Source organism: Echiichthys vipera, assembly GCF_963691815.1.
Source record: "Echiichthys vipera genome assembly, chromosome: 19".
NCBI lineage: Eukaryota > Metazoa > Chordata > Actinopteri > Perciformes > Trachinidae > Echiichthys > Echiichthys vipera.
In genome coordinates, this window is record NC_139844.1 from 13,171,287 (window position 1) to 13,243,375 (window position 72,089).

Below are 72,089 nucleotides of genomic sequence, written 5' to 3' on the forward strand. Positions count from 1 at the left end.
CACAGTGGAGCATTTAGCTGATAAAGAGCCAGATGTTTGCCTCAGGAGTCGGTGGAAACAAAAAGAAAGGTGAAAGGAAAGTGATTATTGGTCCGACGTTCTTCCAATGGCCAGACAAAGGTACATTTCAAATCGATGCTAACGTTTCCAAGTGTCTGCTGGATGTGGAAAACATTTGTCACATTAACTTTGTAATGGCATAATATGTTAGTGGTGTGTTTACAGACTATGAATGCTGCTTTAAAGTCTTTATAGTTGCAGACAGATTACAGTTTTAGTATTTTCAGACTAACTTATTCTCTGCTGATTGGTCCAATAAATTAGTTTTATAAGAACACCGTTTTGATCTATATCTGTATATTATCTATATTAAGAGACACAGGGCAGGAAACACTAGCCTGAACTAACCTAGCCTGATCTCAAAAGGAAAGTTGTTGCTTTAAGCCGCCTTTATTATACAATTCTGTCAGACTGAGGCAAGTTGAGTCGCAGATTATCATGCCAACAAAGGGCAAACAAGGGTAACTTTTTTGCAGATAAAAAGGTAGAGAAAAGATTTTGGGTAATACGTACTCAAAATTTAATGGGGACTAGATTTTTATGGATGCCAACAAAAAAACTGTACAACCTAGTATTCAATGTTAGGTGGCATAAAGACTTTGTGTACAGTAAAGCAACTCTGTACTTACTTGATACTTTTGATATCAACCATTTCTAAACTGCTTGTTATATGAAAATGTAAATGATATGCTTCTCAAAGAAAAATGATCAACTTGTCACAGCGGTAGCTGCTTCAACAGCATCCTTTTTGGAGAGCACAAAAAGAGTTTCTTGTCTCTTGCGTATACGTTGGGCAACTAGTCATCTGTGCCCCCTGTGTCAGTGACTAACTGCTGGTTGGATGTCAGAGGGCTGCTCTTCACTTTGATGATGACTCACTGTGGCACAGTGCCTTTGATCCTCTCCCCAGCTTTGTGAATAAAGAATACACTTTGATTGACGCTGCACACATTATGACCGTTTGAGAGTTGGCAGGGGAGAAAAAGACTCGTCTGTCATGTTGCAAAAGCCCCGTCTCTGCTGCTGAGGGCCAAGTTGCAGGAAAGCACTTTGAGCTGCTCCCTACATCTAACCCTGTACAGTTCCTATTATAGGAGACTACCCTGCACAGCAGCTATCCATCCTTTGTCATGTGCAGCACGTTTGATTTCGGCAGTGTTTGATCAACGCCCACGGCTATTTAAAAGCACAGACAGCCAGAATACTGATTGGGTTAGTTACAGTTATGTGCTGAAATGAACCTTTAGTGCTTATCACACACACAATGTGGCATTGCAAAGTAGAATGAGGATCAGCCCTAATCAACCATTATGGGTGATAAAATGAGCTTAGCCGCTACTACAAAACACGGCCCTTTTCTTAGTTTCAGATGCTCCTCAGTATTCTAACCCAGTCCAACCTCATAAGCAATTACAAGCATATTATGCAGGGATAAAAAGAAAACAAGAGAATGAGAATCTAAGAGCAGCAAGCAGTATACAAACCCTGTGTATTGTGTTTTTGGCTAATTGAGGTGTGTGCCTTTGATTTGCACAAAATAAGTGGAAAGGACTAAACCTGCGAAAACTATTGACAACAGAATGCAAAAGACGTGTTTGGAATTTTAACGCAGCAGCACAGTGATCCATTAGATGCAGCACACTGTGAATTATGCACCACAGACAAGGCTAAGCCCTATAAGGGCATCTGAGTTTAGTGGTTTTAATATGTTAAGGAAATGTGCTGAGATGTCACACACATTTCTCAATTTGACTGGGGGAATCAAGCTTAGATCTTCGAACACAGCCAAGTTGGTTATCAGAGACACGTCTTAACATGTATTCAGGGATTTGGGGATATGATAACTTGCTATGTTATAACCAGTACAGGATGTACTGTATGCGTGTGTGTGTGTGTGTGTGTGTGTGTGTGTGTGTGTGTGTGTGTGTGTGTGTGTGTGTATGTGTGTGTATGTGTGTGTGTGTGTGTGTGTGTGTGTGTGTGTGTGTGTGTGTGTGTGTGTGTGTGTGTGTGTGTGTGTGTGTGTGTGTGTGTGTGTGTGTGTGTGTGTGTGTGTGTGTGTGTGTGTATGTGTGTGTGTGTGTGTGTGGTCAGACCGTTATCAGGCTGTGAAAGATGGGATAGAGACGTGACCTGCTGATTGCCATCCTGTCAGCAATGTGCCAGGCAAGGAAAGTGTGTGCTCTCATGCATGCACATGTGAGTGCATGCATGTATCTGGTTTCCGTGTGTATGCAAGCGTTTGTTCAGCTGAGCTGTGCTGAGCTGTACTCTGTGTACTGGGCAAATTCAAAGCGATCTGCCAGCTCCCCCAAAACTAGCCGAGCGCTGACTGTAACACAAAGGACGGTGCGGAACACCTGCTGAGATGATGGAGATGGCTGGCAGCCAAGACGACATATGGGTCTCATTCTGGCCCTAATGAAGACAACCTGACATAAATATCGAACAAAACGGGCCGCTCTGGAGACCTGCGCCGTCCCACTGCAGTGTAGCTGACATTGACTCAAACATTTGATCATCCTTGGGGTGTCGAGGCATTAGAAAGGAGAGCACAAGCATGCAGTGAAAGCGGAGTTGGGGGTGTAATGCCATACATTTAATGAATAACAATGCAGCTTCCCAAAAGCATAAACATCTCAGTCCTCTTTGAAGCCCACAGGAAACAGAGAATACCATCCACAGTTGCAGGATGAAATTATTTTTGCTGCTGTAAACAAGCTCACAGCCCTCACAAGGTGTATGAAGTGTCAGAACACCTCAGCGTTAAAACAAAAGCTTCTTGATGCTTGGAAGGCTTTACTATCCCTAAGCTCTATACCAGAGTAAAAAAAAAAGACAAACTTCAATAGCAAGAACACAGGCAATTAAGATAAGTCGGGCTTGTAGGGTAACAGCCCTGTTTAAAAAACCTCTCCACATTTGATTTGATGTTTTTCCACATGGTAGAGTGTAATCTTGTGCCAAAATACTGTTCTTCCAGTTGCACTGACTGTCTTGTTCTTTGACCCGAACAGACCTTCTCCGCGGTTTTTCATAACAACCGCAAAACAAAACAAAAAAAAGTAGCAGTTATACCACTTGCTGCCCCAACCTTTGTCCTTGTTGTGATCCATGTGGAATTCTGCAGCCAGTCAGGGAGGCTAACTGTTAATATAACTGCCTGACAAGAAAACTCTGGCTGTTTAGAGAGATAATGGTCTTGATAACAGACATATTAATAGCCTTCCCTCTGTGAAGAAATGTTGTGCTGCCAGTTAACAGCCCTCCATGTTGCCTTTTCATAATACAACATAATTAATATGCTGTAATTGAGACATATAAGCAAAGTGGTAATGCAGAATGTGCAGCACACAGAGGCTGCATGCTCTCCCATGGGGGAAAAAATGAAGCAAAGATATGAAATGATTGTCGTCACAGCTGTCAAGTCACATATCAATGGACATCTCGTTCCTTCTTTTTTTCTTTTTCTGCAGTGACTCCCAGGGCTAATCTTCAGCCTTGAGTTATACATTATAAATGCTGAACAGAATATGCAAAACAGAGCACTTTTGTCGTCATTTCACACAGACAAAGGCACTTTTCCTCAGTCAATGACAGAATGGACTAATAATCATCTATTACTGCCAAAATTCATCAGCTCCTTGTTTCATAGGGCCAATGTAGCGCCAAATCACAGCGATGACATCTTGGTATCCACATTTCGCAGCGGGAGTCATAATTCCTGGGAGGTTGGAACCATCCAATTTAGCAGCACTCTCATATCATCAGGCCAGCTGTAATCCCTTCATTACAGAAACAATCTCAAAGTCTTGTTTGATAATTAATGGCATTTAAATAATGATGTGATGTACTCTATATGTGGGAGCAGCCTTCCTTATAGCATGTTAATGATCCACAACATTCTGCTAATCAGTCAATTAATCACCATCCTATGAATATCATCTCTTACTTACGCACTGTTCTACATAATGGGTTTTAAACATTCAAATTCATGCTTGGATTACAAATGAGGCTCACCCCTAAAGATGAGCTTCCACTGACAGATGTTATTAGATGGAACGTGTCATTTTTTCCTTCAACACACAGGGTTATGTCACAGTGACACAGCACGATGCATCCATCGAAATATCTGTACTAAACTATTAAAGCACTATGGTTGATTTTTTCTGCCGATCCTTTATGTTTGTACACACCGTTCATCCAAGGGTGGTATTTTCTGATGAAAAATAACCTCTCCACAATCTCTGGATTTCATTGAAAAACCTCAAAAGCCCATTTTGCTTTGGTGATTTCACACAGCACAGCTGAAAACAAACTCATGTTTATTTATCACATACTTAAATCTCTCATATCAAAAGCTCAGTTACTCAAAATGGGAGTGGAATAATATCCTTTGATTTACAAAAGTAAACATAGTGATGGAGCAATTTGTAATGCATTTCTGGATTGTTTTTTTAACATGAATCAAATCAATATTACTAAAAGGTTAGCGATTGTTTTTCTTAACTGAACTGAAAATGGCAAAATGAAGATTTGGCCTTCGGTTTCTGTTAAAAAAAATGTTCTAGCATTTCTAAATGTATTGATGTTGAAGGACTGGTTTAATATTTTGGAAAATATGCCATGTGTCCAAACATCTCTGAGCCAGGTTAGCTGGACCCAAATATTTGAATATAAGTTTGTGTGGTAGGTATTCAGTTTTAAATTCTGGTAATCGGAAATTCATTTTTTACTCTTTTCTATACATATATTCGTTTATTTAACACAATCCTTAAAACATAATGCCCTTAATTAAAACCTAAAGACACGTGTTACAGCACCGTGTTTCCATTTCAGCTCAGTGTGAGAGCCTTCACTGTGTTTTGCTGTCATTACGGTTGCTTTTCTCTCCTTGCCTCACGCCAGAGCTGGGTGCACAGTAGGAAGCAACACCCGCTAACTTGTTTCTCTGCTACCAACATAAGCTGCTCTCTGGATTTAACAATGTAAAGCTTAAAAACTGTGAATGTGGGCTTAAATTCACCACGGTGTTCTGAGCAATTACCACTGGTTGCTAATTTATTAATTCCAATGAAACACTGCAGTGCTGTGCCGTCCATCTCAGCCAAGAACAGATACATGTCCGTCTAAATCACTGTAAAACCGACAGTGTTGAAGTGTGTACGGGACTGTGTGATTTTACTGTAGCAGAATGGTGTTGTTGTTAGGTGATTTAATGAAGATAAACACTGTTTACTTCCATCAGAGCAGCCTGGACTTTTCACGAGGAGGTCTTAGAGAGACAGGAGCTGCATCAGAGAGTCTCAGACAGAGGTTGAATACAGGTGTAGCAGCCATGAGCAGAATGAGAGAAATAAAGTGTTTTATGAAATTTAAAGCATGTCAACATGTTCTAGTAGAAATGCAAAATACATGTATGTACCTGAAAACAAGTCTAATAGGTCCCCTTTAAGATGTTAAAGAAATGACCTGCTTTCTGAAGCTGGTTTCACAAAGATATGGTAGACTGGTCTTTGGTGTTAGACCAGTCTAACACTCATTTTGCTGCTTGATTAGTCTAGACAGTTTAGACTATTTTAAGACTAACAAAGAACAGCAACTCTGCCCCCAGGCTTACTGTGGACTAAGAGCCATGGTATTCAGGTGAATTTAGACATCTATCTGACCAGCAGTTAGATTTAAGTCAAAGTCAAAGTCTATCTTGGTGAAACCAGCCCCTGGCTCTGGCATCATGCAGTAGACCTACGTGCACCTGTTCCTTGCCTTTGAGCTGCCTGGCTTTTTGCACGATGAAATAAGGGAGAGCGATAAGCAACAACATGCATCAAATGCCTCGATCAGATGCAAACCCCGGGAATCGTTGTGGTTGAAATGGCTTAAGCGCTCCCTGTTGCATTGATTTTAACCTTCTTTAAAATCTGTCTTTTCTTGGGCCCCCATCTTTATGTAAAAGCAATACTAGCTGACAGGAGAAGCCCTTTAAGATCTATATTTAATGTTTATACACACTGAAGCCTTTATGAGGTTGTCAGTTTATTTTTTACACACACTTTGACATGTGTTGAGAAATACTGAAATAAGATGGTCAGATATAACCTGTTATTTAGAGCGTTAGACTTAACAATATTAATATATGGGTCTGTCAACTAGAATACCCCACATTGAAATTTTCATTAGCATGGTGGAATATTTTGGGATGGCTATATACTGTAGAGAGAAGTTTCATGGTCACTTTCTTGAGCCAAACAAGTTATGCTCTCTGTTACAGTCATATCGTACCACAGCAGACAGAAACAGTAATATGATTTAGGCTATTTCTGTTCTGCCTGAAGGATCCAGTGACAGGAGGGGCAGATGGAAATTACAGGGCAGAACAGAGCAACAGATACATTTTAGTTTTGGCTGAAGCTCACCAAAGTCAATGCGAGGGAAGTGTTTCTGCTCAATTAACACATTTCACTTTCTTTTACCCAGCCTTGTTTGCTCTCTATGCTAATATTAAGTTATTTATGGAGGCCAGTGAAGTCCTGCTGGTGAGTTAAGCGGCATCTATGCAGTTTCTTTTTAGAAAGTGCTGTAAACATCCGACTGGACTGTTGATGAGAGCCCCCCCCCCCTCGACCTAACCCGTCAAACGCTTCAACACACACATCATCTGGAATACTAAACGGGGTAAAACAGGAACACCTTGAAACATCATTCAACAAAGATAGGCTGTAAATGGAGCTTGCACTGTAGGTAAAATAAAATGTGAGGAATGAGCGTGCGTGACGAAGACACATTATAGATAAAATGTGGTTTGGTTTTCTGTGCGATGAATTTCTGACACTAAATGGAAATATGTAATAATCTTCCAGTAAAAATTCTATTGCATACATACTGAAATCATAATTTAGCAGAGTGACTCAAGACATGTGCAGGAAATGAACTCTTTGCCGTCGTTTTTCCCATTTACCCTTGCCTAAAAAGAAAATGTAGTGCCAAGTAATGCAGAAAAAAAAAAGAAAAAGAAGTGCTGAGCAGTTAGCTATATGAGACTTTTAAATTGGTTTCTACAATTTCTTGAAATAAATCCTCTATTAATTCAACTCCCAAAATTAAACTACTGGGTATGATGGCACCAAATATGCTGAATATAATAACATTATCATTGGAGCATGTTAAGCTATGCATTCAGATGTCTTGTGACGCATCACAGACAGAGAGGTAATGACATCCTGAAGCAGCCTTAGTGTAACAAGTGCAATATGTTCTGCCCTATCAATAGTGAAACAGGCTATATTTGAGCCAAGCTGACACATTGCTTGGCCGCATATGTGGAAGGCTCTCGGCAATGAAAACTGTGTTATATGGCCCAGTAATGCTGACAGGTTTCCTTCTCCTTCTCCTTCTCCTTCTCCTTCTCCTTCTCCTTCTCCTTCTCCTTCTCCTCTGCCCTTACCCTCTTCTCCTCTTTATTTCCCCCTCTTCTAGGCTATAGAGAAGCTGGCACGTGGCAAGAGGAGGGGGGGAGGATGGATCTTCAATCCGGCGTACGAGCCACCCCACAGGGAAGCCGGCGCCGGACGCAAGGCCTCATGGGCCGTTGACCTGCTGTCTCTGTGATTTATGGCGGCTGGGGGCTTCTGGCCACTGCAGACTCCTCTCCTATCTCTCCTCCGTTTTCCTTCCCACACACTGCAGGATTGCAAGGAGCCACACACACTGCACCACCGTCTACAGGAGTATCCAAAGAGGAATTCCTTGCACATGCTAAGCTGCAGCACCGACAAGCCTACAATTCCTGCTTCCAACACTGTCGCATACAAAGATAAACACTTCCATAAACATTTCTACACTGCAGCATCGTGTCCCACAATCCCAACACATGTCCATTAGACCGAGCCTGCCCTAAGAGCATTCTCCATTTGACTGTGTGGATTACTAACAGTCATGGTGTGTCAGCTGTAGAGCCCTTGGTCTAGTTGCTGCTAAGGGGCAGAGGAGAATCAATGGAAGTGCGTTGAGTAATGAGGTGATGTTACTGTTTTCACATCGTCTGAGAGCAATCAGCAGCCAGAAACTCTCCGCTGACTCCGCACACTGCTTTTCTTCTACATTACAATAACCGTCCTTCTCTACGGACTATTAGTGTAGTGACTTATAGTATTGCTCTTGTATTAGACACACCAGTCAGATATCTGCTCCTGTGCACACCAGAGCTGTCAGACCACCTTAAATACATTTTTTTTTTTGCTAACTGTAAAGGTTTGGAGCGGACACAGTGCCGTATTTACCTTCTGGACTATTCTTGCTTTTGAAAGCTGGGGACTGAAAGTGAGAGTGAGAGCCAGCAGGTGCCCTCGCCATGGTGTTGCCGCCCCCAGACAAACGCCACGTGTGCCTGACCACCATCGTCATCATGACCAGCATGGCCTTCATGGACGCCTACCTGGTGGAGCAGAACCAGGGTCCCAGAAAGATTGGGGTGTGTATCATCGTGCTGGTAGGGGATGTATGCTTCCTCATAGTGCTGCGATATGTTGCAGTGTGGGTCGGTGCCGAGGTGCGCACCGCCCGACGAGGATACGCCATGATCCTCTGGTTTCTGTACATCTTTGTCCTGGAAATCAAGCTCTACTTTGTCTTCCAGAATTGCAAGGCAGACAGGAAGAGTTTGGAGACAGTGGCCAGAAAGGCTTTGACGTTATTATTATCTGTATGTGTACCAGGCTTATACTTGGTTCTAGTGGCTCTGGATAGTATGGAATATGTGAGAACTTTCCGGAAGAAGGAGGACATGAGGAGTCGTCTATTCTGGGTGGCTCTAGACCTGCTGGACCTACTGGATATCCAAGCCAACTTGTGGGAGCCCCAGCGGACAGGCCTGCCCATCTGGGCCGAGGGCCTGATGTTCTTCTACTGCTACATCCTGCTTCTCATCCTGCCATGTGTGTCACTCAGTGAAATCAGCATGCAGGGGGAGCACATGTCGCCCCAGAAGATGATGCTGTACCCAGTTCTGAGCCTGGTTACCATAAACGTGGTCACCATCCTCATACGGGGTGTAAACATGGTGCTGTTTCAGGACAGCCGTGTTTCCACCATCTTTGTCGGAAAGAACGTGGTGGCCATCGCGACAAAGGCATCCACTTTCCTGGAGTACCGCAGACAGGTGAAGGAGTTCCCCCACCCGCAGAATGCTATGGCGCTAGAGCTGCAGCAGAACAGCCACCCACAGCCGCTGCCCAACACCACCAGTTTGCCACATGAACCTTCGCCGGCGCAGGACGTCATTGACACATGACCGCCAGCGCTGGACTGAACCCCATTAGAAACTGACTGCTTTTTATGAAAGCTCCAGTAGTGGAAAGAAAAAGAGAAATCAGCTGCATGACAGGATGGTATTCTGCTCTTGTCAAGCCCACATGAACTGAAACCATCAAAGATATTTTCAGCATCACCTGTCTGTCAGAACATAATGTAAAAGTACACTTGACTCTGAGTACAGCGTGAAGACTTTAAAATCAAAGGTTTTTAATCGTGCCATTGTGTTTATAATTGTTTCAAATATTTTAAAAGTTCAAACTTTTATTAGAGACAATCTCCACAGTGCGTAGCCTGGTGACATTAAGTTGTGTGAAATCGACAGTTGGTACCCCCTCTGTGAGTATCTTGTATTTTTTTAAAGGTCACTCTTGTGAAAGTGCGTCTGTGGCATTTCCTTTGAATTCCAGCACCAAAGGACATACAGTACCACTCAGCGTGAAGCACTGATGGAGAGGAGGAGCAGGCAGTGCCAAGGGTCGGTCATGGGGGGAAGGGGGGGGGGGGGGGTGTTGGGGTTATCTGTGCTGTGCTAGGGCAAGGTTGGTGGCAGATGAATGCTTTCCTTTCTGTGTTTGGTTCTGCTGAGAAATGAGCTGCTGCCTCGGTCAGTGTGTCGCTTTACGACCAAAGGTCTGATCAAAGCACCCGAGCTCAGCACTATACCGTCCACTGCAGGCATCCAAGCGTGTGTGTTACTGTGTGTGAGTGTGTGTCTATGTGAACGCACATCTATAGAGTATGTGTGTGTGTAAGCGTGTGTTCAGCACAGGAGGTTTAGGTTATTTCAAATTGTTTTGGAGCAGATGTGAGTGTGCTGTGGGATGAATTGCAAATGAGACAAAATATGTAGTAAGTGAAGTCAGAAAATAAAACTAATATGATGGGGGTAAGTTCCTTTTTGTTTCCCGTACTGTACATTCCTCTACAACTAGCTGACGCCTTGAAGTCAAAGAGTGTGTCCCAGAGAACGCCTCACTGAAGAATCGACAAAAGATAAAGCATAAATACTATAACATGCAAACAGAAAATACCTTTTCTGATGTTCTTCAGTTTACTGTTATGATTAATATTATTATTATTATTATTATTAATTATTATTATGTACATTCTTTACTTGTTGGAGGCCAATGGTGTTTTAATAAAAGTATGAATAAAAGAATAATTACGAGAGCATGGTTTCTTTTTCCGAATTATGATTACATAAATTTTTTTTTTTTTTTTAGCAAAATTAAGCAGCATTTGGCGCTCTTGTGGTACATGCAAGCAACAGCTACATAACAGCAAAGTTCTGTTATGTTGTGCATTGAAGAATCCACGCAGCACATAAATATTTAGGCTGAGCATCCTCCTCCTAGACTCTGGCATTCATTTCCTACCTCGGGCTAACACATTTGGAGAGAGGAAGCACTGCATTTATCTTTAAAATGTGATGAAAATGTATGAGCCTTTTCTCAAATTGTTCCTCCTCTGTACTCTTTATCGCCTTCCCACTTGCTTTTTTTGTTCTGTGAACACTAATCTTCTCTGCAACGCCACCGACCCGCTATCAGTTATCAAATAGAACTTTTACAGCTGATGAATTGCCTCTGTGTTTCCATAGAGGATTTTATTAACTGACCCAACAGTTGTGGCGGGAGGTGGAGAGGTCAGCCACATGAGGACAATCACTTTACTGTCATCGGGTTAACTGAGGTTTACTGCTGATCACAGTGACACTATCCATAAGTGATAACTGTCAGCTGCAGAAAGACAAAGACACTGGATGATCAACAAAAAGGCGAGGTTTCTTTTTAAGCATAATGTACGGCTTTTTTAAAGATGATTCTGAGGTAATTCATTGTTCTCAAAATATTATAATTTACAAAAGGTACATATGGCCGCATTTAATATTTGGGATTAAAGCTATTGTCTCCATTTGCAGGGGAAAACCCGCAAGGAGGAGATACGTAAGTAGGTTTGCTAACATCACTGCTAAATACCTTCAACAACGAAACGATAGCTTTTGCAACAGCTTCCTTTTATTTCTACTTCTATTCAGGTAAAATTGTGCTTGGTGGGCAAAATGCTACAAGTCCCAACTTTCAGCATTTGCTTACTCACAAACTAGGACTTTTTTTTGCAAAATATGCAAAATACACAGAAGAAGACACATAAAACCATGTTCAGGGAGTTACAGCACCACAATAATCTAAGTATGCACAATGAAGTAGTGTGTTGATTCCCACACACCAACTATATTGTTGCTTCAAGCTCATCAAACAAACCAATTGTTTAACTGGGAGAGAAAGTCAGTTTGGGGCTTACAATATCTGTAACTTCCAGTGTCTTCTCTTGGAATCTCTATTGTTGAGAGATATTGATTCTTCTTGTTGGTGGAGTATTAAGTATTTCTGAGGCATCGTTCTCCAGGCACTTTCCAGTTCATTCTCGTTGTGTGTTTTCAGTCCAGCACCTGTCTTACAGTAACTCTGCACCATGAGGTCTGATAACTGACGTATGAAATACAAAAATATGAAGTCGCTTTTACACAGTATAGTTTTGCTCCTATTTGCAGGGGATTTCCAACTGTTGGATTTTTCATGGCTTTAGGAAGTGTTTTATATACCTGGGTACTGTATATGTTATCTATATTTGATTTGACTTTATTTATTTATGCAATGTTATTACCGTGAATAGTTGAGATTGATTCCTGAATTCTGACTAGTCTGGATCATTCCAGTTCATAGCTTTAGCCTTACTTCCCATCGGTTATAATACCATTGTACTCACCAAGTTAACTGTTGAGATGTTGAGCGTGGCGACATCACACATGTAGTCAGACAAACATGCAAGTTTCAAATAAACCCAGAAGAAAAGCCACCGTTAAAAGCCACCGGGGAAATAATTATGTGTCTTTTAACACCAGCACTGATGTTAAATCTTGAAAAATGATTCGGAAATTGGATTGGCTCACGTAATCCAGTTTTAGGTTTGATCTTGATCTTTGACCCCAATTTTTTTGGGATTGGAATTCCTTTGATAAAGAAGAAAAAATGGGATTATCCTGATGCCAGCAGAGGGGTGGATTCAGGGTGGATTTCAGGGAAAACATAATGAAACATTTTAATTACTAAAATAATACATTTGTATCCTATTCATTTATATTTTGCTCTTGATTTGTTTAACCATTACAATGATAAAGAGATGAAGTAGACATTAGGCTTTCAGTAGAGTAAAGTAAAAAAAAAGGATATGTTCCCGATAATCCCCAAAATAGCTATCAATATAAAAAGATTATATATAAAATAAAATATATATTGCACTAATATATATTGCCATAAAATATATATAAAAATAAAAATTTACCGCTTATATTAAATACAATGACATAATTCAAAGTTCAGACCAGACCCAGCCTGGTCAGATGCGTAAATGAACTGAAACTGAAACGTCTTCTTAGACAAACAACCAAGTTTAGACTTTCATTTCTTTGGGGATAATGATGACCTGGACAAATGAGAATATTCACAGGCATAATTAAAAGTAGTGTCTCACAATTGCACCCCCCTGCGGTTTTATGTCACTTCATATGAAAGCACTTAAAGTGACCATGCTCGATCCTGTATATAGCTAGTGGACTATTATTGTGACATGGTTAGACAGATTTTGTAATCTTGAAAAGTTTGTATCTCAATCAGGGTGATCCAATCCAGTGTTGCTTTGAAAAAACAGTACAAAAGTGAGATGATTAGCTGATCCTGGATAGTAAAACAAGGGATGTCCAAGTACAACATTAAGTTGTACTTGGACAAGTTTACAGAGATCATTTCCAAGGATTTTTCTCCAAGGTGGCCTGATTTTCTGCCAGGTTTTGTGGCATACATTTAAATTAATTAAACTTTGACCCCCAAATACTGTATGCTGACCACTGTGTGTCCACAGGAATTTTACAGAATGAGACAAATTAATCATTTTAGTTTTTTAGTAAACAACCATCACAGTTTACAGGTGTTGGTTTAACCTTGACCAACTATACTAACCATAGTGGTGGTCATGGTTTTCCTGTGCAATGAGGGATTACTACTAACTTTTACTCTGACCTCCAATTAAAATGGTTCATATAAACTACATCTTTGGTTTGTTTACAACCGGTTTAAATCTGAATAAATGTTGGGGGTTTTTTTGTAAAAAATATTGCCTAATCACCAGGTAACAAAAACTACTAAGTGAGTAGGCATATTTCTTATTAAACATTAGACAAACCTACAAAATAAGACCCAAGTTATAAAAACCTGAGGTAACCGTGACATGTGACAAACCTTAAACCCAGGACATCACTGTTGCATCATTACATGCTATGCTGTAGGGCAAAAGTGTTCCAATTAGTTCCTGTTAGCGTTTTTCTCCCTGTGCCAAAGTTTGCTGTTTTCGCAGTAATGAACATTAATATTGCATTAAACTGTTTACTGTCAATCATCCGTCACCCAAGAGATATTACTCTGTCCCGATAAATAATCCCCCTTAAATCTTGTCACCTTGCGCACTTTATTGTCACATCCCAGTCTCTATATTTAGAGCCTCCTTGTTAATCTAGTTGTGACACCGTGCAACATAAACAGGTAAATAAAAATAAGAAGCAATTTCACACCTCATTCCACCAAGATGATTTTCTAAATGTAAATAGGCTATAAGTCTAAATGTTGAAATTACACCAGTTCTATCTTTTAACTCTAACAGAGCTAAAGATGCAGCATTGTGAGGTGACAAAATGTCTGGGACTGTGGAGCCTACGACGGCAGGTGATGGCCTGGTTGGCTCGTTGCTGCAACACACATTATTAAATCTCTCTTATGCTGTCAAAGCGGTAGACTCAGCAAAATGTTGTTGTTTTTTTAAAAGAATGGGAATGGAGAACCAGGATTTAATGAAAAATGTCCTCCTGTATGAAAAACAGCCACAGAACCAGTCCTTGGTACCATTTAGAACATTTACGTCTGAGACTAAATCCTTTCTGTGGTCTAAATCACAGCTCATTGTTAGGCTCACAGCATAATGCCACTTTTGTTTGAATAAATCTTGTCAGCCAAGGGGAGAAAGTAAATGGCAAATTTGGGAATAGAATACATTACCTGTGGCTGCCTCTGCAACAGATCACCTCTTCCTAGACCCTCTGAACGAGAGATTCATCCATAAATCGCCAAGCATGCACATCAGGAATGCAATTGTGCTCTCTCCATATAATAACTTGGTAAAAGTGCTTTTTCTCTCAATGCCTTTGATTTACTCAGCATCCATGACCTACTGTAGTACTTAGTCTCACCTAAATTACATCAGAAACAAGCAATACGCACTCTTTCCTTGACACACACATTTGGATTTGCTGACTTAGGAGTAGGAGTGTGTCCACTCAGTTGCTTCATTCGTTAGTAAATGTCAGTGTTCTTACGCCGCAATCACTTTGTTGGCTACACACCCCTTTAACTGCACTACCCACTGCGCACAGTAATCTATATGGAAATCACTCTCTGAATGCATTTCTATCATAAAACTGCAACACATTTATTGTCCACTGAGGCTTGGTCAACAAACAATAAGCTTCTTGCTAAAACTTAGTGAGACAGAGGGTGCTTTTGATTATCGCTAACATATGCTTCCTCGCGTCCTCTCTCCTCCTGTGACATGGAAATTGTTCCCCCTCCGCCATCGAGGAGGATCTAACAAGGCCTTAAAGTCCCCCTGCACTCATAAATGTGTTTTTCTTCTGTTTATGGTCTCTATAATGTCTGAGGTATCTGTATCTGAGCAAAGTTTGTTCCTGGAGAGATGTTTTCACATTCCTCTCCCTGTCTGAAATTTGTGATTCAAACGTATTCTGAAACCTGAAACCTCCATCTCAGAGCAGAGTGTCAGTACAGAGACACAACACACTGCCATTATAGCTGTCAGCCACTGACAGGTACAAGCTAACAAACTACAGAAACTAATAAAAGTTTCTAACTACACTTACCATTCTGATGCTTCTGCTAGTGAACAACAGATTCCTCATCTGAGTCTGAGTCCTAGTATCACTGTCACAACGTTCCGGATGCCGAAACCATAACTTAGTTGCAGACCTCTAACATTAGCTTCATGTGCAGGCAGCCTGGGCTCCGGGTTCGTCCATCCTTCGCAGTGCTCCGCGAGTCGCACCTGCCATCCACTGCCTCGTCGCCTCCTGTAAGCAGCCGACTCCACCATGTAGGCCTATGGCTGATTCTCTCTGATGTGTTTAGTCATCTTGATGGGCGGTTTGAAGCTAGAACATAGTCACAGAAGAGTCTCAACCTAGCGCAATCACGAGCAACGGTGGATGTGGCAAGGCCAGATGCAGAAAATCTCAATGAGGGAGAAAGAGTTGTTGTGCTTCCAGCCCTTTCTCAGAGTTTCTTTTTATTTTCTGTGGGGGAAAAAACATATATTGAACAAAATATTACTCATGGCAGAGTCATTTCAAAATACTTTACGAGGTGCCTGGAGTGGAACTTTAAACACACCTTGAGCAGACAAAGAGCAAGGAGGCTTCTGGAGAAGGAACACAGGTGTAACCTACACAAGTCTTTAATCAAGTGGCTTGACATATAAATACTGCACCTCCAGATACAGCTGTGCAGCACATCAAGGCTGAGTTACAAGTTGCATATACTTTTCTTTTCACTTTTAGTATGTCCTGCAGCTGCCTTTACAAAGTATTCAGTGTTGCATGCAGTATGCATACAATTGGGACATACTATACTACTTCTTCATAACATTGCATCTTGCTCATACAGTATATGCCGCACAAAGGATTATGGGTTGATAGCCAGAGAAGCATGATGGCTTGCATCCTGCAAAATCCAACTGGATGTAGGAGGTCACATTTTTGGCATACTACAGTCAACATACTATGTATTTGCACATACTAAATCTTTTTTTTCTGACATACTACTTTAACCTTGCAGCTCTTTTCTAGAAACGCAAGTGAGGAGAGCAAGGAGACATGTTAGCATAATGCAAAGCACCCAAAGTGTTTTTTGATGATGACATTTTCCATCCATATATTTGCATATTTACAGCTCCTCAGGACAATTAGTTGCAGTGTTACTCCAGACCAGGCTTTTTCACTGTCTGGCACTGTAGGTCAAGAAGACCCAGCATCAAACAGGAAGTTTAATGATGCCATGGATTCAGTGAGTTATCTGGCAACATATTAACCCATATTTGTTTACATTTTTTGCATATAAGCCCCATTCAAAAGAATGCCGAATTAGCTTATTAGCAGATTCCGATTGCAATGTTCCCTTGGATGTACAGGCAACTATCACTGGATTACTTGGATGCTGAAGAAAAATCCTCAGGCGAGTTCCTTCAGTCTTTTTTAATACGATTCCTAAGCTGATTTATGGACTATTTATGGTTTCTTTGTGACAATATCGCATAATCAGATATATTTCTTAGTTTAAAGCTAAAGTAGATGCAATAGCTAACACACGAAATTTGTTGACATGTAACACTAACTCCTGTACACGTTAGCTCCCCTCATTTATGGAGCCTTCACGTCCTATGGGAAATAGGATGTGAAGGCTGACGTGAAAATTGTACATGAATACCCCCTCTCGTGGGAATTTCTACAGCAGAGATCAAATAGATACACCAGTGGCCAAGATGAGATAACCTTTGGCCTTTTCAACATGGTGGAGCGCAATGCAAGAGTCTACTTTATTACAACAACACTGTTTTGAGCAAGCTCATGTCGCTGAAACCGAAATGTTAGCTATCTCTTTACTTATGATCTATAAAAAATACAGCCTATTATTTACTGTTTGTTTTTTAATATATTTTCTTTTTGCTGTAGCAGAAAATGAATTAGGCACTTTAAAATGGTTTTCTCCAAGTAACAGGTCGGGATCTGGAAAATGTGTGTCCACCATGTTAGATTCACTATGACAAGAAAAGCACTTGAACACAACACACTGGTAATTTCCTGTTCACACATGGAAAGGACCATCTTTTCCATAGCATGTGAAGGCACCTGAGAAGAGGTGTAATCAGTGAGAGCCCTGTGTGTAAGCAGGGCCTTGCTTTTAAAGAAACATGTTGGCTATAGTAGGTAATTTTGTATACATAAACAAGAAGCTAGGACATGAAAGTGATATTTAGATATTTAAGTCGGTAAGAAAGGCCAGATATTTCTCTCATGAATTAGCCCAGTGGGAACCGTAGAGTTAACTGCTATTTTAAGACTGAATACTGAACTTACATTTGTCAAGTGGTCAGAAACAGGAGCCCAACTGGATGCTCATATTGCTCCACTGGCTGCTCAGTCTATTATATTAATTGTCTGTTGTTATTATTATTAATTTTTTTTTTTTACAACCTTATTTGCAAATTCTTATGTACATCTTGTCACACAAACAATTACAAAATATTTCGGCATTATCCATCCATTCATCCATACAAGTCAATTTTATTTCCAATGGACATTACAGTCATTATGTAATGATGATATAACATATATATATTTAAATACATGTAAACATATATAAAAAAGGTACTTAAATACACAAGAGTGAAAAAGAGTAGAAAATAAAACAATAAATACTAAATGAATAAAAAAAATTGAAAGGTAGGCTATATTACATTTCCTTTAGAAAATAAAATCTTGTAGTATATCAGCTATATATACTTTTCTTATTGATAAAAATTTGGATAGACTCAAAGTCAATCCGAAATTCAATTTTGAAGGTTAAAATCTGGCCAAAGTTAACCGTCCGTTACCACAGCAACGTTACAGGGTGATGACGATGATGTAGGTGATGATGATGATGATGATGATGATGATGATGCCGTTCCATTTGCCGGTTGCACCACAAATAATAATTTCAGCTTTAAAACAAGTAGCGCAAACTGAACAAACACTGCAATAGAAATGGGGCACATAGAACATATTTCAAATACATAGACTTAGAAATGTAGAAGATGCATCACATGTAAATAATAATAATGTATTAATAATAACAATAAACAAAACATGTAAGAGATGTAAGAGTGAAACAAAAATGTTAAAAGAAAAAAGTAGAAAAACATTAGGAATCAGATTAAATAAACACTGATTATATTTGCCACAGTTAAGTATTCCTATAGTCACCGTCAAACATCCAATAGTTAACACATTTAATGTCAAGAAAGAAAGTAAAACAAAAGACACATTTTGAAAAAAGTCAAGATTGCAGTAGCCGTGGTTTGAATCATGTCATCCCCCCTCTCACCCTCTCCCTCCCTTTTTCTGTCACTCTTCAGCCGCTCTCATAAAAAAGGAAATAAAAGTCATAAAAAGAAAAAATAATGATTTAATCACTTACCAACTGTAACAAAATGTAATTCACTAATACACGAGGAAGCGTCCCATTCTAATTATGGATAACAATATACTGAATTATGACTGTGCTTTCTACTGAAAACCAAACAATTTATCGGTTTTACTGTTTTAATTTCAAATTAGATTTGATTCTGAGAGTGAATCTATATTTCAGGCTACAATAAATGCACACCTTGGGCTCTCTACAACACTAATGTGATCTTGTAAAGATGGATTTCTGTGGAAAAAAAGTCCGCAGTGCTCGGTGATCTATGACACACTACACATCCTAACTATAACCTTGATTAAAGGTCTCAGTGCATGACTCAGTTGATTTTTACAGACGGTCTTATCAAAGCTATCAGTCTCCATGGCACTCTGTTACCTTCAGCGGGGCTGACTACTTAATATTCATACATATGTAGATAAGGAGGTATTGTGTTGCCTTCATGAACTGTACAGCGTGTGCAGAATGGATTAATCACTGAGCCACAATGCACGAGGGAAAAGTCTGTGGGGGCTGCCATAAACAGATAAGCATAGATGAAAGCTAAGCGTGCATCGCGGTACAAAGTCCCCCTGTTAGTTGTGAAACAGCTGACTGTCCTCTGAGTTTACGACTTAATCTCTGTACTATTTTAAAAGTGGCTTCATTATTGTCTGGGGTTGTTAAAAAAGAAAAAAAAAAGACCCCAAACAGCCAATGACCACGGGTTACAGCTCTGGTAATGTCACTGTCCTCATCCTTATTCAGGTTATTTTAATCTTATCTAGTTATAAAGTTTGCAGACGGTTTAAATACCAAGGAAAGGTCACAATGGAGTATAATAGCAATGTACCAAGTAGGGACTGTAGCCTGCCTTCGTACAGACTTTAAGATGTAAATTTACTTATAAATTCAGTGAAAAGAAATAGTGGAAAGAGCCATCAGCTTTGTGACAATATGTTGTGGGGCTGGACTTTTTTTTCTATTAGTAATTTGTATTAGTACAAATGTCAAAAGGAAGAGAACGGACAACAGTAAGTGAAATTTGTTGTTCTGAACTTTAGTTCATTATGCTTTTCAGAGTAACCTACTGTATTCAAAGGGAAACGTGTCAACACAGCATATAAACAACATTTTTAAGGCAATTTTGTGAACTGTACTCTCAACCATGGTCTTGTCACGTTGCGTCTTTTCATTGATTTTCTTAGCAGTGACATATTTTTAACTCTGCCTCACCTGTATTTTTGTGCAGTTGTCAAACATCCAGCTGAGTCTGTTTACATGTCAGCAGCTCCACAGACTGAGGCCAACAAGGGAGATAGTCAGAACATATTATTTTAGACGAGAGATTACTCTGGGAAATCCAAATTACTTTCTGTCAACAGTTTTTATCGAGAACATTTTTTTTGTGTAAAAAAAAAAAAAGCAAGTAGTAAAAGTAAAAGCTAATCGAGGTCTGTGGATTCTCTCGAGTAACCGGGGCATCGTTTCTGGGGAGAGATGCTGCTGTTGAATTTTCTTTTTAAAGTTTTTTTTCCCATTGCTGTGAGCACCACAACACAATTCAATTTAAACAAACTTTTATTGACTTGTGATGATACCTCAAAACCAAAAAACTATCTGCTCGGATAAATACCACGAGAGGTAAGTAAGAAAATATTTGTTTTGTAATTTGGGTGAAGTAACTCTTTCAACAAGACAGAGTTCACCAGCTGTCAGTACGCCACAAAGAAAGCCAAACAAACCAGTAATTAATAAAACGGGTGACCCACAACCCCTTGTGTTCAGCAGCAGGGAGCCCTTATATATGAGGAACTGCAGCAAGCAGCAACAACCCAGTTAGTTCACCATCCATCACTGCAGCACAGCAATTTACCCAAACAGCAAAGTGAAGTCAAAAATACTGGCAAGGCACAAACAAGGAAATAAAATGTCCCCAAACTATAACAGCGGGGGCGGTTGGTGAACAGATAAACAACTTTCTCAAGCAGGATTACGGTGCTGTATACATTTTGTGGAAGCCAGGATATGTGGGCCTTGTCTCCAAATGTGGCTCAACAAATGGTGGAGGGGAGTTAAGCCAGCGTTCACGGGAGACACGCAGTAGCTGCCCAAACGGCCTTGTTAGGGGGCAGAGAGGGAATTCATCAGTGCACAAGATCACGGCTGACAGAGAAGCTTGTTAACTGCAGCATGGTAGCCAAGAGGGTGGCTCATTAGGGAAAAGCACCAGTAGCCTGCACGGGCCATGCCGGTCTCAGCAGATGGCTGCCTGTCTGCCGGCTGATGAAGGACACGGACATCCATCGTTAACAAATTGTGTGCAGTGTGTGTTTTCTGTGCAGGATTCATATAGAAAGCAATCATTCCAGTCATGGTTTGACTTTGTCACAGTTTGATATTTGAAACTTTATATCATAGACTGTCAGAGTCTTAGTCACTTGGGTAAAGGAGCTCCATTTTCATTGCATAGTGAGCTGTAACAAAGTTTGTCTGTGACACCGGGGCATGAATCCTGTTGCAACATTGCCCCCTGCTGGTTTCAATAACTAAAAAGCCAGGCAGACAGAGGCGAGATGCAATCAGAACATGAATTTTCCCATCACTCGCCCTTCAACGGACTCTTCACATGTTGCCAGATGTCACTATAAATAACAAATTGTTTGCAATCACCATGTCTGGCAAAGCTCCTCTGGTTGATTATCGCAGACAAAAGGTTCCGGTAAGGACCAATAAATCATTATTCATAAGTCACTCAAGGAGGAATACAAGCTGTTGCAGCAACGTCTTAAGTGGGCCTCATTCATTTAGATATTCTTTTCAGGGATGCTTCAACCAAACAGCAGATGATTCATTTGTTATCTAATCTCATAAATATCCCAAAAATTAAAGTATGGTTGCATGGTGTTACTTTGTGCGTTGTCTGAGTGTGAGCTGATGCGATTGGAAGATGCTGAAACTTTAATTAAAAATCAGTTTGTTCTGAGGAAAAGCATGGCCAGCAGAATAAGAAAAAGAAAAAGAAAAAGAAACGATGCAATCAAACCAGGGTGATATGGACGGAATATATGAAAAAGTTTTTGAGGGGGCATAAACTATGGGAAGTGCTTTAATCACTGCTGGTGAAATAGAATAGCTGTAAGAAGTACATCAAACTCATTAACTTTACCTTTAGGGTCATTTCACCAAGAAATATCTTAAATTGCTCAAATCAAAACTGAACACTGCACCGTGTCATTTGGCTTCTGGTTTAAGGGGGGAAAATCCTTTGAGTCAGCAAGTCTAAAGTTGTCCTCCAGCGTTGTCACTTCTTCTTACATTACACTATACTTTGTTCTCAAATCTTACAATAATTATTTAGAATAGATTAAAGAACTGACTGTTTAAGGACAGGATATTCTTGGGAGATAATTTTTCTGCATACCTTTAGAAATTCGTAAGAAGAATGATAATTACCAATACAATATTGTCAGATTCCAACTTAAAATGAAAGCTCCACATTACACATTAAAGGTCCCATATTGTAAAAAGTAAGATTTCCATGTATTTTTTTATCATATAGCAGGTCGAGATACTATACAAATACTGTGAAATGCTCAATCCACAGAGAAATGTACACAGCCAGTATTCAGAAACTGTGCCTTTAAACAAGCCGTCATGACTTCTGTACATTTGTGATGTCACAACTATACTGTATATAGGTAGAAAGTGCTGCTACAGCACCATTCCATCATTCCCCGGCTGCAATGACGGTGCAGTGACACTGAGTGCAGATAAATCAGATTCAAACATGCTCACCAATAAGAGCAGACTGGGTGTTTTTAGGAGGGCGGCTTAAAGAGACAGATCCGTAAACATTAGAATCTGAAGGCAACAGGACAAGATTTGGGATGGAAAAGTGGTCTGGTTTCAGTTTGTAGTCTGTGCAGTAGTTACCAATTACACCTGAGCAGGCTTTGGTTGCATGCAGGTAAACAGTCGTTGTGTAGAGCGACGAGGTGGAACACACTGGCTGTCAACCAATCTCAGAAACCATCCTCTATCGTCCAGCAAAGAATTTGCTTTTCATTAGCTTTTGATTATTATTTATTTGCCTTCATATGCAAATAAATACTCAACTCCAAGTCCATTCTCATGGCTTAAGTTGCTAACTGTACCATAAACAATGACTGATGCTGGAAAAGGAAGTCGTGGCCCAGATATCTGCTGGCTACACCGGAACGACCAGAGGCTGAGACTTAAAGAGACAGGGGTAAAATAGAAAACATCAGCCAGAGGGTGGATACAGGTATGTTCAGACAGACAGTATGAGAGAAAATGTGGTTTTAACATTAAAGCATGTAAACATGTTCTAGTTAATAAAAAAAATACAAGTTTGAGCCTCAAACTGAGCTCAATATGGGACCTTTAAGTTCAGTTAATTTATCATGTGGAGAAATATCCTGTCCAACAGTCATATGATGTCTTCCCTGCCTCTGGAAGAAGCTTTCTAAAGTCGCAAAGTTTCATTATGAGAAGCATAGGATCCGGTGTTTTTCAAGCAGAAGTAAACATACTCATTCTGAAGAGAAATGTTGCTTTTCAATGCAAAATCTTCATCCGAAGAGTAATGAGTAACTTCTGATGTAAAATAAATTAGTGCTATAAAAATAACTTTTCCCTCAAATGTAATGGTGAATAAGTAAATAGTACAAAAAGTAACTTAAAACTGTATTTAAGTACAGTACTACAGTATTGTTTCAGTACATGCTGTGAAAATCAAAACATCACAGACAGCAGGTACATGTACAAATGGCTTCATTTAATTTGTGTTTCACAAACAATCCAAGAACTAATGAGACAAAGGTACAGGTATTATTTTTGCCATTTTATTTTTTTCTTCACATTATTGCTTTACAGTAAAATGCATTGGTTGGATATGTCCAGTATAGCAAGACAATACATTCATATAAGTTATACAGATGTCCTCAGTAATGTTTTATAGTAACTAACTTTACATTAAATATATTTTTTAATCATTTATTATTCTTGACAAACAACTCCCACGTCACATTGAGCTCACAGTGCATCAGGTCGCATTCAATCAAGAAATACATACCAGTCCTCTCTTGTGTTCAACTGCCATTTCTAACGTGTTCTAAAGTGTGTGCGCTTATTTTGTACACAGGATGTCCATACAATCTGGATTTATGCAGAGCTACAACAAAGTATGGCATCTGAAGTCTACTCATTTTTTTTCCTCCTCAAAATAAAAATGACTTGTAACAAAGTGCGAGTCAGACAACCGGTGAGAATGTACACGATGTGTCAAGATGAGGACAAAAAAAGAAGCAGGGTATTTTCCCCTGCTGTGGGTGTTACCACTCAAACCTGGCAACCGGGACATGACCACACAGAGCAACAAAAAATATACACACACACGCACAAAAAAAAAACCTTAACACTGCACATTCTGAATCAACTCTAGTACAGTACAGATGTGCTTTCCTCACAAAAAGCATCAAAAAAGTAGGTCCTGTTTCTACCGAAGACCCACTGAAAGGGTTGAGGGAGAGGAAGAGTGTTGTACAACGAGTCAGTGGGTGTGTGGAGGGGTCTGTCAGCCCTGTGTGGTCACCTCCATCCAGTATACGCAGCCATTTGTACCCTGATGGAGTAGCAGCTTAAGAGGGTCCAACGTTTTTTGTTTGAATTCCTTAAAGTCTGCTCTCTTCCAGGGCCTTTGAAAAGTGACAATGTCCCCAGGGCAGTGGAGGAAAGCTATCCATTCATCCATCCTATGCCCCTCTGCTCCTTTAGCTCAGGTTGATGGAGAGTTAATGCCCTTGTGCAAGAGGGGACAAGAGTGGAGGGGAAAAAAAGAAAAAAAAAAGAGAGGGTGTGTCGGACTTTCCTCAAAGCCACTGTTCCAGAAATATCTATCCTTTGGGCTCGGCTGTCACAAAACGCACACCTGTGAGCTCACACATCAAGTAATACTAGACAAACCCACATCACATCTCCACAGGATTCCCTGTCTTTATATGGCAACCTTGCAGGGGCCTTCTGTCACATAGAATTCTTTAAACTGAGATTGCATATACAAGTGCCTGCTGCCAACAGTGTGACGCAGGAATATTTTCAACACTTAAACACTCCCCACACGCTTATTAGTCTCTGCACCTCACTTATGGACTCTTCACAAGCATTTTTGCATGATGTCAAAATGTCTGGATTGCAGTGTAGCTGCCGATTTTTGTAATGTGGGCCGGAACGTTTCCATGGAGACGCCCAGAAGCCCTCAGCCTTTTTGCTGTGCTGTGGGGGAGCTGCATTCAATGTCCCAGCATGCACTGCAGACAGAGGCGGTGTGCTCATGGTGTTTTGAGAGTTTCCAGTCCGTTTCAGAATTGAGAGCCCGGTGTGGGAAACGTAGCGTGGGCCCATACTGAGCGCGCACACACACACGCACACACAATTGTTCTCTCACTCGCTCTCTCTCGCTCTCTCTCACACGCACAGTCACATATACACTGAAAATACATACACACACACACACACACACACAGAAGGAAGCACAAGTTGATTCAGAATGAGAGGACGGCTGTTAAAGTGCAATATCTACATGTAACTCAAAATCAATAGACCATCACCAATCGCCTTCTCCTGGAGTTGTCCATCTCCGAGTTTCCCTGATAACCGTCAGCTGTGGTTGGCACCCCTACCCTGGGTAGAGGGGCTGCGGTACCCCCTACTGGCCAGAGGGTGTTATAGCAGACTGTTGAGAACCGTCTGGTTTCTTTGCATTTTCTTTAAAACAGCGACTGCCATGCTGCTGTTGTCTCAAGATGACCACAGGTCACCTAATGATGACAAAAATCAGATTCATCCCACAGATCTGGAGTCGGTCTGAAGTTGTGCAGAGAGAAAAGTGGACTGACCCATTGCTGAATGTAAATAACGCTGGAGTGGAGTCGCCACCACTAGCCAGATTCCCCTCTGAGCGGTCAAATCTCCTTACAGCACAAAGCAAGAATAGCATTTCCATGTGCAATTTGTTTCAGTGAAAAACAGACAAGCTCTCCTCCGTATTTCAAACTAGACAAAACCTTGGTTTGAAAAGAATAAATACAAAAAAAAGTGTTTACAAGTTTACATTGTGCAGTGCTGCATATGCATAACACCCTCACAGTCATCTGAACTAGACTGTGATACATCTTGTGTCAAAATGAGTCTGTCTTTTTTTTTTTTTTAAAGAAAACAAAACAGATTTGAACAAGCAGAGAGTTGAGAAGAGTTGCAGAGGGTGAGTGAAGTGAAGCGCTAACAGTATCTGCTCCCTGATGCCAAAGGCCATGCCAGGGGGGGTCGGGTCCAGACTGGAGGAGGGGAGCTGCCATCGACAAAGAAAAAGGAGTGTGCTGTCTTTGAGTGCTGGGGCAACTGACTCTTGAAGGAATTGGTTCAAGGGGAGTCATCGCTATGTGGGGATTTTGCTTAGAACCTTAGGATTTTTTTTCTTCTTCACAGACTGTGGTTTGGTTTTTGGAAAGACTTTGGAAATGGTGTGTGGAAATCTACAATGTGAAACAGTGAAAACGCACACCAACAATCAACAGGGGCACTTATGATTCTGGAGGTCCCCGACATCTAAAGGCATGCTAGATGGGTAGAAAGTTAACAGGCGCACAGAGGAACTAAAGACTTTACTGCAATAAACAGGCAATGCCCGAAATAATGGGCATTAAGGACCGGCACTGTGTGACAAGAGGAGAAATTAGAGACAGAGAATGTAATCCACTCTTACAGCAAGTACTGCCTCTTGAGTAAATGAGATTCATATTTGGGACTAAAAGGATTACAAGAAATAGCGCAAGAAAGGAGAAAAGAGTCTGCAGATAGGTCCAGTGATATTGGGGAAAAAAGACAAAAGATTTTGGGGTTGCGATGGGAGCGTTGAGGTTTTGGTATTCGAGGCATGCTGCTGTGCTCTAGTCCTCCATGCACATTGGCAGGTTGACGAAAGTGAAGACGTTGTACTCGATCATGACAGAGAAGCAGAGGAAGATGGCGTACAACACCAGGACGTATATACCCAGCTTCACATCCAGCCTCCATTTATTCAGGTGGATCCCCATCACCTGCACATATACAAATACATCAGAATGGCTTGTGCAGGCTCTGCTGTGCATTTTCCAAATTAAATCTTCATGTGCAGTGGTTTGAGTCAAAACGTGCAATAAAAAGTAAACAAAACAGAGCAGTTAGAGGCTACACCCAATGATGATTTCACCTTGAACTGACTGAACGTTACCTAACTTTGCAGCCAATACACATATCTCTCTCAAACTCTAAGAGGCATTTTTGTGTCCTTTACCAACTATGTGATATTTTTTCGCTGTAACACCTTGAAGTAAGACTTTATCAAGATTCAGGATTCTAGTCAGAAAGTCGGACAAATTCCCTTAAAAGGGTTTACTTTTTCCAGTAAGAGAATGTAGTATAACTAATCAAATCTTGTTCTGTCTATTCCAAGAAACAAAAATGCATTGCTTACTTTGAACCAGAGGATTTTTCACAGGAAAGACCACAAGTGTTTGCAACACTGAATCAGATTTGAGGAACCAATTACATATGTTGGTTCAGCCACTGTTGCATAAATGTGCAGTAGTGATGAGCAGCCATACAGGGATGTTATTTCAGTGGCAGAAGAAGCATTCAGAAGTTTTACTTCAGTAAAAGTTCTAATACCACACTTTGACCACAAATGATGGTCCTACATCCAAAACCTTACTTTAGTAAAAGTGTGTAAGTATTATTAGCTGTATGTTCTTACAAAATGTATTCATTGTGCGGTAAAATGTCTCCTGTCAGTGTTTTATATTATATATGATGTTTTTGGATGTTGTTGTTTAGTGCGGTAGATGTTTAAGGTTATGCAAATTTGAACTCCTTCATACCATCGGGTAGTGTAATGTACAGCAATGCATCGTATTCTACAAGATCATCATAGGTTTGTAGTGTGAGCACAACGCGTATCTCTAAAAAGTCAACTTTTTAAGGTGTCAGAAAAACAGCCGTGCTTTCAGTTTTGTGACGATGCATTTTCCAGCTGGTCCAAAAGGCTTTTTAAATTGTTTATTTAGCTTAAGGAGTAGGGGTATTTTCTCATAAAGGAACACCTGATACTTCAGTTTATCACCAGCAATCCTATCAAGAATCAACACATTTGTAGATATGTGGTTTTCACTGGAAAAGGGGATGAAAAATTGTAATCTTTGCTTCTGAGATGTAGTGGATTAGACGTATAAAGTTACATAAAATGGAAACACTCAAGTAGAAGTACCTTGATGTTTTACTTAAGTACAGTACTTGAGTAAATGCACTTAGCTACATTCAGTCTACAACAACAACAGTCTATTTTTTTTACTTGAGACATGTACGGTAACCCTGTCATTAAACACTCACCGTGAGGGCCACAGAGCCCAGCAGAAGCACCACAGAGTACACCAGGCCCCGACTGTTAATCATCACCTGCAACACAAAGACAGAGGGATCAACAACTCACCCGCAGCTCTTCAGTCTTTTCACTAAACATCAGAGATGAGGAGTTACTGGATTCCGTTTCTTATGCTCACACAATAATACAACACTACAATGTCTGAGTTCTTGTAAAGTCAACACACTCCTTACCTCTGATCCATAGCTGACACACATGGTCTGTATCCCCCAGGGAACTCCCAGTCCCACGAGAATATCAAACACATTACTGCCAATAGTGTTGGACACCGCCATGTCACCCAAACCTGCAACAAAACCAAAAGAACTTTGAGCAAAGATATGGACGTTTTTCATCAAGGCCTTTAAGTCCAACAAAACTAATATGCAGTTCTGTACTTCTTTTTTTTTACACGTTGCAGAGAAGTCGTTTCGCGACACTAATCTAAGTGTGTTAAACTACTGTAGATTTGTAAATGCTAACAAAGTCTGTAAGTTTTATCAATTATAGCTCAAACTCTCACACATGTTAAAAGGAGCTGTAAAAAAAACTGGGTTAGATTTCCCTCCACACAGCTCTCACCCCAAAACATGAAATGCCAAGTTAAACTAACATGCACACACGGCCAGAACCGTCTATCACAACACCACCACTCTATTATATCTTTACATCGAAAACAGTTGTTTGCTGCTATATTTATGTTCTGATTATCAGTGGCTTTAACCCCATATAAACTGCTACAATGCATACTGAGGAATCTTAACCGATACATTTCACTATCCATGTTCTTCTTTCTATCCACTTAAGAAACGGAACATCCTTGAAAGCCCTTTGGACCAACAACGTATGTTTCCCCACATCCACAATTCTGGAATCTAATAAGGTTTCAAAAGGAAAAGGTATACCTTGCCGGGCCACAATGAGACTGGCTATGCAGTCTGGGACGCTGGTGCCTGCTGCCAGGAAAGTGATGCCCATGATGACATCAGGGATTCCCAGAGTGTACCCGATTATAGTCACCTGAGAGAAATGTACAGAGCTCAAAAATAGCATTCTCTGTTTATGCAAAAAAGCATGTCAACCTTAACACCAGATAACCATGTTTAAACTTCAAAGTACTATTTGATTCAAGATAACGTTACACCCACTGTTGTCAGTAATGATAAAATTAGATGTCACTAATGACAGACTATACTTCCTTAATACTGTGTCCATTTTTTACAATACCATTTTCAGTTTCGTAATCTCTATCTTTGCGTTTATTGACCAATATAATTTTGCAGAAGGTATTTAGAGTGTCGACCTTAATGCTACATTGTCAAAAAACAGTTAATTGTCCATTGCAATTATCTTGAACACTTGAAGTTCCTTCTTGTTCAACCAACACTCAACAAATCCAAAGGTATTAAATTAACAATGAAAAGTTCCCCTCCACACGTTTTAAAGTTAAAAAACATTTTTTAAAAAAATGATGTGTGTCATCATGACAAATGTGGTCCTGGAGAGAACTACCACATAGGTGAGTATTTTGAGTATTTTGCTAGGAGTGTATATGTCTGATTTTTGTCACCATAACATGGTTTTCCTACATAGAAAGGAAAAAAATAAATAAGATAAAAAATAAACTGGCTGGAAGCACATTTTTTCTTTCACCCAAACTCTGCATCTGGCCTCGCTTACCCACCAACTCTGCACGCACAAGGTTGACCGGTGAAGGAGCAGTGCACAAACAAGATGGCTAGAAACATCAGAGAGATCCAGCCATACATCTTTGAGCCTGACACCGGGTTCACACAGGAGATGGAAGTGCCGGAAAGTGCTACTCGCTTCCTTTTGGAGGTTAACTTTCAGAGAAGCAGCTCCGCTGCAGGCACAATCTGAAGTGTCAGTTTCAGCCTCCTGTCTGAACCCGTTGTGAAAATCGGCAACTGTGCAGTTTGTTAGCTTGTAACTGCCAGTGTTATGTTCAGGTTTCTTTTCCGGCTTTTGTGTACGTAATCTAGCTTACCTGGTTTACGTTTGAATCTCAGATATATTGGAAGGGCATAGGCATCGATTTCGTTGTACTGTACCTTGTGCAATGCCACTAAAAGGCTATCTTATCTTATCTCCCCTTTAGTAGAGGAATGTGAAAACATCTCTAGCAACAAACTTTGCTCATTTACAAGTCAGTACAGCCAAGGTCAGACATTTTTGGGGACATAAAAAGAAGAAACATTTTAGTGAAAGGGATCTGAAAAGTGAAATGAGAAGTCCTTGCTTTCAACTTACCATCCAGACCATAAAGTAGGAGAAAACGGCAATCCAGACGGTGGACAGGATGAAGGAGACCATGAAGAATTTCTCCCAGCGAGGCTTGGCACAGTTTGGGACAGTAAAGAAGAGCAACAGGAGCAGAGGCCAGGAGATCAGCCACTTCAACTTGCTGCCAATACCCCCTGCAGCAGGAATACACATTAGCTCAAATCATTAGCCTCTTGCTCTTTAGTAATAAAACATGTTTATTCCTCACATGACAGGTACTAAGTGCTATTTCCTTAAAAAGGTGCCAAAGGTTGGTTTTTCAAAGTGGAAAAGTCATAGTGTAAAAAACCTTTTCATAATTACGGTCGACAAATGTTATGATTACATGTAGACTCATTTACTACTTAAGCAATACATAACTTTCTGCTAATTTCAGGTTCTTAAAAATAATCAATACGGGAGGACACAAAACAGATTTGTAACTGACTGAAATGTCAAAAATGTTATACTAAATATAATGTTTTACATCATTTTTACCCCCTAATGAATCCATCCACATGTGCCAAATGACATAACTTCACTGAGTAAATACTTGAATAACATACTTGGAATATGAAACGGCGAGATGGTTTCGTTTTCCGGCGTCTCAGTGGGTTTGTCCTCTGGCACGTTTCCATTCTCGATTTCAACCTTCCCGTCAATAACTTGTGTCTCCACTCCATTAGCAGCTTGGACCAACTTCTGGCGCTTTCAGAAAAAAGAAACTAAGTCAAAGGGCACATGAGCCGACACGCTGCTATTCTTCACTGTTGCGCTACCGCCATATTTTTTGTTATGCATTTTTGTTTCTGCAGTCATAAATTAAAAACACAAACTGTGTGTGTGAGATAAGGAGATGCTTATGTAAACTGGTTTGAAATGAAACCCAAACAAAGCTGAACTGAATATACGCTCAAAATTAACAGCAGTAGCAGCTAAATCCTCTAATTGGGGGCAACAACGCACAGCTGTACCTCTGTAATGATGAGGCGGCTGGCCATGCGCAGACGGGTCTTTGGTCCAAAATGGCTGGTGACCATGACACGGAGGCCAGCTTCTGGAAACCTGAACTTTGAAGGACTGGCGTTCATAATCTCATCCACCATCACTACTGATCCACGGCTGTAAGCCTTGGTGGGCTTGACTGAGGGGGTGGAGGGATATGATACAATTATAAATAATTTAATGACTGAATGAACTGTGCATCAATCTACCAGATCAGACAAGCAAAGAACTGTTTTGATTAATTATTACTCATTCAAGTGTACATACTTAATACCTTCCTGACAGTGAACTGTTTTAAATAATTACACCCTGTTGAAAAATGACACCCGTTGAAGTCTCCTAAATTGCAAATTAAAACTAAAGACTAATTAAAACTCGAGGGATATGTACTCTACTATAAATGCTTGTAGTGTAATTTTGTAGCACTGCAGTTTGTCTGGCCAACTTACTAAGGAATATTAATGGATTAACCCGAGACATTTTGTCACATTTTCAGAGTTAAAGCTGCACCAGGCAACAATTAACCTAAATCCGAATGCCAATGTAATGCTTACACAAATCAAAACTTCGGAGCAAAATCGTCTCCTTTACAGCTGAATGCCTCGTTTGGGCGGAAAATGATCACTCCTTCCCTCCTCCTTCCCTCCTACTCCCTCCCTCCCACTTTTCCAAAGTGACCTGGAAAGTGATTTTTGTGCTGATGTGACTCTTGGTAGTTTTGTTTCGGCTGTCTTTCCAGGGGGAAAAAAATCTAAGGTCTGGACCATTATAATTCCAGTTTCTTCCATCCCGGAAAATAGTGAGTTCATTTAAAATCATTCAACTCAAACGTTGACTTTTTATGGAAAAGTTCACGGTGACATTCAGTTAATCCACAGGGTTTGTAAATAGTGTAGTTTAATAAGCTGAGATGTAGAAGAATCTTCTCAACCCTTTAACAAAGACTATCATTCGGTTCATATGAAAAATTCACGGTTATACACGGTGATGTGGCCCCAGATTCAGCTGTGAATACATGTTAAGACTGCATAAAGCTGCGTATATTCACAGGACGTAGCACAAGTATGTCTATAATTATGAACAGGACTCACACAGATCTGGAGCAAAACCTTTCTTGGCTAAAATACTTCTTTTGGGCTTAAGCAAATTCAGATATGGTGGGACCACATAATCAAAAAATCATCTAGTTTTGAGATAACCGCTGCTCAATTATTTCTTCCTTCTTTCACTTCAGTCTATCCTCACATCATGGATGAAAAGAAGTGGAGTTTAAAAACTTTGGGATTCCCTTTTGGACTCACCGACGTTTTACCCTTTACCCCTCTTACATCCCTTTGGTATAAAACATCCCACTCCAGCTGAGTTAACCTGAGTGTGTTGTGTGCGGTTGCTGACATCACATGATTTCTGGGAACTGAACTTCAAATAGCTTTCCAAAATTGCCTGGTGCAGCTTTGAAGTTTGCGTACCAATTGTGAATATTTATGGGTTGACCACGAGTGATTTCAAAGTGACATGAAAGACGCGACCTCTGGCATCTCATACTGTTACACAGGTGTCTCATGGTCAGTCCACTTCAGTCAGTTTGTGCTCTGAAGAAAATTCATATCTTCGAATGTTTTATTGGCATTCCATAACTCCTTATTTGTGCTGTGCTCACAATTAGCTATAAGATGCAGTGCATGGGGAATAAAAAAGTTCTACGGTGCACTTATTAGTTTAATTCAGCCTTAATTTGAGTCATTATACATGCAAGAATGCACATAAATTAACAGTGTAAACAGAGCTGGCATAAACATTTCCTCTTGTGAAATTCATTACCACTTCAGGATTGAGTGAGTCTACGCCCCGGAGACCGGCAGAAGAAAAGTAGTATGCAAGCAGAAAAATTTGGCACACAGCAGCACAACACTGTTGACAGTAAGCAAGAATAAGTTTAGTAAGGCTAAACAGACAGGCATGTTAACACTAATGCAGCCAAAGTGGGAAGGGTTAAATCTCTCAGAGGGGTTAATTGTCTCTGTTTCGATGCTTTTGAAAAGTCGAAGACAAGAAAGGTTAGAAGTGGAGGACTGTGGCTACGAGGAAATCTCACCCAACTAGACATTGAAGATATTTTTTTAAAGAAGTTTTAAACTGAAAACAACAAAGTCCTCTAACATTAAACTGCACTACCAAAGGAAGATTAAAGAATATCTTCATTCTGCTCTTCTCATTTTTTTTTTTTTTAAAAAAGGAGCATTTCTTTTTTGGTCCCCTCAGATAAGCAGGCTTATCGCCCAGGAAGGGACTCAGCTGACAGAGAAAATGAATAGAGGGGGATTTGACAAACCATCACTCTTCAGGTAGTGCAGTTCAAGTTTTCTTGGTCTTTGTATAATTTAGCAAAGTGTGGTTCAGCAGAATCACGTTTAGTGAAAAAGTTTGACAGTTTGGAAAAAAGCTTTTAATTGCTTTTTTGCAGAGCGTTGAGCAGATCAATACGACTTGCGTGTACGCTAAATATAAAGAAACAGCCAGCAGCTGGTTTGCTTAGTATACCGTAGCATAAGAAGAAACAGGTGTTAACAACAACAACAACAACATATGAGTGGAGCAGTGAGACTTCCTGCTCCTTGTGCACAAAGTGTCCATTCCCCCCACTCAAAGAGGCTCCACTCAATATCAGTCCAAGCTCGATTCAGATTTTATCCTGCTCCAATCCAATCTCTCCAACTCTCTCAACAAAAAAAAAGCTGTGTTGTATTTACCAGATTAATGGTGCCCTCCTTGATGGCAACCACCGCTCTTACTGCCGCTCAAAGGCTGCATTCACACAACCTCAGGCAGCTTCACAGGGTTGTGCGGTGGTAGGACTGTCACTTAATGGCCCATTTGTGTGACATCCTGTTGTGTTTCTTAACTCACGAGTACACAATAGTAAAAGTAGACGTTATACTTGACATCAGCTGATATAAAAACTCCCTTTTTTTTACCCGCTTAGTTTTTTTAAAACTTTCTTTTAGCAGTGATAGAGGCAGCAATGTTTACCCTTTTCTCTACGGGATTACTCAACCAACTGACAAGTCCGATTGCTAGTTACGTGACTGACCACTGCAGCATGACGTTGAGTTGCGTTTCTCCAAAAGTTGAATCCGTCTCTCAAGGCGTGAGCGGTATTGGAGTGAAATTGGAGCAGGACTTTTAGACGACGCTCTAACTTTTAAAAACAGAAACTGTTCTGCGTTCGCTCATATGTTGTTGGTCTGAAGGTGACAAAATCTGTCTGAAAAACACCTCTAAAGCTTAATATTTAACATCTCATCTCTTGTTTGTTAAACTTGTGCAAAAACTGATACCACTCATGTCTGTATGCCAAATAAGAACCTACAGCCAGGAGCCGGTTAGCTTAGCCTAGCATTAAGCATTAATGGAAATGGGAGAAAAGGCTAGTATGGCTCTGTTCGATGGTTACAAAATCCGTCTACCAGAAAGAAGGTTTCCAGTCTGTATGCTAAACTAAGCCAGCCGGCGGCAACTTTATTTTTAGATCGGGCAAATATGAAAGAACTGTCGATCTTCTCTTTTCACTTTCAGTAAGAAAGCAAATTAGCTTCTTTCCCAAAATGTCAAACTGTTGCTTAAAGTAATTTTCAGCAAAATACAATGAGGAAATTGAAGTTAGTTCAGCAGAAAGGAGCAAGGGTTCAAGCCACAGATCGTCAAAGAGAAGGATACAACCACAGTCTTCCAGAGAAAGTTGAATGTTAACATCTGATTCATTTCCTGGCACAGAATAGTCTTGGGTACCCAGCCTGTCTGATTAACCTTACCTGATGCGAGTAAAGGCGATGACGGGTCATCATCCCAAACATAGTCATAACTAGTATTACCGTCCTCCATCTCACTGCTGGCTGCGGCGTTACCATTGGCCACGTTCTTCTTCGGTTTTGATCCCATGAAAAATCTCTGCATGCTGGAGTTGAATCTAGTAAACAGATGCAATTCATGAATTAGATATACTGGAATAATGTAGCACAGTCCAAAAGGGAAAGAAAAAACATGATAAGGCATACAGTGGCAAGATTCACATTTGCAGATAGGGTTTATGAGCTTCAGATGAAAGGCTCCAAACTTTTTTGAATTATATAGTATGTATTAATTAGCTGTAAATTCATTCTATAGAAGTATGGAGAGTAAACATGTTATTTTGGCTCAAGTGGCCTACTTTCTAAAAACCATCATTAGCGTTACTCTACTTCAAAAATGCCTTCAATGTGCCGTTCTGCATTAGAATAGAAGAAAGAAGAGTTCCAAGTCAATCACAAGGATTTCATGAGACACATGGGCTTTCAATGACCATTTGAGTACCATTACAAAGAAATGGATCATAAATACTAAACATACTGCTACTGCCTTCGAAAAAAAATGTGTGCAAAGTAGGCCAACAATGGCAACGCCACATGAGGTGATCTTTCAGTGGTTCAACACACATTCAGAAAGATTAAATCTGAATATGTTATATATTGTGACCCTTCAGTGAAGACAGGAGAATTGAAGGTGGACATAATGTTATGAAGATAGAAGCAATATCTATGACTGTAATTACATTTGGTAAGTCTGGGGCCTCAGAACACATCAAAAAACAAATGCTCACAAATTAAGATTCAAAAGCACTTTCAGAGGTTTTTATTTTTCCATTGTGTTATTGCATTTTCCCCTATGCTGCGATTTCTTTTCACATTTGGCTGCATGTGTGCCCTGGAAGGTCACCAACTTGACCGAGCTATATAAAAACCCACTCTGCTCCATTTTGACTGGAACGGCCCGAAATGGTCAGCGGATATTTTTGGTAGAGGGGAGACATATGACAACACATCCTACAGTAAGCACTTCTCTCCTCCAAATGAGAAAGGAGAGGAGTGATCCGGTTAAGCCTGTGCTCTTAGCCACTGCAGAGGGAGAAAGATTAAACTCTTATGGCAGGGAGAGAGCAGACTGCTGCTACACAGATTACCAGCTGGACAGACAGCGGCACAGGACGACGTGGGTTGGCTTTATGCAGTTTGGACTACAAAGACACAAATATGGCGTAATATATTGAGTCTGGGTTTTTTATGCAATAGTAATTTAGCTTGAGGCTAAAAGGGACAGGAGATGAGACGTTTTCGGGGCAGATTGTAACCGGAAATCGTGATCAAATGATGCGTACCCCAGACAATTGACTACAAAGAACCTACTTCTCTGGTCCTTTTATTATTCTAAAGAAAGGCTAAAATATGATAGATTCAAGTATGTTTCATGGGCCAACAGTTCATGAAATGCATCTGAATTAAGGTTCCGTTTAAATACCGGAAATGTGCAGCATTTATACCAATATATTTATTTATTGATATCTAGTATAATTGTCAAAGACACACAAATTAAACTGTAAAATTGTGTCCCAGCTTTAAAATTGCATCGTAAAAAAATCTTTCCACCAGAAGGCTACTGATCTGAATCTTCCGCTATTATCTGTAAGGGGACATGAATGAGACACTGCCCTCGAGCTGGTAACCCACTCTTCTCTTGTGAAATTACTTAATGCACTCATCATGGCTGTACGCATCAGCCCACAGGTATTTGTGCTTAAGAGTTTAAGCATCTCTCCCCACACACTCTCAGTGGGAGTGTGTTTTTCAGTCAGCTCGACTAAAACAAGAAGCAACTGAGTGATTTAATAATGTGCAGGACTCACTTCATGACAAGGATGTATCCAACATACATGAGCATCAGTATCAAACTCTCCCACCTGATGAGCAGAAAAATACAGGACAGTTGATGAAATGACAATGAATTCAGCTTTTGAACCACTTATATACAGGATATTTTAGCTTATATAAATATTTTGCAGGTCTTCTACTTTCTAGGTATTCATTCAAGGTATTTGTAATAGCATTTCCATTGTACACTTGTTTACACTCCTGCTCATTACGTTTTGGAAGCAAATATTCTACTTTTTATTGCACAACATTTATCTGACAGCTTTAGTAGCTGTGCAGCATGATGTGGAGTAACGTAAAAGTCTGAATCAGTAAAGTCAATGACAGCAACAATATCCATCGAACATTTGCCAACATTAGCCACCATAAGCTAATGGTCATACCAGACCAGCAGCAAAATCATTAACTGTGTAGAATTGATAAAGGGTGCCCTCGAGCAAATAACCAAGTCCAGTTGCTTTTGACTAAAATTGCTTTGGGGATTAAGGGTGTTTAATAACTTATAAATTCAGCTTTTGAATTATAAAAAGGGGGACAATGTTATTCCTTTCAAAAGTTACAGTCTAACTTTAAAACATATTTACAGCTTAACTGGATGAATAACTTACCAAACTATCTTCTCGTCGTAGATGAACTGAAAAAAGATCCAAAACATTTCTGTTAGATAAAGAACACACAGCTGATGTTGATTATTTAAATGCATATCCAGGTCCAACTTACAGCAATTAAAGCCAGAACAGCCAGGATGTAGTAGGAGGAATCCCTGAAAACTGCCCACCAGGTCAATATCACCACCTGATTTTACAGGGAAGAAGTGCACAGTGATATTTTAGATCTTTTCTCTGACCTCGTCTTTGTGTATTAGAGTTCTGTGAGGCATTTAAGTTAAATCCAATGCACTTTATATGCATATTTGACATGACAGAAAGAGCTTAGGGAACTGAACATAAATCTGTGTTTCCTCTTTCTTCTACTTAAACCAGTTCTAAGAAAACTAACTGCAGCAGATGGCTTTGTTTCCCCTCAGCAAAAAACTTCTGCCACACGTGCTGTCCTGCAGTCTATAAATAAACAGAATGATGCAGCTGGAGCATTAAGTCACTCCCTCAAACACACACACACACACACAAACACACACACACCTACCTGTCCAGCAAAGATCCCGCAGACACCAATGATGCAAAGAATGTTGAAGACAGCTGAGCCAACGATGGTCCCCACCCCCACATCACCATGGGTTATGAAGACACCTGCACACAGGGAGATGTAGCCAATCACAATCAGCGGTGACACCAACCATCTGGAAATGTCTGAGCTCATGTACATACTGTATGTGTGTGTGGGTGTGTGTGCATGTCTCTACCAATAACAGATGCAAAAAGCTCTGGTGCAGAGCTGCCAGCTGCCATGAAGGTGGCTCCTGCAACATCTTCGCTCAGATCTAGTTTCTGCGGAGATAAAGCAAAAAGGTGTGGTTTCCACAGAGAAAACAGCATTGTGTGACTGCTAACAGAGATGAAAGACTACAAACTCCAAAAATACCTCACAGATCTTCTCCAGTGATGTCACAAAGTATTCATCGCATGTTATGGCGAGCGCCAGAAACATGTAGAGTGCCTAGAGACAGGAGACAGAGTTAAGTCTGTGTTGCATTTGTATGACAAGGACAAGATAGAGTGTGTGTGTGTGTGTGTGTGTGTGTGTGTGTGTGTGTGTGTGTGTGTGTGTGTGTGTGTGTGTGTGTGTGTGTGTGTGTGTGTGTGTGTGTGTGTGCATCCTTAATCAGCAAAAAGTAGTTAATAGAGGCTTGGCAGAGGAAGATATTCCCCTGCTAAAGGACGGCTGAAGGGGAATCTCAAAGCACAGCACCCAATTAAAACAGGGCTTGCATTAAACTCAAATGTCAATTCAGCAAAGAGACCATTTCTCTTACAATTTGAAAAATCTACAGGATCTGTCAGGATAAATGTGAGAGAGGAGAGATGGAGGCAGCCTATTTCAGTAGCTGAGGCGAGATCTATAAATTATAGATCAGTTGTGACATCATCAGGGCCCAACAGCCCTAGCAGCAGTGCTCTTCTCTATGCTATCCACAGGGGGCAGTGCAGGACTGCAGTATGATCAGACCCTGCACACATTTTTATTTTACTCTTCTCAGCAGTGAAGCCAAGACTATAATAAGTTATGTTCCACGCTGAAATATGACTTAACGCTTGGTAAGCGCAGTATATTGGACTGCACATCAAGTCGAAGTTTGGATCATATCTGAAATAAGATTCTTCTTCGGGTCCTGGTCGTAAACATTTCTATATGTGTGACACTAAGAAGAATTTTCTCTAACCTCACAAGGGAAACCGAACAGAACACGAAGCCCAACAGTGATCATGATAATGTTGTATTTCAGCTTTCAATGAGTTTTGGAAAGAGTAATATGAGCCGCGACTAAGTATCCTATAGGCGACGATCTCCGTGCTAATGTAATTACTGTGAAACCTCTTAACCATGCCTTCGCGGCGAGGTTTTCACACTTCTGCTCACACTGACTCTCATTCATCATGTCAGGAAACTTGTCAAGTCAATAAAAAGGTCAAAAGGACACAGGGTTTGTTCAGGACCAGAGCTACTATTGATAATTTGTTCATGTCCTCTGGAGATTTGTTTATTCATTGTTTTTTTTGTAATTGTAAAAATTGGAAAGCCGGCTTTTTCTTATGTGTTTCCAATGTAAATGATGGGGGACTTAATCCACAATCCTTGTTCTGTGCAAAATATAGAAAGATAGTTTCAACTGTAATATGAGGCTTCAGCAGTCAGAGTTAGACAAATCATGTGGGTATCTTCAAATCTTCATACAGTCTTTTACAGCAACAAGTTGTTTTGTTTTCCCTTGTTGGATAAACTTTTGACTAAGACGATTAACTTTAGGACAGACTTGAACGTTTCTGAACCCATCCTTTAATACAACAAACTAATACATCATTAAAATGTTCAGCATTTCTACCAAAGTGTGGAAGACATGCTTTGAAACAGCATTTCAGAAAAAAATTCCATTAATGTCAATTTCATTGTATTTTTTTTGGTTTCTGAACAAATTTTTCTCCTCATGACGTCAGTTAATTCCAGAAAGAAGAGCGATACCTCCTGTTGAACAATACTGAAGAACGCCATCGAATTCCACAGGTGGCTCTTTAATGTCAAGTCAGTGGAGCTTAGCATGACTGAATGTAGACAATAACCGTCTTTCATGTGTAGAAGCAGCTTGTGCAATATGAATAGGGAACATTAGTCTTGTCCTCAGTTCCTGTCCTGGGCCTGTATTCATCAAGCACCTCATAATTGTTCAGCAGATTTTAATTGAAGCTATCTAGCAGAGTTCTGTGCACAAAAAAATTGACATGAACATAAGTGGATAATCATTTGAGCAGATGTGATGGGAAATGCAGGTGCAGTAGCTTAAAAAAAAAGAAAAAAAAAAGGTCTTCTTACCGCAAGGATGTGGAGCGCAACGGCCCCGCTCTTGCGCTCATCATTGGTGAAAATGTCATCTGGGAACTCGTGTATCGCTGAGGAGAGAAAATGTCTTGGTCACCACACATCAGCAGTATGACAGCGAGGTACATGTCCCCAACCCACCCCAAAAGACCTAAGGGACTCTATGATGGGTGTCGGTCTCAGAGGAGCAGGCCTGGGATGCCCTGTAGGTTCACACTGAAGTAGTTTAGTCAAGGTACCAATGGGAGTGTCATTTCTTCTCTTCTTGTTCCATCTCTTCCCACTGGATTATCTAATACAACAAAAATGTCTTGTATGCCTAAAAACAGGGCACTGCAGGCAGAAAGGGTCAAATGCAAATTAAATCGCAGCCTGTGATGATCGTCCAAAAAAAGATGGAAACATCAAGGGCTTTGCATTTCAAAGGAACGAAATGCTTCTAAACACTTTTTGAAAAATCAGCCTGCAGTATGTCACACCACACGGCAATAAATTACTTCATACCTATTCATGGAAATAAAACAGTTAACCATCACATCTCCTCCTCAAAAAGTGATGTAAAAGCTTGGGCTATATTAAGAGCCTGAAGTCATACAGAATTAAAGCGAGCAAGCAGAAAAAACTCTCCCATGCTGAGGACTGAGGAATCCATCATCCAGAGCTCCAGCTGGAACACAGTGTGATCATGGTACTACCATACGGCTCACATCTCTGGGCGCAGAACCGCTCCACAGTGCACCTGGCTTGAGACCGAAGATGGCCGTCTTCCTGACGGGACCTTAATGGCCTCTGTCCGACCTGTTCTTGTTGGGCCCGAGCTGCAGGCTCAGATCGTTCCTCAGCATAAACTCACAAACAGAGAAGAAAAACAACCAAGACTAAAATCTAGCATCTAAATCGAGCAGCTCTGAGGTTGTACTTTGGCATAGCAGTCCTTTGCTAACATCAGCAGGCTGAAAATTTTAGCATTAGAAAGTTTTCATGTTTCATGTTTTTACGGCTATGAAGGTTTTTTGGTTTCAACGGTTTTAGCTGTTTTAAATGATATTCGTATTTATGTGGTGGTGACTCTGATATCTTTTTTGCCATTTGATTGTTTTGTAATTTTAAGTTTCTGTGATGAGGTGCAACATCATTTTGCATCTAGCTCTCATTTGATAACTGGCAAAGATTCAGCTAGAGTACCTGTATATACAGGCTGTGTGCTTTAACACCTTCTGTAGATCTCCTTGATAGAATAAAGAATATTATTTCATTTAAATAGTCAGCCTGTGTTAAGTTTTTTTTCCTCAATGACAAAAATAGCAAGCCTGTGTCCAAATAGTGTTATTTTCTAAACACCAGTCTATTTTTTCAGTTGTTCCCTATGAGGGATGACACTTTTCCAAGCGCCCGGCCAGCGCCTTTCTGCCAGAAAAAGGCGCTAGGTGGACACACACCCTAATGCTGCCTTTAAATAAGCTTGTGGATATATTGTACAAGATATGTTTGCCGCTGAAGTGGTTAAGTCGTGAGACAACATGTACGCTAATATTAACAATACTGTCAACGTCACTGAGGCTAATGGGTAATGCAATACAGGAAATGCAAAAGGCATAGAGGAAAGGAAGCTACATAGAATATAAGAATAGATTTTCCACTCACAAGGTTGTGAATACCATGGGAGGGGGGTGTTCACAACCCCATTTGAAGACACTCCCCATGTTCACCATTTTAATTTTGTGTGAGCATGCAAACATATGCTAATAGCAGTAAACACACAATACAGCTGCGGCTAAGGGTCATTAGTTTGTTCATAAACCAATGTTAGTCAATAGTTTATCCTGAGGGGGGGCATGACTACCAGATTTCAAGGCAATTAGTAGTTGTAGACGGTCCACTCAATACAACAAATGTCAACCTCATGGTGGTGCTACGGAACATGAAAAGTTAAGAGAACATCAAAGTCAATAGGATTATCCTCCGGGCACCACTGAATTTCAATGCATTCAAAAGTTGAGTCCTTTCGGATATCAAAGCTGTGGACCAATCTTTCCCTCCCAAGAGCCCAGGTGCTAGCTTGGCTTAAAAATAAATAATGGGACTGCTTTGTAGTACTGTTTGAAATATTAAATAAAACAAATGATGCGAGTACAAAACTCTGTCGTCTGAGCCAGCAGAATAATGCTGTTTACAACTGAAAATAAAGAAGATTTGAGCCCTTGTCACATATGGATTCGTGAAGCGGAACAGCGCTCACCTGAGACTTCTCACTGCATCTGTCCCAACCTCACCGTTGCCTGTTTTCATGATATTCGATGGTGTGCACACATGACTGACTCAGCGCAGCATTTGGAACATTGCACAGGCAAATCCAAACACCCCACGGTGTGTAGTCCAACTGCATGTTTCCTGGATTTCGCTCAATTTCATCACATAAAGGGAAACGTGGCACATTTTGTATCTCCATATGTTGACGAACACATTATCTTTGCCAGAAATAGCACGGAAGTTTCTTTTTGTGTCGTGCTCTGCTGCTGAGGGACACAAATCAATCTTGATTTGGAGCAGTTTGGATGTCTCACTGAAGCACAAAGACTTTATGACACAGTAAAGGCAGCCGGTTAGAGAACAAAAATCACGCTAAAAAAAAAAAAAAGACCTTGTGTTTATGACCTTAAAGTATGACAAACTGGAGAACACCTGGCTGACATTGGAATCTTACAGCAACATTGACTGTGTCAGGCTGCTTTAGCTCATTCCATTTCTGACAGCTTTATGTGCTGAATGAAACGTGTCGGAAAGCCGGCGGCCTCAAGCAAAGGCGCAATCAATTACAGGATTTGTCAGCTGTGCCCTCAAAGGTGACTGAAAACAATCTGATGCCAATACAGTAGGCTAAACTCCTACCTATACCCCATGGCCAAACAGCCCCACAACCATACATTATTCTAGCTGCTGAAGGTTGCCTGTTAAGCTTCGGAAAAACATAAAACCATGAGGAAAGTCAGGTTTGAATTTCCTGCTGTCTCGAGTCTTTTCACCTCCTGCTTCCACATTCAGCCACCCAACCCGCAGGTTTGCCACAAATCAATTAAATGCCACTGCTGTCCATGTTCTTTGGTTACATGTTCCCTTGCCACTGTATACAATCAGGTCTGGCTGAGAGGGAGTTAAAAATAGGTGATCACAAAAGGTGTTTAAAGGGCGCCAGCGCCTGGACAGCAGAGAGATGACAGGCAGGCAGGGGTCACCTCCCACTCCCTGTAAACATGCAACCAGACAGCGTCTACAGGATTTGTCTGTGTCTCCTCACCGCAGAGGTCAAACCGGACACGAACATGCATCCACAGCCGTTTCCCACAGAAGGACAGAACAGGACGTACACACAGGAGAGGGACGGATTGCTTAAGTGATGAATCTCAATTGAGGGTCATAAATAGCATCATGAATACGTAGCTCAGTTGAATTAGTAATAATAATAATAATAATAATAATAATCAAGCAAATAAAATTGCAGATTCCAGTTGCATGAAAAAGAGGTCAGGGCATGTGAGAGAAATTCTACAAGAGTCAACTGGTGAGATGAATCAGGGCTCTTTACTTCAAACAGCTTGGAGACAGTGTCCGTACCTTCACTGACGGTCTCTTCAGAATGCCTCATCTCACACTTACCATTCGAACCGTGCCAAGCACAATTTATGGCTAAAGTCTAGTTTGTTGGTCCACTTCCCGGCTGCGGCCCGTTTTACTGCGGTGCTGATGTCTGTTTATTTGCGACTGTTCCCCGTAACGGACATTTAAAAAGATGCCCACGAAGGGTTTGCGGTGGTTTGATGTGGAGGTGTAGTGTTTACTGCAGATCTGGTCCGATGAAAATATTCAAATGAGGTTGAACAAAACAAAAACTGGGATGATGACGTATAAGCAAGAGGCAATTGTGCTGTGGCCTGGTAGTAGTAATCTGTGCAGGCAGGGCTTGGGCTGAGGGGGGACAATCATGCTAAAGCACGGCTCGGATCACCTGGGCCAAGTTTGAGTGCGCGCTGATCTAGAGTCACCAAACAAACAAGAAACACGGCTTGTTCACGACCATCAGGCATTCAAAGTCAACAACCCTTTTGGTAACCTCTCCTGACTTTTACAGCCCTCTCCCAAATTACACACTTTTGAACCGCTAAGAATGATTTGACAATCAATCACATTTAAAAACACAGAGAACAATGAAATTACAAGCTATACTAAAGACTACACAGATTTACCGAGAACATTTCATTTCCCACAGGCTGCAACTCGTGCTTTTCATTATCAACTTAATCTGTTGCTTATAATTGACTGTTTGGTCTGTATAATATAAAAGATAAGAAAAATTGGCTTTCACAATTTCCTGAAGCCTAATGTACCATCCTTAATTAACTTAAACAGTTGAGGATTTGTGACGGTGAACAAATCGATCAATTATAGGAGTTTGCTTGCTTTCCCCCATTTTATATAATTATATCCTAAAAATATAAAAAATGTTTGTCTAGGTCAGACATCCCTTTGCTTAAGACTTTGTTTTTACATTTTTTTATCATTAAATACAGCTTTGAGGTACAGAATATATGGCAAATATTGAAATATTTGGCATCCTGAGCCAATTGATGAGTGCTAATCTGTTATTTATCACACCAGAAATTCTAAATCTTCAGGTAAATTTGTTTAAGATTGTGCCAAGCAAGCTGCTGTCAAAATAAAGGGTGTTGTGGGATTGTACAAATCAGAAAAAACAGCTAAAACTTTTATCTATCCTGCTGTTCTTGTGTTTGTGTGGCACTGCTGTCTTTTTTGGAGTGTAAACGCGAGATGTCTGGACCAGCACAGGAGGGAAAAACAAAACAAGTCCTATTCAGAAGTGGAGCTACCAAATCCATAAATAAACCCGCTCACTGCCTTAACAGTTAGGGACAGTCTGAAAATTATTAATTATTTTTAAAAAAGAGGTCTGACTTTGTTCTGGGAAACAAGGGGAGGTCCCTTCACCCCGGATGTAATATTCTTTCAGCCTTCCCTTGCAAGATAAAAATATTTATTAATAGTTAATAATGGCATTTTTAGAAACAATTAAAGAAACACTTCTCCATATGCACAGGACAGCCATGTTTCAAAAAAAGGGGAAAAAGTTTGCCCATGATTTAATTCAAGTTAAGCATTTCACCATTTTGTTGTTTGCTATACATTTTGATATTTGTAAGTTGAACCAATTCAAATCTAAGAGATATTTGGGGAAGAGGATACCAATGTTACAAATAAGCATACACTGCTTTGGATGTGTTGTGGCACTGCTGAACAATGAGTAAAATCTATAAGTTCAAAAGTTCAGTCACTGAATACATTTTTAAAAAGTAAACTCTTACATGTATTGTCTCTACTAAGGCCAAAGTTAAAGTCTCTCTTAATGTACAAAAATCAGCGCTGACATCCTTAATTTAGTGATGTATAACAGCTAGAGCATGCCAGCCATTCTTTACATTTGTGCAATTATTATTCTATAATCTGGTAATATTCTAGATATTATGGTGCGGTTACATAATGGAGCTCAGAATAAGGTGCCGTCTGTTGTACCAGCGACAGGAGGACCGGCAGGACAGTGCACACAGAGCAGGCCAGTCGCCGCCCAACACTCCTACTGTGGTGGCCTGGACTAAAAAGACTGAGATGGAGCCATGCAAAGAATGTGTTTTTAGAGGAAAACACTGCCATCACATATTAAACAGCCCAATACAAATATTATGATGCGAGCAAGATGTTATGGCAGAGTGCCCGGTGCAACCTTCTGTCACCTGTGCACAGAGCAGCCAGGTCGTTAACAGAATACAGTTGACACTCCGGTATAATGGTCATGAGACTTCTGTGATTCCTGTGAGTTATTGTGAGTTATTATGAGTCCATTAGATAATTACTTTGCTCCAGAAGATATTATGGAGCAGCATGACTAAAATGTGACTGACGGCCATTCTTGTAAGAATGAAAGCAGCATCACGAGTCGCCTTACTGGAAAATCTGTCACACGGAAAAAAATACGTTTTGAAAAGAGCAGGCGTTAACCCGAAACACACACGATTATCCTCTTTGTTAGGTTGATACGTTCACATGCTCAAACATCACATGTACAACTGCTCTCACATGCTCATGTAAGCACTTAAAACACATGCAATTTCACCTGCATGAACACACTTGCATATGTATTACACTGCTAACTTTAGCATGAATTCCACTCAGCCTTTATGTGACTGTGTGTATGAGAGTGAGCGGACGGGCTGTGGAAAAGAGGCCAAGCTGGTGGACCAGAAGACTCCTGGTTCAATAACCTAAAGGGGTCACACAAGATGTATGCATTCAGTTGTGTGCAGGCAAAATAGGTAAACAGTTCCCTCAGGGAGAGGTATGGCTCCACTATAACAGGGAGTGCAGAGCTACCTTGCTGCCGCGACTATATGCCTTTCAACCTGGTGAAACGACCTTTCGAACCTCAGTTTTCATAAAAAGGTCATCGTTAAAAGCAGAACAGAATGAAAATGTATGAGAAGCAAACAGGCTGCAAATCTGAAGCAGAACAGAATGTGAATGAGTGAATATATAAAGAGGTCAGGCGTGTTTGAACTGCACAGCGCGGAAAGTGCTCTGTGCAGGTGCTCGTGCCTGCGCTCCTCCTCTCTGCTGCATTGTTCCACCGTTGGCATGCGAGCAAGAAGCAAAGCGAGGTCAGTTTCCATTATGCACAGCAGCATAATCCCTGCTTGTGTAATTCCCTTTTAAAAAGCCTCCTTCTGGTGTTTCCCTGGAGTTGACAAACCTGCATCCTAACGTGGACTGGCCGCCACCCTCTGGCAGATTACCTCTTGTGATGCAGCCAAATTTCCTGTCTACTCCTCATCAAATAAAGACTCAGAATACTCCAGCTCCTCATTTGCCTAATATCCTGCCTTTTGTTTTTGCCAACAGCAGAACTCTCACTCTACTCATCAACAGCCATTTACACCAAATCAACACTGCAAGTTTTTGCAGAGTAATGACACCTCTGCTTTGAGCCACAGACACCCATAGTTCCTTGCCACTTTTCAAACCCAACACACAGCATGTGAACCCCCCACCCATGAGTAGATTAGTGCCCATCTAAAACCACAATCAAATCCTGTCGGATTAATTCATAGTACAAACCAAGCCATACTAAAACCTTTACTTTGTTGTTCACTTTGAGCGGTTATCGTCTACCTCTACCAGGCCAATTATCCCGCTCATGTGGGAGTTTTCAATATATAGTATTAGCAGCATCTTTATTAAATGCAAATTATTCCTCCCACACAACATTAGCCATGGTTCTCTGCCCCCTCTACAATTTTCTTTGCTCCGTAGTTGGCATCAGTCGACCCAACATGGGGGACAAAGTCTAATATTCACTGTTCACATAGCCTGGAAGAGCTAATAAAACATTTGAATTTGGAAATAATAACACTTTTATTCCTGACATTGCAGCGTGTTATATTTAGGTGAAAAAGTAAGAGTGCCATTTGTTCCAATAATCATGGGACTGCTACAGGGGAAATGCATCTCAAGGGGTGGTATGACTCAAGGACTGCATGTGATGGTTAAATGACGAGTATTTAAAGGTTGTTTCAGCTCCTTGCAGTGTGCTTTAGCCCTTTTAGATCAAGCAGGAGTACAAAAACACTTTGGACAGCACCTTGAGCTTTTCAGGAGTTATTACTGAAAGGCCAATAAAAGAGGTACTTATAATGAAGGGCTGCTGTAGCAGCACAAGTCTCAGGACAAGCAAAACAACATTAGCACCCCGTGAACCCAGAAAAGGGCTCCCTCGCTGAACACAGAAATAATGATGAGGAAAAAGGCAGAGAGACCAAAGCTGGCTGAGTGTAATCTATGCAGCCCACAAACAGCGGCTTAATTAAACTGAGCTTCAGATGTTGCACACACTCAGCATAAAACGAAAAAGCCTCCAATAATAATTCTCATCCATTGAGCCGGGGACCATCCACAGTTAGTACTTTCCCCTGGAGGGGTTCACGCCGGTGCCATCACCGGCCCACTGCTGGATCATCAGTTCTGGACAAACAACTGCACAAGGAACCAGGACAAACACACAGATCTGTGGTACAAAATGTTTCTCACGTATTGAGAGAGCTTTGAACCAAGACATCTATTCAATTCTTGTGAAATGTGTAAACAAGTTTGTCATCCAAGATTTTAGATTTTCTCCCCAGACCATGAACATCCATATTCACTCGTCTCCCTTGTGGGCTTATGTTTGATTTGCAATAACTCGCCCTGACAATTGGAACATGAACAATAAGTAAATAAGACTGTCAGTCACACTCAGAGACAAGCATTTTAAATGACTTAAGTAAGATTTGTTTTGAAATGCTTTAGGAAGCTTGTCCCGATGTGTTGATCTGCCAGAATCGCGTTTTGCAATCTCTACATACAGAGTTGGTGAGTGCAAATCTGAGCCAAGTAAATGAAAAATATTACACTTTAAATCGTGTCCTTTAACTTATGTCATTTAATGTCATCTTACCAAAAACAAATTGTTGAGAGACTTATTGAGAATTAAGTGCCATTTTCTTAATACTTACACCGTGATTTGACTGGTCTTGTTTCAAGATACTGACGCTGATTTCTACATAAAATCACTGAGAACAAGCACAATTGTCCTTCAGATTTTCCCCCTTTTCATGGGAATTTGGCCTAGAAGTCCAAATGACCTGTTATTTTGTGTTCACATCAGCCCCGTAAGAGGCGTGGGGGCAGCCTGACAGGCGGCGGCAATCCCTCATGTACACGCATACCAGAGTTGAATTGTGTTGAACTCTTTCTACACAACGCACAGTGTAACTAATGGATGAGAGACTGATCCCTATTGTTTGTGAGTTCCCTGAAATATAGATCTTATATTAGGACGTAAACAGGAGGGAAGAACATGGGGTCATAACTGGACGCATCAGGAAATGTTACCTTTTAACTTATGTTAGACGATAAAATCATGACGTGGTTAATTTAGCTTATACCAACCGGCAGGGATACACACGCACACAGAAGCCGTTAGCGCACAGATTGGCGATTAATCGGGAAACACTTCGCTATGCATATAAGGAGCGCAGCAATTGACATTAAATGCCATTCATGCCACTTAAGTTGAAATATTTCAGTATATTGTAAAGCAATATCAAATACTGCATCAATAGTATAGCATAACAGTAGTTTTGCACAGCTACAGTCTGAGCCATTCATACTGCCCACAACTGGCCAAAACAGAGCAACAAGTCAGCTGAGGCATCTAAAAACCTGCATCTGTGATTCACGAAACCAAGACCCAAGAACAAAGAGTCATATGATCAGCTCCAGTGACGAGGCACTGTGGGATCAGAGGAAGGAAGACTAGAGCCGATGAGAAATGTGTGGAATGTGAAGCACAGTCTGGTGCCTCCGGTGCGGAGGACATTTGAATGAAAAAAAAAAGGTAATCCTGAAGGATTAGGAGGAGAACTTCAAGCACATAATCTTGTCATTTGGCGGGACCCCACTGTGACTCAAAGTTCACATTCAAATTCCCAGTGCTGCTTCAACAACAAAGACAGTGGTATAACAATGTTTGTTTTACTTGTTTGTATATAGAATAGCAGGTTACAGCACCAATGATTCACTAATCCCTGATGGATTCTGCCTGTTTGGACCAGTAGTAAAGTAATGAGCAGCTACTGGGTCCAAAAAAAAAAAAAAAAAACAACAACTTTAAACTTACTTCCTAAATTGTCTGCACCCTGGTGTCATCCTCTGTGTGCTAGACAAACACAAATCCCAATATTGAGTTGCACCTAATTTAGAAACATTAATTATTCTCAGGGCTTAAAAGTCCTCCTTCCACAGGTCTCCTTTCCATCTACAGTACATTTCCACTTCATGACTGTAGATTAAGAGGAGTGGTAAGCGCAGGTAGTCCCTAAATCCTCAACAGCCAATTAACATCCCAGTATCATTTCATGATAAATATATATACTTCTGGTACTAAAACTCTAACCATGGCTGCATTAATACCATGCTTTATTCTCTGAGCCAAATCAAATGACATGAAACTGAAAAACAAATGGAATGTCTTTAAATTGCTGCTGGTACATTTCAATCAATAAAATCATGAAAAACGTATCGTTAAATGTTTTTTCGTAGCCTGATGCAGTTGTCAGCAGTGTCAGTGGAACCGTCAGCTACAGCCCAGTATAACTAATTATAGAGCATGCTGCTGTCTTTAAGTGTACCAAAGATGCTGTAACACAATCAATACCTGACCCTTTTAATAGCTCTTTCAGTGCATATTGCAGTGTATGTGATCTAAACTGAGTCCGAACAATAGAGGCCCAAGAAGGAGGTGAATTAAAAGCAGCATATCAAGTCAATAAATGACTTATGTTTGTCTTAGAACAATGCATCCCTTTTAAAGAAAGCGTATTTAATGATCATCAGATTGTATTAGTCATGCCCTGTGCAGAAATAAGTGGATTCTGAGCTGGTGCACAAAGATCAACATCATTTATTATTGCATTTACAAAATAATTGGTTGAAAAAGTTGACAAGGTTGTTGATAAAGATTTGTTCGGACATTGTCCTTGTCTCAATTTCGGCACAATAAAGATTTGTTCGGACATTGTCCTTGTCTCAATTTCGGCACAATAAAGATCTCTTACCACATTATTGGCAGACAATTACTCATTTAAGGCCTTGTTAATTATTTGGGTTATTTTGCCCACTTGGGGCAAACATTTGACTATGTCTCTTCTCTTTTTGTAAATGCTCCACTACATTCACAAGATATGCTGGTGGTGCTATTTGGTGCGGGGCAGGTAGTGTAATAGTGAGCTTTTCAGTGTGTTTTTGCTGAAAAACAACAGTGTGGGGCGTGAAACCAAAACAATAAATTGGAAGACACTAAAGCCCTTTGTGCGTCGAGTGATAACCATCACTATGAGCGACATTTCTGATTAACAAAAAAATTGATTAGTGCAGCTTTAATTTCATAGCATACCTGGCTCTGAACAGTTCTTCTGCTCGGTTTCGTTGTCTGGTACCGAAGCCATTAGCCGTCTTCCCCAGCGTTCATGCTCCGAATGTCCTTCCATGATCATCCCATGGCCTGCAACAGAAAACAAAACAGCTCTCCTTATCATACAATCAACATGAATAAAAGACTAAGATTGTAGCAGAGTATGCAGCACAGGGAGGTTAATCTTTGAAACTCCATTTTGCACATTATATCACAGCAGTCAAAACTTATGTGACTCCACTACTCTAGCACATGTTTCATGACCCAAAACATCCATGATCACGGTCATAAATCCAAATAAGGTTGCTTTCCTTTAATCCCTTAAAAGTTTTCATTTATGTAGATATGGCATTTTCATCTGGCAGCAGCAATAACACAGCAACATGCAGCTGCTGTGCCATTATGTTTCAGAGTGGGAGGAGGAGCGTATGAGTTTAATTTTTCATTAAACTGTTCTTAAGCCTCCATAATGAGGACAAAAAAAAACATGTACCGCATCTACTATGTAAAATCATAACGAGCTCAGCTGCATTTTTAACTCGCAATTTTCATGAAATACCACCACACAAATGCAATGTTGAATTGACAAAGCAGCGACTTACTGCAGGATGATTAAACAATATTGCTGTATATGCATTTATGAGCAGATCACTAGGGGAATACCCCGAGGACACATGGCGTGTGTGTAATTCACAAACAAGGTGTTCAGACTACCTCTGTCTGGCTTTTCGTTGTAGGTTACACAATGGTTGTGAAAGAGCTCTTAGCAGCGGACTCACATGATCTCAGTGTTTCAGTGTCCCCCTGACCATGCTACCGTCACTCAGTCTCATGAGGCTAATTCCTCTTCTGGCAATGGTTTTGCAGAAGTAATGATAAGGAAAAAAGGCGAGGATAAGAAAGGGATGGTTCTTATTTTTGGAAGTGTGGCTTTATGAGGTTATTATCCATGGTTAGTGCATCATTCCATCTACAGTAGATGGCGGTCAACACACTCCAGTTTGGAGTAGCGGGAAAGAGGACAGACACAGAACCCAAGCAATGTACTGCTATGGACGGGTACAGCAGCTAAACATATTTTAGCCAATTAAAAAAGGCCAAATCAGTTTAAGTATACACTAGAATAAGAGTTTTTTTCCCCGTTTTACCTTGCCGTCAGACAGCCCTGTTTAAGTTTACGTGGGGTGGGGACTAAAGCTGTTCTTTGATCTCATTTTACCTGAAAGAACTAGGGAGCTGCCTCTGTTAAGTTTTGTTATTGTATTCATTTGTTTTGTTATTTTCTTGTTTAAGAATGAAACGCTAAACCAAGTGCTTTATACATTTCGGAACTGCCATTTCTGACTACATAAGCTAATTTGATTCAGTCATTCAGATCAAGATGGCGGACCTGGCTAGATGAGTAGACGCTTGTGTGACTGGCTGCCGCTGATCACCAGCAACTTATTTGAATTTGACTGCTCACCTTGTCGCCTAAGCTACCCGAGTCCATGCCAACAATGTGGTCGGACAGGATATACACCTGGTTCGTGCTTGCCTGGACTCTTCTGTCGCTTGCTCACCAGCCTATGATAGGACTGCTCCAGTACTCAGCGGTGAAGCTCCTGAGACTGCGCTTCCACCTGCTCGAGCCTTCGGCAACTTTACTACACCTCCACCCGGACATCGCTTTCCTGCCCCATCAAAGATACATCCACCGGTCCCGCCGGAGCTTCCGAGAGGACTCTTAGAAAACAATCAAGTCCATCTGGTCTGACTCCCGTCGCTCTCCACCCAACACCGGCCGTGTTGCCAACCACAGTGTGCTAACCAGCCTAGCCCGGTCAGCTAACACCACCACTGTCAACTTCGGTGTGCTAAACATCCGCTCACTCCCAAGCAAGGGGCATCTCATCCAGGATCTCCTCAGTGATCGGTAGTTTGATTTTATCTGTTTAACTGAGACATGGCAACAGCCCAACGACTTTTCCCAACTCAACGACTCCACTCCTCCGGGGTTTGTTTACATTTGTCAACCCTGCTGTTCCGGCCAGGGAGGAGGTCTCGCGATAATTTACCGCGATACGTGGAAAGTCTTGACGCCCTCTGTCCCTGCCTTCAGCTCCTTCGAATCCACTGTCTGACAACTGCCTGAACCTACTCCTACAACTATTGCAACTGTGTACCACCCCCCGAAACCAAATATTACATTTTTAAAAGACTTTGCTACTTGCACACCTTTCCACTCTCTCACCGAACACAATATTGCTGGGAGATTTTAACATACACATTGACAATATAAACCATCCTGTTACCAGAGACTTTGTATCCTGCCTTGAGAGCTCTGGATTTGAGCAGCACACCCAGATTCCCACACACTCCAAAAGACACATCCTGTTGCTCTGGTGTCACCCCTATTGACTGTGCAGCAGCTTAACTCCCCATCACCGACCACTTCCTCCTCATTCAACGTCGACCGCACTCTCTCCATCACAAGTCCCCTCGTCTCATCTCCTTTCGCAATATTAAGGACATAAACACGGACTCTCTCTCCTCTAGTATTGACAGTTTCATGGACATTGAAGACTTATCGATCCCTGAACAGCTGGTTTCATACTATCATCATTTTCAGTTTCATACATACTGTCTCTTTCTCCCCCTCTGCTCCCTGGTTTATGCCTGAACTCCGGCTTATGAAAGCCAAAGGCAGGCAGCTTGAACGGTCTCACCGTAAAACTGGATTGACTGTTAAAGAAATGTACAAAAATAATTTTCTGCACTACCAGAACTGTATTACGAAATCCAAATCAAACTATTACTCCAGCATAATCTGTTCAAATGTAGGTAACACCAAGTCACTCTTTTCATTGTTCAACAACATCACCTGATCCCCAGTTTCTATCACCCCATTTGTGCTTAACTGCCATCTGTAACTCTCTTATGTCAACACCAAAATCCAGACAATCCACCAGGATCTTGGTTCTAACTCCTACAAAGTCACTTCTGAACTTCACCCACCTGCCCACCCCTTCTCCTCTTTCGAGCTCCCCACCCTCTCAGAGATCTCCGACCTCATCCACAAGTCCAAGCCCACCACATGTCAGCTGGACCCCCTCCCCACCGTTCTGGTGAAATCCTGCCTCCCCTCTCTGGTCCCCCTTATTTCTGCCATCATCCACTCCTCTCACCACTGGAACTGTTCCTACATCACTCAAAATCGCTGCAATAACCCAAATCCTGAAAAAACCTGGTGCAGATGCTACCAACTACAATAATTTCTCTCCCATTTCAAATCTGCCCTTCATTTCCAAAATCCTCAAGAAAATAGTCTCTACTCAAGTTCCAGTCTAGTTTCCGTCCCCTCCGCAGTACCGAAACCGCACTTGTAAAAATCACCAATGACCTCCTCATGGCAGCTGATTCTGGTCTACTCACTATCCTCATCGTCCTCGACCTGAGTCACCTTTGATACCATCAGCCACCCCACCCTCCTCAATATATTACGTTCCATCGGCATCACCCACACTCCACTAAACTGGTTCCGATCCTACCCCTCAGGCCGCACTCAGTTCATCCAACTCAAATCCTTCACATCCCAATTTTCTCAAACTAAACAGTGACAAAACAGAGTTTCTCCTCATTGGTTCCAAATCAACACTATCCAAAACCGACAGTTTCTCAATAGTCATCGACAACTCCACCGTCTCCCCCTCCCCACAGGTCAAGAGTCTGGGTGTCATCCTCGAGAGTAATCCATCTTTTCACCCTCATATCAATAAAATTACTCTGTCTGCTTATTTTCACCTATGCAACATCAACCACCTCCGGTTGTTATAGTTATTGTTCTTGGTGGTGGATGGCCCTTTATTGTAGATTGGTAAAAAGGTGACAGCCCTAATGTCCGCCTTAAGTTGCACTCGCAAAATCGCATTTGCACTTAAAAAGGTCTAATATTGTAAAATATGAGATTTCCATGTATTTTCTAATACATTTTACATTGTTGTATTTTTCTAAAGCAGGTTGAGGTGCTATATAAATACTGTGAAAGTATCAAAGCGCACCAATCAGAGCAGACTGGGCTTTTTCAGGCAGGGGTCTTAAAGAGAAAGGCACTAAAACAACATTTTTTAAACATTAAAGCATGTAAATATGTTCTAGTAGAAACCCAAAACACCCAAAAGTATAAACCTGAAAATGAGAATATGTCCCCTTTTAAAGTGACTGGCAATTAATAGATTAAATAGTTGCAGAATTTTCTGTCAATTAACAGTTAATAAATAAATAAATTAACCAGTAGCTTTGACACAATTCGCATTGATTTGCTTAGTAAATCTGTCACATTTAAAGCAGTAATTGTTTGTTTTTTGATTGTTTGAGGACAGCGAACAAACATGTTATCACATTTAAATTGTTTTTGTGAATCTGTCCACCCGAATCAAATTCCATCAACCCAATCAATTTCTCACACCTTCCAGTTTTTTTTTTCCTCTACCTGGACCTAATGGTATTTTTGGTGTACGAGCACAGAAACGTCTTCATTAAATGGCTTTCAATCCAGGGGGAAAATGACAGCCTGATGATCAGCAGGTGCTGGTCAAACAGATTTTACACAAGGCGACTGCAGCTGCTTCCCACAGCTCTCCAATCCAAAAAGACCAAACCCTCCAGTCATCGCTTCAACCTGTTCCTCCTCACTAACCAGCTCAGTTTCACTCCTCATACAGCCTCTGTTTCTATGCTCAGAACACTTTCTGATGTAAGGCCAGGGAAGGGCATGACATGCAGACACAGTGTGCCAAGAGATGATTACTTTTGCCATACATAACAATTTATTAACAGTCATGTGAGAGGCACATGGGCTGTTTCACATTTACACTACAAACTTGGATTGTTTACAGTTTGGGGTACATTTTGAATGACATATCTAAATGCAGATTTCTCACAGCTGATATGGAATCATGTGAGCACAACTATGAAAATATAAAACATCATTCACAGATGTTTGCTGGAAAAATGACTGTGCGTGCGTGTGTGTGTGTGTGTGTGTGTGTGTGTGTGTGTGTGTGTGTGTGTGTGTGTGTGTGTCATTCAATGACCAGTGTTTTGTTGTCATGAAGAACTGATGGTTTTGATTGCCCCTGATTAACGCTTGTGAGTTTGTCAGCAGGACATTTCCAAAACTGGTGGACAGAACTCCAGCCAAGCATCACTTGATTTGATTTTTCCAAGTGAAAGAGACAAGACACTTAAAAGATATCACCATAAGCTCTAATACGTATTGACCACTTCCCACTGTTTTCTTATGTTTTACAGATAAAAATGCTGGCGGGGAGCGGTGCTGGTGCCATGCCAGAACCGGAGCCAGGTGAGCGGGCAACGGAACCGGGTTCAGCAGCCTTCATGGACATCGTGGCAGAACCAGGCGAAGGGATCGAAAAAGGATGTTGATGGAGAAAGCTTAAAAAATAAAAAGGAGAGAGTGACTGAGCAAGAGGCTGCCAGGCTAAAGAAAATCTCATGACTGGATTTTAGAGAACTTTGTGAAATAAAAAGCTGCAGGACAGACAGAGCTGGCCGTCATGCAATTGGACTAGTAAGGATTTTAGCTGGCTTGTTATGTGTTCTGTTGTTGTACTTGCTTGATGTCTGGCTTCGTTAGCAAAGTTGTCACCTGGCTAGTATTTGATCGAGAGTAATGTAATCATAACAAATGAAAGTGTGCAGCTGTCCATTTTTTCGACAGAGGCGTATTTCATTCTGAACTGTAAGAGCGACTTTATAGATAAGCACATCTTAGGATATGAGAAAACTGCCCAGTATACAAACAGCAATAAGGCCAACCTGAATTTCTGACAACCACAGTTACACTAAAGAGACACTAAGTCTACTTGAGCATAAACAAAGAAACGAGCTCAAATGGGATTAAATAAAAAGCTTTCAGTACACTTCCATCAGACTATACCGAGAGCAGAGGGAGAGTGTGCAAGCAACAATAGCACAGCGGTAATGACATCCTCCAGCACTGTCCAATCAGCTCAGCAGGGAGATGGATCAAGGACAACCATCCATCAGTCTTTCTGTGCAGTGGAGATGCTCTCCTTACACCAGTATTCACCTTCCTGTTGCCCCCACCGCTCCCTCTGGCCTTCACCGTCAACCTGCTGCAGCTACCTGTCAGAGCTGAGCCCTGCTGCTTATAAACACCTGTTCTTGTGCCCCATGTGCAGCTCCATCACACATACCCGCACACAGCCCCATCAGCATGCACGACAGCATGTTGCGCCCCACCCCTCTTTATGGAGATGTAACCCAGAAGTAGTACATCAAATCCCATCCATCTGGACCATTCAGCACATCAACACACGCATACGATCAATCAAATGGGTGGCAAACACCAGGCACAGGTTTTTTTACTTTGACATGACAAATGTGTGTTCCTGTTGTGATGGATAAATGATGAGATGGCCGCGGTTATTCAATTAGACGGATCTGATTATGGCGAGCTTTGGTTCTCCTGGATTCAGAGGGGATTTTGGGTTCATTCTCATTAAACACTTCTCGTGCATGTCACCTTGAAAGCCCAACATCACTGCCACCGCTGGTGCTGCTGCTGCTGGTCAAACTGGCTGTCATTCACAAGAAACGCCTTCTGTCAAATACCCCCACATGACACTCGTCGTGTGGGTCAGGCAGACTTGATTAAAATGAAAAAAAGGCAAGCCATTAGTGACAGAGGGGGGCTTACTTTGGCTCCCAGTGCCTGCCTTTGGAGATAAGAGATTTGTACTCGCCTGTATGATATCATTCCAGAATAATCTTTTAAGCCTCTTGTTGTTTTTAATGTAATTAATAAAACTCCCGATACATCATGTTACAGATCTACAGTCAGGCCGCGGGGCTGAAAGCAGTTGTAGATTCCCCACAACTATGGCCTAAGTGGATGCAGATGGACAGATCCCACGACAAGGTCTGGGCCTGAGGCTTAGGGTTAGAAGCATTTTGAGGAAGGGGAGGGTGCTCAGTTCTCTTCCATGCCCACATGCAACCATTCCTGATCTAAACCCATCAGCTAGTCTCACTGAAAATGTTTGCAGAAATGTATGTTGGTGCTTCCCTTCATATGAATGGCACGGCCTTCTAGGATGTGTTTTGACTAGTTAACCTCTGACCCCAGTGTTGTGTCAGATATCATTCTTCACCAGCAAAATGTCAAGGTTGCTGTTGCATTACATAACTGTGCGTGAGGCCCTGTGGGATGCTCTGCGTGTCAGTGTTTGCACGGGCCTGAGGTAAGAGTTTTGACATGTGCGCATGGGAGGGCATGTTTGGAGAGAGTGTGTGTGTGTGTGTGTGTGTGTGTGTGTGTGTGTGTGTGTGTGTGTGTGTGTGTTGGGAGGGGGGGCAGAAATCACACGCATCACGCAATATCAGTCGTTTGCTCAGCGCACACCTCGAGCATCAGGGATTAACATCTAGCCAGCAAACGCATCCCAGTGTTTATCGTCCCCTCTTTTAATGGCCTCTGCGTGAAATCAGCATCCCTCAATGGCCATGCGGAACCTAGAGGCGCTATGATGCTCGAGTGTGATTGAGGTGATCCATGTGTGTGCGATGGTGTGTGAAGCCCCGGGCCAGACGCGATGATGCCAGCATTAACTACCATCCCGAGCTCCGGTGTAGTGTGACCAACGACGCGCCTGGCGCCAAACAAAAAAAAAAGGAGATTTGGGTGAAAAGGACGAAGCGCAAACAAACCAGAACCAAAATGATGCTCGTTCTGGGATAGGTTACTTGATCGTTGTGTGCATCTGGAGCATGGAGGTGTGCGTGTGCCGTGATTATAAGCCTGCCCCTCAAATTAAAAAAAAAAAACGTGCCGCTGCCACGGCGCGCACACTGCGGCATACACGGACAAACAGACGCATGTATCCAACATTGACATCAAAGAAAAGGCTGAAACGTGACAATAACATGTGCAGCTGACTTTCTACTGAGCGCGATTGGCCACAAACACCTAACGCATCCCGGGCTATGTACTGCATTTTAATACAAACACTATCTAAATGTTGAAAACCACAATCGAGAGGCATCGCATACGCATTTTGGAGCTGCTCCTATTCGAATATGCAAACGAATATAGTGCTTTGATCCCTTGCCCTTGGTATACAGCGGTGTGTTTCTGTGATCTATGTGATTCAAATTAACTGTGCGTGTGGGTGCACGGTTTCACTGCAGATTTCCGAGCTGCTCTGCTCCGTCCTGAGTATCCCGTGCCCCGGTGCATCTCAGCAGTTCCCCCCCTCCTTCCTACTCACCTGTCTTGGTCAACAGCGCTGACATGCCCCACGCCACGAAGAGGGCACTGCAGATAAAGCACACCTGAACGAAAAGCATCTCCCTCCTCTTGCGAACTTTAAATATCTTCGCAATGATTGTCTTTTTGGACGGGCTCACGGTGTCGTTGTCGTCCCGCTCCATGCTTCGCAGCTCGGGCCGGCGGCCACTTTTTTTGCGTCCTTGAGAGCCGAAGAAACTGCCACCCCGCTCGCCTCTTCACGCGGAACACAGCCGGGATGTGGTCCTCATTTCAAGCCGTGCAGGACGCAGATGGAGAGTAGTGAAGCGGACAGTTTTCCCAACCTTCCTCGTCTCTGCTGTTAAGAAGATGCCTCTCTCGCTGCTGGGACTGGTCGACTGGGCAATGACACGGCGGTCAAAATTCCGATAAATAGCCCGGGGTATAGTCTCCAAATCAAATCAATTCAACAATGCTCCTGAATTCGGATTCTGCAAGAGAATGCGTATCGGACGGGCAACCCATTGCAGTGTGTAGTCTATCCTGTCCCGTGGAAAAAAAAAACATCAGCTGCAATATCCTCTCTCCATCTAATTTCTGTTTGGCATCAAATGCGTCAGCGTACAGTCACAAACGTGGAATCGGTCAGCTGCGCCGTATCGGGAACTCCACACACCTGCGACTGTTAAGTGAAACCAATCTGTGCTCATCAAGGTTAATTGTTCAAATCGGTCAGCAGTCGTGCCGCTCGCCTCGCGCGGGCGCCTCCCCCTTCACATGAATTCCTCCTCAGTGCAGAAAAGCCGTGGCTGATCAGAGAGGGCCATCAGCTCCCTTTGCTTCTGCCCTCCTACTATCAACGAGACCGGGCCCCTTTAACTTTCCCGAGGATTGCATGTGCAAATAAAAAAAAAAAAACAGAAAAACGTGCTCTTCTTCTATCTCTCCACTGTCCACACTGACACCTCCGGGCAGCTGCTCATCGATCACCCCGGACCCTGGAGTCCTGAAATCTTTTCACCTTATTTTGCGCGTCGCCGTGAGATCACACGCACAGGTTGGATTTGTGCGATGAGGCAAGCCCTATCATGCTGCCCCCAAAAAACATCTCAGTATCCAACCGCCAATGCTGTGTTATGAAACCAAATCCAATATCTTTCTGGATCCCGAGCACAGCCCCTTTAATAACTGGCCTCCAACTCACCTGCTGTCCTCATTTTGATATCAAGCTGAATAATTGAGGTTATAGATCTTCAGGCTCACGGGCATCAGTGCCAGTCCCCCCCCCCCTCCACCGCCAAACCCACAACCATGAAATCATTTGTCATTGCCGAAAGGTTTTCTTAGCCAAGATTAAAATGGTTAGTACGTTTTGCCCTTCAGAAAATCGCTCCATACAAACAGAGCTGTTGGACCTGCTCAATGACAAATGTAATGGGGACCTTTATGTCAGTGAGACAGTAGTAAATTAAATGTGGATTAAACATGCCCTGCAGTCAGTGATCAGTATAAGGCAAACAGTTAGCTACCATTATCCAAAGAAAAGAAAAAATCATTCTGCTGAGTAGAACTGGATTTAGCCTTCACTACAACCCCAATTAGTGTTTTATATTTGGCAGCCCTGTAAATGTGTCACCCAACAGGCCACCTGAGGATCCTGCAGAGTCCTGGAGGCTCTGTGTGATTGGTGAACCTCAGGTGTAGTTGCTCTACTATTATTTGGTGTTAGCAGTTGTCACCTGGAGCTGTCACTTTCTGTTACAGGAAACAATTGGACAGGTTTATTCCCTGGACTCCAATGTGTATGTTCTATCAAAAGATGTAACGTATGGGAATAGACGTCATACTTTGGTTTAAGTTATTATAAAAGTTGTGCAAGTATTTTAAAAATGGTAGTTTGGATGTTTTAAAGTAGGGTTGTATGATGGCTGTCTGCATGTCCCCAGAAGAGGAGAAGCAGGCAGGAGTACCAATACAGCAGCTATATGCATTTTTAAAACTAACTACAAAAAAAAGTAAGTTTACGGTATATTTAAAACATTTTCAATCATTTACGGTTTGCATGGGGGGATTTAACACAACTGTCTGTAGCAACAGTCATTTGACAAAAAAACAGTTGTTTTCTCAAGCACTTATGAATTTACAGTGATCTTCTATGGTATTTGGGCCTCTTTCCTCTAGGTTTCCACTCACGTGCAAAAGACAAACAGCTAAGAAGGGGTTGAAGAAAACATTTCCATTTACTGGAAAAATAAACATTTGAACTCAATTCAGCCCCCGCAGCAAAATTGCTGTTTTCTTTGTTCTTTGTCAATCCATGAAAAAGGTCAATTTAATGTGGGTTACACAGTAATTTTACCTCGCAGAATATGTGAGTTTGCTGATCTACTGTTGCTTCGAACAGTTAGTTGATTGCGTTATTGTGTGACTTCTGTGTTTTAAAAGGGTTAGGAACTAGCAAAACTAACAAACAAACTAACCCACGAGGCAACGGTAGACAAGCAACTCCTGTGTTCTCCAAGGGGAAATTACTTTTTTGTCGATGGAGTCTGGTGGTTTTGATGAGAGCAAAGATAATGGCTTCAGTTCCCCCTGCAGAAACTTGAAATCCCACTCCAGATACGTTTTAAAGTATCTAAAAGTGCTCTGCTATGATTGATATTTTGTTCAACATGGTTTTCCCACATAGAAAGTATATAATTACAAAAAAAAATCAGAGAAGGAGCTGGAAGCACATCTTCTCTTTCTCCCTCACTGAGGAATTCTTGATCTGTCCCCGTCCTGCTCAACACCACCGTGGTTGGACAGACATGTCCATGGAGCTAATGTCAGCAATCTGCAACTAAGTTAAAGTACAGCCAGCATCATTCAGACCCAGACTCAGATGAGGACACGGTTGTGCACTAAAATCAATGACCAGCAGAAATATCAGAATACTAAGTGTAGTTAGCATCTTTGATTGGTTTCCGTTGTTTGTTAGCTTGTTAGCTTGTAACTGTCGGTGGCTGACAGCTATGATGGCAGTGCGTTTTCTCTCTGTACTGACAGTCTGCTCTAAACTGGAGGTTTCAGGTTTCTTTACCAGTGTTGTGCCAAAGTCATTTTCCCGTCAAATAGTGTTTCTCATATTAGACAGCGATTGGTTTATGGATTAGGGACGTGCCATCTCAAGTGTGCCCAGCATACGTTTAATGTTGTGGTTGGTAAAATGCACTACAAACAGAATAGCTATTCCACAGATGTTATCTCTGTTTTCCATTATTCTTATACTGTTTCCTACCTCAACACATAGAAGTTTCCAAGTTATTTTGTCTGAAAAGTAAAATCCCTGCAGCCCTGCTGTATGTTCTAATGCAGATTTCCACTTTTATATTTACAGACTGCTCCTGGGATACTTAGCTGAACTCACCTCTATTAATTGTTTGGCCCATTCAATTGAAATCAGCCTATTATCCCACTTACAAGAACTCTGAAGAATTCCATATTTTTGGAAATAAAGTCATTTGCTGAGCCGGAAGGAAAAGCTCTCAATCTACCGGTCAATCTTTGTTGCTTACCTATGGTCATGAAAGCTGGGTCATGACTGAAAGAACGACGTTGCGGGTACAAGCGGCCGAAATTGGTTTTCTTGACCCGTTTCACTTGTGCTACTCACTTTCTTCCCGCACGCGTTGGGGGAGGAGGAAGTGTCAGAGATCAGGCAGATGTTTAAATTTTTACGTGCTGTGAGACATGTGAGAAAGGTAAGACCTGCTAAAATACATCCGTCACTTTAAAAATTAAGCTAATCAGAAGTCAGTTAGCTTAGCTAAGCTTAGCCTGCGGCTCGCGGTCAACAGAAGATCAGACCAGAATTGCAGATTCCCATGTCACACGAATAGCTATCTCTGTCAGGCTTGTCCCTCCCCTTCCACTGGACCCCATGGGACCTTATTTTGGAAAAATGATGTATGGTGGTGAACAGGGAGATCCTAATGACTTTTGTTTGAATTTTGCCATGAATTACACATGATGTTTTCAATTTAAAAGATAATTTGGCATGTCAAGGCAGTCACACTACGTCGCAGGTTTGTCATAGTACCACATAGTTTTGGGTGAAACCTTTCAGTGAACTGCATCTCTCGTCTCACACAATACACATCATTTTTGCTTGTTCAGCTATGTTCCACAACATATGTAACGTTATCTTACCCGATGTGTTTTATCCAACAACTCCTCTTTTTATCAACCGAGAAGTGAAAGTGGCACAATTCAAACAGGATCAAAACAGCCCTGAAGGCTTTTTTCGATGGAAAAGTTGTTTTCTCTCTTCTCCTGATTGAATACGGCGAGAGTTTGATAGATGGTTCATCCAATCACCTGCCAGGTATGTTTTGAAAGTGCCCTTTTTCAAACAATTTCCAATGACAGCTTCTCAGCTTTTTCTACCTGGCAATCTTTCTGAAGCCAGAAGCATATTCCATCTTTTCATCTAATTCTCAGCAAGAAATTGAATGAACATATTTCTCACAATGTCAAATTATGCCTGTAACACTTCAACAGTGCAATGTCTTATTGTCTTATTAAAAAAAAAATCACTCACAGGTGTTGGGGAACTTGTGAGGCTGCAGAGCAGAAGTTGCTGCCTCCAGTCCTTCTGCAGGTCACCTAATTTTCCATTTACACACAGGTTGACAAGGTTGAAACAGGCAACTTTTACAGCCACCGCTGCTGCCCACTTCAGCAAAAAGCGAGCAGCATGTAAGGGTCAAAGGCCTCGCACTCCAACGCAATCTCCCACAGATCAAAATTATTTAAAACCAGGGCTGTCCCTGTCCGTACAGTACGAGGCAGACCTCCAAAAACATTAAGAATCATCTCAGAGGAGCATCCAAGACTTTGTGTGAAGGCTGCTAGTTAAGCATGGAAGGCGTTGCAGGTTATTAATAAGGACTTTCTGAATCAGTCTTGTCTTCATCCTGCAGCTTGGGTCTTCAGCATGCATGCATGCACTCACATACACACACACACACACACACACACATCAGCATGTGTGACCCGTGCCCATGCCAAGGGATTAGTCCCCTCCAGGCCCCTGCCCACACAGCCGGCAGGCAATTGGGGAGAAGTGCCAGGGCCTGCTTACAGAGATTTAGCCACTGCTTTACACTCCCTGGCTTGGTCAAACATACATACATGGCCTCCTTTGCCTTCTGCAGGAGCCACTGAATGGCCACTGATCTGCAGCAGACATAATAACATGTGTGAACTGTGATTTTTAGTTGCCGGTGGAGACAGTGAGGGATTGGCTTTGTAGGAGTGTTTTAATGTGGGCATATGTCAAAAGGAGCAGTATGTGTAATGTAAATATGTTGTTTGATATAAATGCCAAGCATGTGTCATGTTCTTGCATTGCAGATCACTAATGATTTGATGTCAAGAGTGTTAACAATGAACTGTGTGATTGTTGCACAACCATTGACTCAGCGCTGCTCATGTCAGCTTCCAACTCCATTATTGCTGCGATGATTCATGTGATTTATTCACTGGTTTAATACAGTGATTAAACTCCAGCAGAACCATAGCACAGTTTACATAATGTTTTTGTTATGGTGGAAATATTTTTCCATGTAAACTTCTATAAAGGCTTTTAAGCCAAGTACTGACAGTATGTCCCACTTCAACAGTGCAATGTAGATGTATTTTCCTAATGCTGTCAGAGGTTTGTATACAGCGTCATGTACAGAATCAATGAAAGACTATGTTACTTTTGATAATACAATCTACCTATTACTAATGAGAAGCAAATATTCGATGCAATAAAATGCACTTTTGCTCAGTTCAGTACACCACAAAGTTGTGCTTCTTTACAGCTTTACAGCCTTTGATCAGTGTTAGCTAAAAGGTTTCAAACTTTTCATAAATATTGCTGCTGTGAAACTCACATTACTGAGTCAAGGTCACTGTCTTTATGATTATTCTCTATTTTTGTTATTCTTACACAACATTTCAGCATGTCACAGGTTGAAGTACATTAGTTTTATCTAATTAAAATGAAAGGAGTCTTTGCAAGCTCTTGAAATTTACGAGCACATTAATGAATAATGTTTTATGAACACGCTGCAGTGTATTGAGAGGGGGACCCCTACTCACCAGCGATGTAACTTTACAATTGAACATTTTTGTTCCTGAACATAGCCTGGTCCCAAATGTCACGTACACTCACACTAGCTTTGCTAAGCCTGTGAATGTTCTCATTTTGCTAAGGGACCCAACTATGGCAAGGCAGGTGAATCGCTCAGAACCCAAGGAAATGCAGTGTCGAGTTGTTTTGATGAGCGGTTCTTGAGAAAGTTTCAAGTAGCAAAACCGGAGGCCAAGCAATTGGTCCATTCTGAGTAGGAACGTTATAAATGAGCACTGCACTCGTTACTACAGAAAAACAGGAAGTTTAGTTTCAAACCACTCACTTCCCAAGATTCCTTCAGGGCTTTCTGCCAGAGAGGTTCTATTTGAACCCAAGTCACAATGAAGAAGAAGATTTCTGATACAAAATGCCCTAAATGCTAATTTCTCCCATGTGCATTCCGATTTAGATCATAATGATGATGTATTCAAAGTAACTTACTCATGAGTATCTTGGGAAAAGACAGCTGTTAAAATGATCAATTATATTTTATCTCTAACCTTAAGCCTTCAAGAATTTTACAATTAATAACATTTTGAAAACTGACATAACTCTGAATATAGCTTTGAATTATCTGTGTTTAGATGGTACAAAGCAACTGGAACACAATATGTCCTTTTGCAGTGTGTGCACGGTGGCTTCACAGTGCCGGGATATCCCATGTATGATTGGGTCTGATTCTGCTGAGGTGGCGGATAGAGATGACACTGAGCCAAAGACGGACATGTGACACCTACAATTAATGGACTGCTGGCATTGGATATAATCATTTACTAATTATCTGAAGCAAATAAACAGATGGAGGGAGAAATATCCCCAGCTCCAAACCTTTTTTTTTTCTCAACCTGCCAATTATTGCAGAGCCCACTTTAGCCAACGGCTGGTACTAATAGTACAGTACAAGCACGGCGTACATGCACACACGCGCGCACACACAGGAAATGTCTCTGGAGACCTGATGATTTTTACTCCTTGCATAAGCTCCTCAGTCAGCTGCAGGAAAAATAAAATATTAATTATGAGTGTTGAGCATTCTGTGGCAGCACTGCAGTTTTATTTGTATGCCTGCTCAGGTGTGAAGCGTAAACAGGGCAGCGAGGAGCAACAGAGAGTCTAATCTGTGTATTCTGGAGGCAGCAGCCATCTCCTGTACTGCTCTCTTCATCTTCCAGGACATACAATCTCTCCTGTACAGCAGTTGTCAACATACGGCAAGTCAGTCAACCCAAAACAGCCAGCATCTGTACCAAACATTAATATTCACACAGTTATTTCATACTGTAACTACACAAAATGCAGGTTTATCTGCTCTAGAAAACAGCAAATCGATCAGTTGTGTTTTTCAATCCAGCTGATTTTTTTTTTTTTTTATACCCCAGTTTCAAAACAGATGATAAGTGCCAGGGTACAGTAAGTGGCCTCTGATTGCCTTTACTAGAGAGGAAATGTTAAATGTTTGGTGTATTAATTCAGTACCTACACGGGGTGGTTCTATATATTACACAACCCTATACAGTAGCCATGCAATAGTGGCTTCATTTATAAAGCTTCGCTGTGTTAAACAATTACCAGTTTCATGTTAAACTGCTGTTAAATTCCTGACAGTTAGTAGTAGGCTACAGTTTCAAATTCGAATTATCATTAAGTGTGTGTGATTACCGCACAAAAACTGATGGTAAACTGTCAAGCATCAACTAAAGTTTGCAACAGTTTCCCACACACAGACGCAACAACGGAGATTTGTTCTGCATCAATGAAACCATGGTGGAAGAGAGTCTAAAACATGTTTTGTGTTTCATGTTTCATGTTTCATGTTTCGTGTTTCATGTTTCGTGTTTTATGTTTCATGTTTCATGTTTGTGTTTCATGTTTCATGTTTCATGTTTCGTGTTTTGTGTTTTGTGTTTCGTGTTTCAGACTTCCTGCGGTCGGCTCAGTGTGGACAGCATTATTTGCAAACAAAAAGTGCTGCTATCTTTATTTGTAGTTCATAATAGAAACCTTGGTGTGTGCAAATACTTTTTGAACGTTTTCAGCACTTTTTATTACCACGATAATACTAATACTCAAGATAATTTTGGTCACAATACTCGTGATATGAAATTTTCGTACCAGAGAAAGCTGCTCTTTCTACTGCAGGGCAGAAAAGAAAGAGCAACCTTTTCCCCTTGCAAAGAACAGTGGAGAGTCCCATTAAGACTGACCACAGAGGTTATACCAGCAGAAACATGCAGCCCATTCATTCTGGGAAGATAGCATCAGACTTGGGAGATACTGCCTACAAAGTCTGTATTAATGCAGTCTGCGGTACTCTGAAACAGAGGGCAAGTGAGGGTGAGTTCTCCCACCGCATTCACTTGAAAGTAAGGATTGAGGGGTGTGCAATAAAGTCAATGAGCCAGTAGATTTCCCTGCTGTGTGATTTTATCACCCTGCACACCTCCATACTGGACACAAAAGTTATAGGCACAGTGTAGTAGGAGGATGAGTAGGAGTTTTTAATGTCATAGCGTAGTCTTATTTTTCATAAGCAGGCACGAGGACTGGAACGTGCCTTTTGATGGGAAAGTAATCAAAAATGTTTTTAAAGAAGCACTCCATCATTCTTACACATGTGAAGATGAGTTACCGTGTCGTGAAGACGCTGCTCAGGCTGAGAAAACAGCTGGATCATTACTTCTGTGGCTTCGAAGGGAGCTTTTAAAGTCTGAGAAAATAATTCAAGAGTCATCAAATTTTTAACAGAAGAGTCACAAGCTTCGGGGGTAGAACTTGAAAGATTTTGGCGTTTACCAGGAGGGACTAACCAAAGACACCATTGAAGGATTAAAATGTTTGACGCTTGACCCAAAGTTGGGGATATCTTGGCCACTGTTGCATCATTTATTTGGAATCTGTCTCATGTAAATCCTCAAACTTTAGTTTATAGAGTGAATAGAGTGAAAAATTGAATTTCCCCATTCGTGGGACAAATAAAGGAATTCTTCTTCTTCTTCTTCTTCTTCTTCTTCTTCTTCTTTATTCTTCACACGTCACAAAAACTTAATGAAAGTGTAACGCTAAATCGACTGGAAGACTCAAGTCAATCAAGGCAAGCCCAAGTCTTTAAGGAGACTGAATTAAAAATGATAAAGCATTAAAACATGTTCCTTTCAGCGCCGTGTTATTAGCATCTGTGAAAAGGTCAACTCAACTCAAAGGTCCACTTACTCAGCTTTTTTTGATATTTTGATGCCTCAGGTTTCATCATGTGAACTGAGGGAAGAAGCATAGAAATAATGAGAGAGTAGAGCAGAAATTGAACTGTTTGGTAATTGCTGTTGGCTGTTACAGTGATAACACACCCACTAGTTTGAGAATGAAAAGAAAACTTAGCATGCTTGTCATTGATTAGACACTATCTGTCAGGGGGGTGGCAGTAGCTCAGCCCTTACAAACGGCTTGCAACTGTAATGGAGCTGGTTCAAGTCCTGGGAAAACAGGGCATTGAGTGTGTGGACCGGTAACAGGATGGGTGCCACTTCAAGGTGACCTTGAGCAAGGCACTGAACCCCTAGCTGCCATGGCCGCTGTGCTGCGGTGATCTCTCCACATATTACGCATGTGCATCACTTGTGTTATGCTACAAGTTAAAGCAAGCAGAATAATTTGGACATCCTGTTTTGTCGAGTTCTGCAGACCACCGCTGGCATGTAGACTGGACTGCATGAAGATAAACAGTTGTAGTGCTGAGTCACTTATCGGCATTCACACTCCTCAGTCTGGCCTCTACTCCTTTTCCCATCTACATCATTCACTGCAGATGATTCAGCCTTATTACACATCTCTGTGTCATGCCGGAGAGTCATCTTGAGTTTAGGTGAGACGTCTACAGGGGTAAACACAGAGAGCAAATCCTCATCGTGTTTTCTGATCTTGAATTAATCATCGGCAGGGTCTCCTCCCGGCTCTCAAGGTGGTGTCAGCTGTGTCTCATCAGATAAGGCCGACTCCCTCTGATGTGCTGAGCAGAAAGAGCGGGCCAGCCAGGTTGCATTCTGCTGACTGGCTGCAACCACATGTCAGCCTGAATGCAGTTTGCTAAGAGGATGATACTGCCCTCATCCAAGAGCGTGATGTTTCCTGATCCTATTGTCCCCAACGCCTCAAGTTACAGACAACCAACTGGTCAGGTTTGTTTTGCTCTGGGAGGAGAAGAATGCGCTGTTTATACAGAAGCCAAGCAAAACAATCTCATGTGATCTGTCCTAAATATCCAGTCACATTCACATGAACGCTAAGTCATCCAAGTGTCTGTGCCAGAGAGCCTGCCAGAATGACTCGCGGCCATGGATGCACCCAACAAAACGCATTGTTTCATCAAAAGGGAAACATGGCAGCTGTGGTATTGTGAACTGTGGATAATCTGGCAGCGAGTGCCTTCGTGGATTTGTGCTCGTGAGCATCCCTGCTTTGTGGACGGGTGTGAAGAGCAGGTTGCATAAGAGGATCACCTCCGTAATGGTGTAATTCAGGATTCATGCTCAACACAGCCTTTTTATGTGTGTGTGAGGATGGGCAAGAGTGGTTCCTTAACTGAAGAAACATTACTATAGGAAGATTTCGGGCACATGGGGATTACCCACAGAGGCAGGGAAGAGATGGAGGAAAAAGCAAGCGAGGGCCTAGAGGGGAATTAAGATGTGTATAGAAGGAAAGCGTGATGGGGGAGAAAATTAGAAGACTCAAATCAGGAAGGGGAATGAAATGTGTTCAAAAACCTTTACACACCAGCGAGGTGAGGAATAAACAACAAGAAAATGAATATTCATGCTGTGCTGTGCTCATCCTGCCAGATCTGCACTGATGCAGTCTAGGGCTTTTATTGTGAAAGGTAAGAACAGAAGTTGAACTGGTATGTTCTACCTTTGTCAAGTTTGAAATCACTGCGTAATATTGCCTAAATATTTCACAGTTTTAGAAAATATACCGGCGATTAAGTGCAAGAAAAAACACCACAGGCGTGTTATGGCCTTTGGGTGCCAATCAGACGAAGTGTACTTAGCAACCTGTGAAGGCTTTTTGTATTTGTTTTCAATGAGAGTGAAGCATTTTCCCTGCTGCTTTTGCTTCGCTGAGCACCTCACATTTTTGCAGTTGAGTGCCCTGAACTTCTTGAGTTGAAAGAAATTCAACAGAGAGCAGAAAAAGGCCTGTCATTCGTGTTTTTACTCATTGTCCTAGCAACAATAATGTGTTGCACCTGCAAAAAGTGCTCTGATCGAGGCCCGTTCTGCTTTTGGGGCTTTTTTACTCTCTCTCAGAAGCAACAAGCTTAAAAAATGCCCCATCCAATTGGATTAATTGAGGAGCAGGCCTTCTGTGGTAGTGACGACAACAAGCTCAGAAAGCTGCTCTTTTAAACAAAAAAGATCATGGCCTAAAAACTACTTATAGGTTTTAAATATTGTTTAAAAAGGCATCTCCACACTAACAGGGTTTTAGAGAGATATCTGTGGTTGTTTTATCTAGATGTCTATGGTGCAACCATTTATGGTTTGTTGGCACTCCTTTCATGGGAGATATCTTAGCTGTCAGAAATTCAAGATATCTCAGACTCTAGACTCTAACATGACTGCAGATTTCTAAATATCTAGCAACTGTTGTTCTGTCAGAGGACTGCTCTTTATTCATTCACAATCTGTGCTTAAACTTTTAAAACAACAGAAATAAAGCTCCAGACAACTCCACGTGATGTCCATTTGGGCAAAGTGACATTTACAATTTACATTTTTAGAGCAGGGTATCATAGGATTTCCGTGCCTCATGCTACGTTTGAATATTGCGAGGTTTAATAGAAACTCTTCCCCTTTTCACATTATTACATTG

General features: G+C 41.3%; 2 protein-coding genes across 2 annotated transcripts; one reads left to right on the plus strand and one right to left on the minus strand.

The window, feature by feature from the left end:
- Positions 1–8,410: 8,410 nt before the first annotated feature.
- On the plus strand, positions 8,411–9,349 carry tmem121ab (transmembrane protein 121Ab; the record flags this gene model as incomplete). Its single annotated transcript, XM_083933914.1, has 1 exon — positions 8,411–9,349. The coding sequence occupies one exon, from the start codon at positions 8,411–8,413 to the stop codon at positions 9,347–9,349; it is 939 nt and encodes a 312-aa protein (XP_083790040.1).
- A 17,036-nt stretch (positions 9,350–26,385) lies between these two features.
- Positions 26,386–60,472, minus strand: slc24a4b (solute carrier family 24 member 4b). Its single transcript, XM_083933477.1, has 17 exons — positions 60,075–60,472; positions 51,763–51,870; positions 40,704–40,780; positions 38,760–38,834; positions 38,581–38,665; positions 38,364–38,467; positions 37,938–38,012; positions 37,826–37,851; positions 37,193–37,246; positions 35,289–35,443; positions 31,446–31,615; positions 31,038–31,179; positions 30,460–30,626; positions 29,094–29,208; positions 28,383–28,495; positions 28,158–28,223; positions 26,386–26,830 (listed from the first exon to the last, which is right to left on the minus strand). The coding sequence occupies exons 1-17, from the start codon at positions 60,235–60,237 to the stop codon at positions 26,681–26,683; spliced, it is 1,845 nt and encodes a 614-aa protein (XP_083789603.1). The 5' UTR covers positions 60,238–60,472; the 3' UTR covers positions 26,386–26,680.
- Between the last annotated feature and the right edge of the window lie 11,617 nt (positions 60,473–72,089).

What these genes read in the sequence shown, in the direction of transcription:
- slc24a4b (XM_083933477.1), bottom strand. Translation starts at nt 60,237, where the DNA reads ATGGAGCGGGACGACAACGACACCGTGAGCCCGTCCAAAAAGACAATC. An exon ending in TTGCGCTCCACATCCTTGCG is followed by an intron (nt 38,835 to 40,703) that starts GTAAGAAGACCT and finishes TCCTGTCTCTAG; the next exon opens with GCACTCTACATGTTTCTGGC. An exon ending in GCCGCCTCATCATTACAGAG is followed by an intron (nt 31,180 to 31,445) that starts GTACAGCTGTGC and finishes TTTTTCTGAAAG; the next exon opens with CGCCAGAAGTTGGTCCAAGC.